This window comes from Accipiter gentilis, chromosome 21 (genome assembly GCF_929443795.1).
Source record: "Accipiter gentilis chromosome 21, bAccGen1.1, whole genome shotgun sequence".
NCBI lineage: Eukaryota > Metazoa > Chordata > Aves > Accipitriformes > Accipitridae > Astur > Astur gentilis.
The window spans coordinates 17274255-17346343 of record NC_064900.1 but is presented as its reverse complement, the minus strand read 5'-3'; the positions used below and the strand labels follow the sequence as shown (position 1 = coordinate 17346343).

The following is a 72089-nucleotide window of genomic DNA, read 5'->3' as shown; positions in this document are numbered from 1 at the left end:
TGTGCGGTTTCTGGACAAACATGGAATCTGCCACAGAGCAAGTACTACAGTGGCTTCCTGGTAGGGTGCAGATGAACTCCTGATCCAAAAAAAATCTCAATGTGGTACCTTTCCTCAATACGTGACCCCTCAGAGGAAGAAGCATTTTGGACATCTAGTTCTTGCTTCTGTTCCCTGCTATCCTCCTGTGTTTGCACGGCAAGGAAGAGAGGAGGATGAGATGGGCTGCAGAGCTTGTTTCTAATTCACAGGGCAGCATGAGGGCCTGTGAGTTTTTACATTGTTAGTGATAACCCTCACTTCAAATGTGACTTTTAAAGTGCATGGGAAAGGGCATGGTTACATTTAAAGGCTTTTCTTGGCCAAAGGCCACTGCCACCGTGTATGCCCTTCCACAGGGGGCTATGTCTGGAGTCAGTTTAAAGCAGGGATAAATTTGCCTTCTTTCCTCATTTTTGAGCCTCATCCTACTTCTCAAATAGAGCTGTGCAAGGTAAAACACAGACGCAGTAATGGAGGCAGACCCAGGGTCAAACCAGAAATGCTGGTACCGGGACATCATGCAGGAGCCAGGGCCACAATTAGTTGGGGTACAGCCCAAGACATGACAGCTCCACTTTTTTGCTGTAATCTGCTATTGCTCAGCAGCAAACTGTGTCCTCGTTGTAGCTTTACCACAGGACGTCACGTGGGTTTTGTAGCTGGGTCTTGCACTCCATTGACAACGCAGTTTTGCAGCACAGCCTTCCCAACAAGCAAGATGCAGGAGATCAGAAAGAGGTATAGCAGTTGTTGCAGGATGGCCTGAAACATCACCTTCCCAGGACCATGGCCATCCTTAAGTTCACCTGTGCTCTAGGCTGGACAGAAGTGCATCTTTTGAATGCTCCTTGCCAAAGCTACAGGAGCCGACTACTGATATGGCAACACCTGCCTGTGCAGGGTACCATTTACCTGAAACGTTGGGCTCTGCATAATCTCAGCTAGACTGTTGCCTTAGTTAAAGTTACGTCACCATGGCACCAGCCAATGAATTTCAGATAATTTCAGATGAAGTTCAGAATTGGCATGTGTTTCAATTCAACCGTTTTGACATTGGCCATTTGTGTGGATTTAGACTGAAAGAAATCTGATTTCTCATAAAAGGAAATTCTGAAAATAATTCCTCTGGCCTCAACCTAAATATCTGGTTGGACAAAACAAGGTCCACTTTTGCCTGAATTGTGACTATTTTTTTAAGTGGAGACAGATTTATAAAAGGTAAAAGCAAAGAAGAAACCATGAAAATGTATTTTGGGGAAACAAATAAAAAATGCTATAAAAAACAACCACGCCTCAAACTCATCTCCACTAAATGCTTTTATTTTGACAAATGACCATTTTCTAGAGGAAGGTCAGCCACCAGCTGTGCGGGCATAAGGCAGAACCATGGTCATGGGACCCACTGCTGAAAAATAATAGCTACATCAGTAGCTAGCACTAAGATGAGCAAAAAGCAGGAAATCAAAGGTGGCAAATAACTAAAGAGGAAACACTAAGTCAAGTAAAATGGCTACAAACACACAGGTTCAAGTAGTCTGTGTCCCGGATTGGGCAAATAGTAGTTTAAACTTCTAACTTGCAGAAGTACAGAGCGATTCACATAAGTAAGCCTTTATGCCTATGCAAGGTGCCATTGATTTCTGACTGAGGCAATATTTTCGTTTGCACTGGCTCTGAAACAGAAAACTAGATTATGGAATGAAAACAGTGTACCAGCAACAGTATCAGATACTTGTTTCCACTGGGACACAACAAGCAAGGATATTTCTAAAGGCACACACAAGCAACACAACACGCTGCATATAGATGAGCTCCACAGATGCCTTTCAAAAATCTACAAAACTGGCAGGGGAAAGGATGGGTTTACTTCTCAAGGAGAGCCAGAAGTTGTGCCTGTCTTCATTATTCAGTCTCACAGAATTGCTGCCATCTCCCTACATTATACATCCAACAGTCAGGCACACTCTTGCCAAGACATAGGTGGGCCTAGACCCACTGACTCTAGAATTTAATGAAAAGCATGCTTTCAGCAGCAAGAGGCACATTTTTGTGATCTTGAAGAAAAGTTGCCTTCCTTCTGTTCTTAAAACAAATGGGATTGTTCCATATTTCCAGAATATCAGATATTTATTTCATAACAGTGGTGTATTACGGTGATGTATGATTACAATAAAAAAAAATGCTAAAGTGATGTATTTCCTAATTACATTCTCAAAGAATTCACATCCAATACCAAAGTCTGAGCCACCTCCCGAAAGCAATAATAGGAGTCCTCTTCACTAGCCTGTGAGGGAAAATAAGCCCACAAGCCATAGAAAATTATATTTAAAATTCTTTCTAGAGGGTAAAGTGCCCTTTTAGGTGGCTCTCGAATAAATGGAAAGCAGCCCACAGGAATCCTGCCATTAATTTTGACAGTCTTTGGATCTGTCCTTATTGTTTCATTAAAAACTGGAAATAAGTCTTGTCTACTCTCATAATTTGAACCATACTGTAGCTATGCAAGTATAATTCACTGCAGTCCAATCCTCCTATGGGGATAGAGGCATAAATTCATATTATGTGAAAGGGACATAATCCATAACTGCATCCACAAGATGGCTCTGACCAGTATAACGTTATTGATCAGAAAACCACCTGCCTTCCCCCTCCCCAACACGGTCATGCTCATGGCACAGCAGCTGTTCGTCAGGGGGCTTCTTTCCCACAGCCCTTCTAATTTGTGCCTATCACCCACGAGCATGCACACAGAGCTCTTTGGCTTCCATTCGCTAGGTTTCTCTGCTAATCCAGAAAGCCAGGACATTAAGCAAGCTATTAAATACAGGAGCAAAAAAATGGCAAGTAGCCAAAATATTTCACATAGACTTGTACTGCTGATGTTGCTTCTGGATATGCACTGCATGCTTTGCAATGGGCATCTCAGATAGATTCCCTAAAAGTAAGGAAGTGTTTGAATGCATAACAGAAGGACACATTTTAAAAAAAAAAAAAAACAAAAACCGCAAACAAAAAAACCCTTGGCCAGCTGACTTCTGATCACAGCTTGATTCCCAGCTGCTTGCCACATCCAGCCCCATTCTGACACTAAGAGCATTTCACTCTTTTTAGTTGCACAGAGACTTAGAGCCAGTATAAATGTAAAGTTACCCACTCTTACAGGTGTTCCCCTTGCTTTGCAACAGTGGACATATTTTAAGAGGGTTTAAGCCCTCCATCTAACTACTTATGCCTGTGAAACTAGAGTATAAATCACTCCCTGCCCCTGCCCCCCTGCTGCTGCACGGAGAGCAGTGAATGCACTGAGCACAAGGAAGAGAGACACTCATTACCTGTGCTCTCTACCCCCCCCCATTCCTCTCGCATCACATGATTTATGTCAAATTTGTTTTCAGACTAAGTTTTGGAAATGGGTAATAAGCACTGGATATACACAACGATTAGGCGAGGTGGATAATCATATCCACGTGCAGAAGTATCAGCATTGCTTCCTGGTAACAGGAGAGGAAGACGGGGCGGGGGAAGAGCAGGGAGCCAGGATTGCCAAGACAGCCTTGCTCATTGAGGAGGTGACTGCTGGCGCTCAGTTCATGCAGCAGCCTAAGGAAACGGGTAAGCAATTCAAGGCGTCGAACACTCACCCTCAGCAGCCTTGGGCTACAAGGGCTTGACTGCCTCCCTCCTACTGTCCACCCAATAGATGCCACTAAATTCAATCAAAATTTGTACTGATGCCTCATGGAACAATTACAAGCCAAAAAGGATGTGACTCAGGAAACACTTTTTTACTGTGAGGGTGGCTGAGCATTGGCACAGGTTACGCAGAGAAGTCGTGGAGTCTCCCACCTTGGAGATATTCAAAAGCCATCTGGATATAGTCCTGGGAAACCAGGTCTAGGTGATGCTGTTTGAGCAGGAGGGTTGGACCAGATGACCTCCAGAGGTCCCTTCCAACCTCAACCATTCTGTGAAAAAGTGAAGTAGCAATGCTCCACACACACACCAAGTCTATATGGGGCTGTTTTGAAATAACTAGCCAATATATACATGTCATGCACAGTCCTACAGAGCTTGCAGCAAAGCAAATTATAGTCTGGAGTGAATGAAGGAAGCTGAATCAAGACATATCTCTGTACAAAATGCTTGTGGCTTAGCAGAAGTGGTCGTCGCCTTTCCTCTCATGGTTGAAATATATTGTGTTGTGAGCCAGTCTCATGCTAAGAAGCACAGAGAAGGAACTGTACTCGTCTTTTAAATAGACAATTGTGGGACCAAAGCTAATCCATAGAAAATTCCAAATACCCTTGAAATGGAAGATTTACGTCGCTGCCTCTCTTCAGAAGTCTGACAATGGCCTCATACTAGATGTTATCGTGAAGATCACAACAGCATTTTGACAGCATTCAGAGACAGGGAGATGAGAAAACAACATATCTCAATTCTGACTGGAGCACATTCCAAGCAAAATTAAAAGTTCAAGTTTTACTCTCAAACCAACTGTTACCCATCAATATACAGGTGCAACTGCAGGTTGCATTGGTACCGAACCTAACCAGATTATTTCAGGTACAAATATTTAAACAGCACAGAGCTCAACACAGGCCAAAACCCACTGGTATTTTCTACCTGGCCCCAGTAATGCTAGCCTGTGTTGGGTCCTCCAGTGCCCTGGCTATGTTGTGATCAGCCTCCAGACAGGGACATTTTAACACCTTAGGTGCATCTTTGTGATCTAAACTCTTACCATCCACACATAAAAGCAGCTATCTTCCAGTAAGAGAAATGCTAGGCAATTCATATTGGTAAATAGCAACTTCTGTTATGAAAATGGCCTGGACACTACTAAGTTTCCAGGTATCTTCCATAAGATAATCTCTACCATCTAAATGCAGCTAAGCGCTCAGCAAATATGAATAACTTTTGCATCATGCACCAAGCTGGAAACAGTTTGTTTCCCCGGAGGGTCAGGTATGCCACAAGCCACTTGCTTTATCACTCTCATATGTACAGGTCCTGTTTTGTAAGCTTCCTCACAAGGAGTCATTGGGCAGCTTAATTAATGTAGTTGCACAAATCATACAGCCTTACACTTCTGTCTTGTTGTCCCACCTTCTTGCATTCATAGTGCTGAATAGCTGGTTATGATTTTCACTCCACTTCACACTAAAAAGTGCCAGAATACCAGTCTAGAAAGAAGCACTAGGGAGAACATACAGTTTGTTTATTTTTAATAGGCAGATATTACACCCTCCAAGTACTGTCCTTCATGGACTTGTACCATACTGTAGTTGCATATGCTCAGAATAAAAAAAAAAAAAAAAATCCTTAAGAAAGTAAATAAAGTCTTGAATATCAAATCTTGTACTTCTCTGGTATTGTCATCCGTCTAGTCCACTTGGAGCAAAAGCCACCCTCTCTCAGCAATCTATATGTTTTGTTTCAGATTTTCAATCCTTAATAGCAAATCTCCATGCACAGTGTAACTCCTGGCACAGTTAAAAGAAGCCAAACAAAAATGACCACTGCTCAACTTTAAGACTGATGTAAAAATAATTCATGTGCTTCAATATTCGATATGGCTTTCTCAAAGTAAACACAGTTGGGGAGAGGAAGCTACATTTCTTTTCTTGTTTGCTTATTTTTTGATTGGTGCAATAGTAGAGCAGATAAATGAGAAAAAGCTTTCTCAGAGCATCTCATGTCTTGTGCTATACTCTACAGTGTGCTCACTTCAGAGTCAGTCAACTGGTTTTAATCATCCCAGTAGGATACCATCTTATTCCTAGCAGGGGAGCTTGGGGGGGGAGGAAGAAGGAAACACTGAGCTGGCAAAGGCACTATTATTCAGATAAAGTTTTACACTGAGGTCTATCTGTTCATCTATTGCTGAACGCTGTCTTGTGGGAGTCAGAGTTTATGCAGAGAGAGAACAAGGGTCACCTCAGCGTCTTTCCCAGCATCTTGAGAGAATGCTTTTGCTTGCTTAGGGCTGTGCATGAGCAGCTGCTAAGCATAAGGTGACAGCTGTGTTTGTCTGTATGGTCTCACTGCAGTACCACCGTTAAAGAGGCTGCTTTGGGCCAAACTGCAGGTTAAATGCATTCGGTTCACAGCTAAAATCCAATAGCATATATAGAGAATAAATATGTATTTTCAGAGAGTTCTTAATCTCACAGGGCTCACATGGCCAGTGTATTGGAAGAGCCTGCACTGCCCTAGCTCTGGCCACAGTCCACATCCCATCTTCTGTCACTTTTCTCTGTGGCACAAGAGTTGGAATTTTCATCCTGAAATGGGACTAAGATGACTGCATCACCCTCTTCTGGGGGGTGAGGGAGGGTCAGGCCAGAGCAAAGGAGTGCTGTCGGGACAGTGGTGACCCCCAACACTAACTCAAGCACTCTTTAAACTCTTCTGACTTATGCCAGAGGCTTGGTTGGCCTTGCAAAAGGAAGAGGATGACTTTAAAGTTCCCTTCAGCCTTCCCTTGAGCAATTAAACTACATCTTCTGTTCTCTAATTCCGTTGGGTTTTTTTAAAGCTGATTTATTTCTTCAACACTGTTCACCGAAGGTGAAATGATTTTCCATCCTGGAAAATATTATTTCCCTAGCATACCTACACGAGCTTCAGTGTAAATTTCTACACCCTGTGCCTGCAGTAATCTTGTCTCTGTTGAAACATCTGAGGCACAAATTTAGGCTTGAACATGTGCAATAGGAGACAAAATCTGGCTCCCCTAGTGTGAAATAGCTCAGTTGCCCGCTGACTCAACATCAAAAAAAGATCAGCCTGTTGGAAAGGATTCATTTTCAAAACTTAAAGCAGTAAGGAATTGAGGAGAAGGAAAAAAGGAAGAAAAAACAACAACAACAACAACAACAAAACGCACTTCATCTTTTATGCAGCCGAGTATCCATTCATATAATGCTTTGTTGAAAACATTGACACACAGGATAAACTTTTTTTTTTCCCCAAAATTAACAAGAATATTTTTCTGCTATCTTTCCTTTCACCTTTGTTACTAATATTTAAAAAGCGCTTGTTGATGCAATCATCCTTAATTAGAATTTACAGGAAGCAATTCCCCTCATACAGTCTGCATTCAGGTACCTCTAAGAACAAGCGGGTGCTACTTTCTGCAATTGGCTAGGGTAGCAGAAGTTTTTATGCTTATTTTCATTCCGTATTTAAAAGACTGGCCATAGCCTCACGATCCTTTAAAAGAAACCAAAACAAGAGCTCATTCACTGCGATTTTAATCTCCAGTTCAAGCAAAACCATGAAGTGTTTTGGCGACGCGGCAGGACACCCGGCTGACAGGGAGCGACTGCACCTGCTGCGCGTCCTCAGCTCGGGCGGCCCCGCGCTGCAGCCCAAGCCGGGGAGGGGGCACCTTTCCTGGGGGCCAGCCAAACCTGCGCCGCAAAGACTCCGCCGACGACTACCCCGGGCATTCGGTTCTGGGTGGAGAGGCTTTTTGTTGGGCTGTGAACGCGTGTACGTGAACGTATGCAGTATTTACAGAGAACAAATCACCAAGACCCCCAATCTTCTTATGCAGCAGAAAACGTCTTGCTGCGAATGATGCGAATAATAGTGCCTGTTGGGTACAAGTCCTAAGCACACCCTTTTGTTACACCACGGTGAGACACCAAGATGCCCCAGTGACGGGCACAGCATAGGACCCTGGTTATATACTGCAGTATCAAGCCCACTATTACCCTTGGCTTCAGCCTTCCCTCAAGCCTCCCGTTGCACGTCCCTCCCACCTACCATAAACACAGAAAGCAAAGCCCAGGGATTTCACTGAACAGAGCTCCGAGTGGAGGGGATAAAGCTATAGGACCTGATTCCCGGTTACATGAAAGCAAAAGATGCCAAAGTCTTAAAGTACTTTGGCAGAAAGCTAGCTCTGAATAACCAAGAATGCAAGCTCTGTGGTTAGTTTAATCCCTGGAATAGCTCTGCAGATTTCTGAGTAATATTTCACAGGGTGAATTTGACTGTAATTTTTTGATATCTTAAAATTACTTACTGCTGTATTTTCCTTTCTTGTCTTTTTGGTCTTTATATAAGCTTTCCTTTTAAAACATACAGGAGAAGTGAGAAAAATAAGTATCTGAAAAGAGACAGCAACTTCCACTGTAGAAAATTTGAATCCTGGGAGAGAAATTAGTTCCAGTAGCCGCCCAAGCAGTGATGTAGCCCCATCTAGAAAGGATACATCTGCTGCCTAAAGGAGTTTTTCAAGGAAAAGAGCATTCCAAAAATCTTTATTACTGTTACTATTCTTTTTATTGCCATTAATTGAGTCTTAGGCTGCTAAAGCTGCACCAACCTGTTTCTGTATTACTGTCACTCTTCTGTGCCCAGAGCAATAATGTCAGTAAAAAGATGGAGTAGAAAGGGGAATTGGAATTGCATGAATGAGACAGATGAGTTGGAGTTATTACAGGGTATTTCAGAAATATTTATTTTCCCTCTTTCTTCAAGCACAGGCTTAGCATCTGAATACAAAAGTCTAGCTTAGCAGAGAGAGAGAGAAATGGCTTATCATTCCCATATGTTTCAGTACCTTTAAAATAAAGGCATGGTAATACTTAAATAGTATTAAGCTTCAAACAGCTGGTACTCTGTTTGTTACTATAATCATCTGTCTAATTATATTGGAATGTGACAAAAAAGTAAAAAAGGGGGTTGCTTTGACAGCTCTGGGTTCAGGGCTCCCAACAGGCCACCAATTAGAACCTGGAAAAAGGAAGGAACTTGTAAAAACTAATGACTGCTCAGCAATGGGATATAGACCTATTTTTGTCATAAAAGGACTTTTTTTTCGACAAGAAATCTAGCCTTCTTTAGCTAAAGCAACTTTCTTTAGGTTACATTCATGATACATAAACAAAAGATCTTGTCAGGCAGCACTTCTTTTCTGTTTTTTTTTCGATTATATGCCTTGGTTTCTATAAACATGCAAAACCTGTCGTGAATCTTAACATAAATTCATGATGATGAATGAAAATATTCTGATTTCTGGAAGTTCATGATCAATCTGAAGGATTTAAGTCAGTGGCTCTATATACATTTGCACAAAAGGATCTAATTCCCACAGCATTCAGAGAACAGGGTTTCAACACACTCATCCAAGCTCTATCCACTGGTGACGGATTTCTTCTTTTTTGGACTCAGTGACACCTCCCACGCTTAAGAAAAAAAAAATTAGACAAAATGCTGAGCACTACCAATGTTATTTAAAGCAGTATGCAGCTGAAAAAGCTTAACAACAACAACAGGGTGAGATGTAGAATATGGTCCACTAAGGAAGTCAGTTATACCAGTTGAAGGCTTAATCCAGCTGCACAGAGGTTAATGGGGATCTTTTCCCTTGCTCCAGTGCTATTGGATTTGGCCTAAACTATTTTCTCTGTAATGAAAAGAAATGAGCTTTTTGCCTCTGCTACATTTCTTTTACCACTGCACCGTAGCATCCATATCTTGTCTTTTCCACCACTCTCTTGTTCACGTTTTAAAACAGAACTACATTTCCACAGTATAAGCATAATAGTATGTGAATTCAGATCTCATTTAGGTGAGGGTAAATAAAGCTTTTCAAATGTTTTTGGATCTCAGTTTTGGTGTTTGTCTGAGTCTGTTCCACAATACATGGCTATTCAATTTTCTGGTTTGAAATTGCACAGAATGTTTTTCCACAGACAAGTCTTGCCTAGGTAGCTCAGTTCAAAGTCAAAGAAAGCCAAGTTTGCACAGGCATTTCATATTTTTAATTCCCTCCATTGAGGTTATTAGTACCCAGAAGCTCTGCTCAATGACAGCTGCACAATCGGAGCCTCAGCTGGAGGAAGGGCTGTGCTTGGTGTTACAAGTCTGTCATTTCAAAGTGAGATGGTTCTAGCAAGAACCATTTATCTCTGTTCACACACAGCATACAAGTCATTTTGGCTCCATATCCAAAGGACTCCTTTTAATTTAGCATTTACAAACATGAGTGTTGGTAGGGGGGGTTCCTTTTTTTGCTTGGGTGGGTGGTTGGTTGGTTGTTCAGTAGCTTAACTCTACCTTATTTAAGAGCAAAGATCCTGATTCAGCCAAGGACTTGTGCCTAAATACAACCACTTATATTAGCCCTACACTTACCCCAAGTTTAGATGACGGGCTGAAAAGATCTGAACGTCAAAAATAAGAATACACATATAGTTTATACTCAAATACTCCTATAAGCCATATTTTTTTGAAAGTAACTGAACTGATCTTTCAATAAGATTTTTCTATTAACATTTTCTGCCCACTGGTTCTTTAGCACTCTCACATTCCACAGAATTTCCTTCTCCATTTTGGCTAGATATGATAACAAATACATGTCTTTGAATGCCTAGTAATGAAAATTGAAAGTAATGTCCTTTTAAAGGTATACAAAGTGGTTGTCAGTACTTTCAATACATGTATTAAAGGAGAGAACATATACAAGAGATGAGAACACCATCTTAAATACCTGTTACAATTTATAATATGCTAGAAAAGTTACATCACTTGTATTATCAGTTAGATTGTCTCATTGGCCCATCAGTTATTAGCATGAAACAGATGTTCAGTTGCTCCATTTCTCTTCATGGCATTCCTTTGCTCACCAAATTTCTTGTATTTATTTCTGCAACTGAGACATTTACTGAGAGGAGTCACAGCAATTTAAAAGAGGTATATTACATTCATTTTCAATGATTCAGAGTATTTTATTAACACCCTAGTAATAGGCATTTGGAGGATGCGCCATTGAAATTGCTGTAATAGGTATTTCCTATTATTTCCAGTTTTGTAACAGGAATTCAGAAGTCTTCAAGAATCCTAAAGCTTATCAAGAAGTGTTCCTATACTATAGCATTCTTTCCAGTTTCTGATGTGAAATCTAAGTCTATCCTGTTTTGCAGGCCTGGTTTGTGAATGTAGTTGATTAGTTATTGTAGTTTTTCCATTAATGATTTCACTGGAACAGACTGAAATTGCTCTCAGAAACTAACATTGTAGTCTTCCATACTCTTCAGCTTCTTTTCTGCTCTTGTGTAGCACTGAGACAGTGATTCACATGATATGGTTTGCAGGGCACAAGCGCAAAACTCTTTTCTTTACCAAAAGATATCTTGGTCTCGCTAAGGCCTTGATTGCAACGGAAGCTGCGCCAGCCTGCCATCTGAAGTTGATATTCAAAATACATATCATTTCAATTTAAAAGTGACAGAGCGTACACAGAAAAAGGTAAACCCACAACAGATATGAGGCAAACTTGTAAAAGGCACTGGGAGCCCCAGGGCAGAGCCCCATGGCCACCCAGATCCTGCGGCTGAACAAGTTGCCGCTTGCCACCGCCTGCCTGGCCATCACCAGAGATATGCTGTGCACCTCAGCCCGGCGTACCCACCGAACCATTCACGTCAGTTTAACTGTGCTTATTTACTAACCAATATTAATCTAGAGCAATACACCTTTCTAGTGACATACAACCTGTTTTTTAAGCTTCAGACCCAACCCTTGCGTAAGAGGTTACTCTCCAACATGAACAAAATACAAGGGACAGAAAGAGACAAATATGCAAAAGGTACTTTTTCCTCATTTCATACGCATATGCAGGACTGCATCTTTCCACTACACCTCCTGGAGATGGGCTGATGCATCAGAGATTTCCATGCAACCAGTTAAATTACGTTTTCTATCTGTTTCATACAGACAGAGCTACAAAAAAAAAAAAAAAAAGAAAAGAAAAAAAAGAAGCGTGTCAGAGAGCAAATCTGGTCTGCTGGCTTTCTCTAACAGTGCTACAGCCATTCAAAAGAGGTTCAGATAGGATCTTCCAGCACAAAAAATGTTTTATACAGAAAAACCCAAGAGTGATGAACAATGATGCTCACGAAATGACAGTTTAGGGAGGGTTTAAATGCATTCAGTGAAACCATGACCAGAAAAGGTTGACACCTCAGTGAACGCTAGTGGGAGGAAGTGGTATCTGTGATCCACAGTCCCAAAATTATGGTATTGATGGCAACATCCAGCTGTTCTTTAGCCTTTGTCCTCAGCCCTGTCTCTGCCGGGAGCCTTCCCCCAACAGCAGAGCTGGGAGGTTTTCAGCAGACAGCTGTGGATAGGCTGCTTGCAGATACAACCCTTCCTGGTGCTACAGGTCTAGCTTAGAGAAGAAGCTCTCCTGTATAGTAAGCTTTTTCCTCACTTCAAAAGCTGTACAACTTCCGTTCTCTCTCTTCTTGCTTTCCCCTTACTGCACATGCACTCAATTTTTAATCAATGTAAAAACTTTCTTTTTTAAGGCCACATCTGAGACCATGCTGTGTGCCTCTATTGGCATATCAAGGTGGTTATAATAGCACAGATTTATTCTACAGTGGTAAAACGATCACGTTACTAAAACAAAAGCAAAAAGCAACCCAAACTGTTCTGTAAAAGCAGGTACAGGTAAAGCACACAGCTTTCTTCAACGACCAATTTCATAATAAGTTACATCATTATGCATTTCACCTCCTGCTCAACAGCTTTTTTCCCCGCCTTGTTTCCCAGCTTGACTTCTTTAGATGAGATCAGCTGTTCATATCCAGTCCATCAACAGCTGGAGAAATTTATCCTGCTGTGAATGAAACTTTGTTTGTATAACTGGGGAAAATTAGCTCAATCTTAACTTCTCTGTTAAGGACAGAAAAGCAGCCTGCTGTAACAGCGCACCATGAAAGCTAAATACAGGTGTCTTCAAAGTAGTTTATAAACATGAGAGCGTGTACATAGTCTTTAAGGGTAGATTTACAGTTTAAATCTCTATCTCTTAAAAAAATGAAGACAATACCTCCACATACAGGTATATTCGGTCCAAAGCCATTTGTTTTCAATGTGGTTCATACAGCTACTTTTCACGCTAACAGTTCGGTGCCACTGAAAATGCTGTAGCCTCCAATACTAATTAGAGAGGTGGTAGTAATGGTTTTCTAATTAAAGCTGATTTAACTTTTGTATGTTAATTAGTCTCAGTTAATATCAATTAAATAAAGGAATAATGGGGTCATTTCACATTTAAATCACAGAAGCTTCAAGCATAAGCTGCCTTAGAGGAAATTAGCTTGCAATTTAACAGTGTTATTAATAATTGCTTGTAAATGGTAACAGCCAAGCTGTTGCACAGACCGTGCCTAATGGTTACAATTATAACCATCCACACAAAAAATGACACAGGTAAATTCTGAATAATCCTTTCTCAGTATTTCAATCTGCTTATTTTGTTTAAATCTCCTGCCTTCCTAATTAATGTTACCCATCATTGTCTGTCAACAAGACATTTATTTCACAGGGTACTATAATATGCTCTTCCACAATACCGTCCCTGTCTGCATTCACCTGCCTCCTGGCAGCAGGAGGATCTCCCTGTTCTCCAAGTTCCTCTCAGCTACACTTACAAGCAGAAGGCAATTTTTCCAACATACAGAAGCTTATTTACATGCAGCAGTTAGCACAGAATGAGCCTCTGGTCATACTAGAGCCCTTAATGTAAAAATACAATGACAGAACTAATATTAATGTTATTGTCCACCGACATATTTAAACCTCCTTTTGCCTGCACAATTTCTATATTAATGGTCTAAATACACAACCAGGCAACCGATACATGCTGTCCTCAGAAAATAGATATTTATCCTCATAACAAGCTTGAAGTCTTAAGTTACATGTGTTTTTTTCCTGAAAGGGTGGACAGAATGACCATGTTTCTCACAATTAGATATGAGCAGTTTGGGAAAATGGATAAAGGGAAAAAAAAAGGGACCTTGTCAAAGACAATATCAAACACCATCTACCTTCAGGTGGGCTACAATTTTATTCAAGGACTCTGACAGTAGGAGGTTTTGTGCTGTCACACCCATTCCCAGAAGCACACCTATTATTGTGCATCCAGCACAATAAAACACTGCACCCTTTAAAGGGTTCAATTCAAATGCAAGCTTCTCTAAAAATTCCCCAGAGAAAAAAAAAAATTAAAAAAGAAAGGGGGGAGGGGCTCAAATCTAGAAGACTGCATGATTCCCTCAGTACAGAAACTAAATACATAACTAATAATCATACCTCAAAACACAGGAAACACACTGATAGTAGTATCATGCTATGCCTTTAAGCTTCCTCCTACTTAAAAATCTCAGCCAGTTTTTATAAGTTTTACTAAGTGAACTGTTGTAGGATAGTTATTGAGAAACCAAGTAACTTCAGGAATAGAATCACAGAAAATACAAGATCCACTGAGATCAGTATCATTTACTTAGCCGATTTCAATGCTCCTGACCAGACCCTACAAAAAAACTGAGAAGGCAGTTTTACTGAAGAAAAATAGATGATTGAGATGATTGCCTACCTGAGTTTTCATCTTTGTCAGCAATGGTCTGATGAACTACAACAGAACCTTTTATCTCCTCCTTCAGCTTAGTCAGCAGTGTGCTCAGCTCAGCTGTGAATTTCTATGCTATTACCCTGACCTTTAATTAGTTAATCAAGCTACTTTGCTCTATATTGGAATATACTGATCACAAAGTATAATGTTCATCACCATCCTCGAAGTGAAGTCACCTTTAATGATGCCCATTCAGTGAACCAACATGTGTAAAAGCAGAGCAGCAGCAGCCACCACACTGTGTTTTCTAAACAGTGTTTCTCTCCTCCAGACATTATATCACTGCTGCTAAGAAGTCAGACCATATTCAGCTGTGTACTGAGAAAGACAATACCTGTTGTAGGACTCTAATGTGCACAAACCAGCCAGAATCAATGATGGTACTGCGTTTGGATAACGTCTTAGTATTAAAACTCTTCCATAATCGGACAGAAAGAATGAAGTGGAGGAGTTGTTTTGCTGAGCTTTTGGGAAATTGTCACAGACTGCCTCCCCTAGAAAGTCAGCTTGTAGGCAGAGGGGAAAAAACATAATCCAAAACCCGTTTTCTTGTTCCCATTTGAACTTTTAGGGACTGTGGCTAGGGCAGCAGTATGGAAGTAAACGTGTATTGGTAAGGAGCAGAGCTGCACCACTGACAGAACTGCACACCTCTACGTCCGGCTGTTTGCAGGGGTTGTGTGAATCTGCGTCTTTTTCCTGAGAGAAGCGTCTCTCATACCACTTACTTTCTTAGTTTATTTCAGGTTCTCTCGTTATTTGAGCCCGCTAGCTGCCTCCTCTCAAGGAGGGACAAGAATTGCTACAGATGCACCTGCTCAGAGATCACAGTGAGGCATTTGCAACTGGATCTGCCATATGGGAATTAATCTCTTAAACCTACAGGCAGCAGAAAAACCACATGAAAATGAACGGCTTTGAGAGACTGGGAAAGCCTCAGCTCCTTGAGAGCATTTTGCATCCTCTCTCTTTTCCATTTACAAAGATAGCAATGGGCAGCAAAGGAATAAATGTACAAGTGAATATTGGCTTCTTTTTCCAGACCTTCAAAGAAACCAATGTAGAAACCAGATCTCCTGTGGCAGCGTGGCTGCCAGGGGAGCAGAGGTGGGTTGGCTGGCTGCAGCTCCTTTGCCTCGCTCTCCCACAACTTGCTGTGGGAGATGGCGGAGATCCCACGCACAGTAATGGCACAGCTTGTCCGGAGGGGTCTGGCTGCACCAGGGACAGCAGGATGCTGTGGATGGCTTTTCCGCTGTCCTGCCAGGTCTGTGCTCCTTGACATCAGCGTTAAGTGGGTGCAAATGAGCGTAACCAGTGCTGAGGGGGAACATTTCACACCCACTTTGTGCAGGTGTAAATAACTATGCAAAGTACATAGTCCGGAACAAGGCCCCTTACATCCTCCTGCTAAGGCTGTAAATAGTACATGTCCAGTACTGTATATCAAGCACAGAAGTAGGAGAAAATATTCCCTTTGTGAAAGTTAGTTTTGATGCACTTAATGCTAAAACTCGTTACTCTTTCCAACAGACTTATACTCCCTGGATTAATGAGAGTGACATGAATAGGATTTGGTCTCTAGTCTATGTGATCTACCTTTTCTGGCCTCCCTGTGATGATATTGCCAATAGGTCTCTGATTTCTTGGTTTTCTTGTTGAAGTTAGGATTCTGGCTCCCTGAACAGGTGAAATAAAAGAACTGAAACATCTTCAGGGCTTTCCCTTCCTCACAGACTAGCCAAATTAGAACAACTGCAGCAGCATGGTCCCATCTTACCTTGATCCAAGATCGGTGTGAAGCTGGGTCTTCTGACATATTTCAGAAGACCAGCTATCTGTTGAACTATTTCCAAAAATTTTTTTTTTTTTTTCCAGTTTAAGCTGTTGTACAACACATTCAGTGATCACAGAATAACAAGAGAGCAAATAAAACCAGTGCACTACAAGGGTTCAGATGACTTGATGATAGATAATAGCTCACAGTTCATGAATGTCTTAATCTCTTAGTTTTAGCTTAGCTCAAGCACATTCTGTCTACAGATGTATATGGACAAATTATTTGGGGGGAAAACCACATGAATAAATACCAACACAACAGTGTCATCCCTGGGAGATGGAAATCATACATGGTTGTCACTTCAGAGCAGAAGAATACACCTCCCGATGACTTCAGAGGATTATCACTCTCAAAACTCATGGCAAAAAGTTATTGTTAAGCAAAAGTCTGCCATTAAATGGGGAAATAAAGGTATCAGAAAGGCCTTGCAGTTATAAACTTCACATTGCCAGTGAAAAATCACACTTCTACAGGCAAAGCCACCTACAAGTGCACGAGAAGATTTGAGTTTTAATCCATTGTGGAAAGTCATTTATGTTTCTTGAAGATGCCTACCTTGGTGCAAGCAGAAGGAACAGTTACTCTTATAAACCCTAACAACAAGGACACCAGCAGCAAGATGCATAAGCTCCCAGTGGTGGATCTGGCTTTCACACAGACTAAGCTCCTGCAGAAAGGCCTGCTTTGAAAAGAAGTAGTGCTGGTATCACCAAGGAGCCACTAGTGTTCGGACAAGAAGCAATGAAGTAATCTTCTAGTCCTTGCTGGGAGGGTTTGAGTCATAGCTCCTGGTGTCCCTCCTCGAAAGCTCTGCTTTAAGCTCTTTTTCATTGGCTGCAGTCATTAAAGATGGGGCCATAAATTAAACTGAATTATTAAAGCAATATGTCATGACAGGTACTGGAAGCGATGGCTGCAGCCCCTGCCTTGTGCTAAGTCAGTCACAAAGCAGTGGTCTATACGTTATTTTGTGACTAGTCACCCCCCTCATGCCGAAACCAACAGGGTCTCACTGAGGCCCAGGAAAAGCACTACATAATTCAGTGACGAATTCTCTCTGAACAACCCTTGAGTATGGCTGATTAATGATCTTGTTTACCTCATTTAGCCCCAAGTTCTCCAAGTAAGAGCTGGCCATGAAGAGTTCTTATGCTCTCTGATATCCAGCCGGGACAATGTGTCCTGTCTTTGTTTTCAGCCATCAGGCTTGTGTCAAACACACCCTGACAGCTGCAAAATTTTTTGGTGAAAACAATAATTCCACTTTTCCTTTCCATCTGCCTGCAGATGGTTTAAATCTGACCCATCAAAAGGAGAAGGGAAAAAAAAAGGGGGGGGGGGGGAATAATATTCCAGCTGAGATGAAATTATAGTGATTACTGATTTCATATAAAGAAAATAACAGGTTTGAGATTTGCAGAAGAGTCCTTGCAATGATGAATTAAACTGTCCATGGAAGAACTGGAGGTTTACCAGTTGATCTGGGTTCTCTATACTTCTTCTCAGACCTCTTCAAATCAGCAAACAGCCACATGAAAAGTGATCAGCAACGTCTGTCGTGGATGACAGCTACTTTTTCTCCCTTACTAAGAAGAACCTTTGTTAAGAATCACTGAAATACAGTCCAATATATTATAAAGGAATAATTTCTGAAGGGACGGAGTTGAAGCTTGGGGATCCTACTTAGTTTCAGTGTTCCTTTAAGCTTCTCTATGCTTCAAATCTGAATTAAAAAATTGATGTAATTCCCTGTTTGTAACCAACCACCTGCATTGCAAATGCTGCTTCGCAAGTGCACGTTGTGAATGTGAGTTTGTTCATGGAGAACATCAGCTATTGCACACAAATTACTAGTCAACTGGTTTCAGTGGTTGCTGTCCCCAGGTTTGATGAGACCAGCACATGCTGCAAAGTATCATAAATACATAGCAACAAAAATGAATTACTTTCTGCTTAGGGATATAGGAGCGCAGAACGAAATGGCATCTCTTGTTGTGCTGGTCTCTTCAGGACAACGTGCAGACATTGCATGAGGGGGCAAGTGAAAAGTTCAGCACCTTTTTCTTGAGTTGTTTCTGCCTCTGAGTCTCCGCTTGGCTCACCCATGCCTGGACCTCTCTCCATAAGTAGGGTGTTCTGGTCTTTTGGTACCTACTTTCATACAAAAAGCAACTATTTCTCCATCACAGAAAACAACAGAAAACTAACCGGGCCACACATGAGCCACAAAACGGTAAATATTTTTCAAGTCATGGGCTTTAACAGTGGCCTCAAATACTTTACTGCATCATCCAGGCTGGAAGCAATTTCCAGTCACTGCAAAGGGAAACTGGTGGTAGAATATATGACATTGCTGGAAGATTCATGTGGGACAAGAGCTGAGGAAACAAGAGTTAAGGAACCTGTCACTTTTTAAACTAGGACAATATAGCATTAAGGCATCGTAAAATGCTATAGGTTGCCAAAGGGTTCCGTCCCCACGGTGCTGGTTTTTTGCATTAGGCCACAGGTAAGGTGGGGATGAGGATCCTAACAGTACTAGATCTCATAAAGATACCCTCAAGCCTATTCACACAGAAATGTCATTGACAGCATGGCAAAAAGGCCAGCTAGGCTAACTGGGAGCAAGGGGAACAAGTAGCAGCAGGTCTCTGTAGGATGCACTTAAGCTACTTCCCTTGCCAGAGTAAATGTGGCTTTTTTCTGAAGAAGCCAGAATGTCTCCTGGGATCCTGCTGAACAGTGCTCCACTTCCCCTTTGCCCTTTACCCAGGGCTGTTGTTTATGCCAAGCACTTCCATTTGCTGTGACTGAAACCACCAAACAAACAAATGGAGCTTGTATTTGTATTGCACCTTCTGACATCCACGAGTCCAAGCACCATGGCTTGTGGACAGATCAAACTCACCGAGCACACAGAGTCGCTGTGTCATGTCCCTGGATATCCGCATTGCCAGACAGCCTGGAGTTTGGAAGACTGCCCTTAAAGCAGTGGAACTAGGAAACAGGAGCAAGGATAAGGGTGGAAAAAAACCATTAAAAACAACAGGTGGCTAAGTCACACAAAATATCCTGTAGAATTCAGAAGTGATGCAGAGACTTATAGTGCATACAGGATGAATTACCCTCTCCGCAAGGATGTCTAAAAAGCAGCACACTGTTTCATTTTAAAAAAAGTAATGTGAGGAGCCTAGTAGTGCTATGGACTGAGATTATTTTGGGTGACTTTCTCTTCTTCTTACTGCAGTTCTCTGAAAGTCTTCAGTAGGATCACACGTGTATGTAGGCTTCAGCTCTCCCTGGCTAAATAAAGGACTTGAGGCTGCAAAACTGTCGCCCTTTCCTAAGCAACAGATTCAATTCAGGGAATGAAGACTCATACACCAGTGACTAATTCTTTTGTCAGGCTAGTTACGAAGCACCCGCGGACAGCCACGAACACCGTGTGCTCCACGTTGTGTCTTACGTTCCCGTTCTTGAAAGGCCAAGTTCAGTCGGACCCAGGCACCATCCCACCTCTAATGAAGAGCGATTGCTGTGTGCTGCCCTCAGGGCATGTGCTCCTGTGCTCTGTGGAAAAGAGGTTTCACCATACAGCAGAAGGTTATTCGCAGAAGTTCAGGCAGACTTTAGGGCATCACATAGGCCCACTCAGCCTCCTCCCTGTTTGTCCAGTGGGAATCACAGAGAAGTGATTATCTTGGAACAGACACAGATGCTTAAAAAAAAGAGGGGATGATGGAACAAAAACATTACACAAAGCCTCCTCACGTGAGCAACAAGTACACCCCACAGCTGTTAGATTTGTTTTACATATTTTACATATTTACATACACAAAATATTTCCAAACATCCCCGTGTTTATTTAAATTCCATCAGTAACACGGCTGGCAGAACACATCCAGTGCAAGTATATTCACTGGATGACGCTTCCCTGCATTGGCTTTAAAATGCATCAGGGGTCCAAGGCTGCTTCTACTGAAGTCAACAAAAAAATCCCACGTTTCCTGGGATTAGGAAGGAGGAAGAGCTAACTCTATAATCCTGAAGTATCCACCTTACAGAAAAGGCCTTCAGCCAAACAGTCTGAAAATGAATGAGGCAACACTTCTGAAACAAGGGCAGCCGGTACATTAGAGAAAGGGATTTTTTGCTCATGTCACAGATACCAGTTGGTTATGGGTGGGTGGTGGGTGTGGGTTGGAATTCCCATTAAATCCTTCGAAGGAAGTGCTGAATAGCTTTCCTTAGATGGTGTAAAGAAGTCAAAGAAACTGCTCAAGATCAGGAAGAGGTGGAGGGGTAGAAGGTGTTGCCTCCTCTTAAAAGCACATTCCGGCTTAAAAACAGGTAGAGTGAGTGACACCTATGTACATGCTCATCTTCAGGTGGCATTAGCTCCAATTCAGAAAAGGTCAAATGATTACCTGAGGAAGCATTTAGCTATGAGCATTTCTGGGTTTTATTGGTAAAATGTCCCTTCTGTTCCAGCTCAACCAGCCAGGCAGGGAACTGGGAGTGCCACTGTCCCTGGTCACCCTTTGTGGACACTGCACAGCTTGAAAGTCTGGCCATGGGAAAGAGCATAGGGCTGGCTTCCCGCAAACGCCCCTGATGAGAAAAGCAAGGAGGAAGGGAGCGTGGGGTGATGCTGCTGCTCCATGCTGCATCGTTGAGCTTACTTGCCAGGTGGAGCAGTCTGTCCCTCAGAGCCAAGGAATTCAATTCTCCACAAAAACAAACCAGAAAGAAAAGGGTAAAGAAAAAGCAGGGGTAGCTGCGCAGCTCATGGAGTTCCCATTCGCCATTGGGTCTGTTGCTCAGAAGACAGTCAAAGCAGGGCAGAAAAAGCACACCAGTGAGTGGGGAAGATTTACCCAGACTGACGCCTCAAAAGTGCTTTACTGATGAGGCTCCGCAGAAATCTCCCCATTGGCTTCTTCACAGATGCCAAAAAATAAGTTCATACCTTTTACACTGGGCATTTGAGAGAGACTAGGGAGTTTCCCACTGAGAAACTGGCTTCCTTAAAGTTGAATTTTCTCTTTATCCATCTCCATCAGAAAAGAATAGTGTTATTCTTAAAAAGGAACAGATTTTTTGGTTTTGGCCAGATATAGGAATCTTTGTTGCTATATTTGGCTTCCAATGTAGGACTCTCTGCTTGCTGGTGGGAGGAGGAAATTAGAGCTGGTGTTATTCATAAGTAAATGGGCATGAAAAACAAACCACCTCCCTTTGAACCTTGGTGCTACTATGGGCATTCACATAACAAATCATTTTCAAAGCCTGTGATACCTCTGTACATGCAATGGCCAACATCTAAACTTTATTACCCGCTCATTTTCCCATAGTGATAAACTGTTGCAGATGTACCTTTGTCAAGGCAAAGACACTGGTGTAGTTCCTGGCGCTGGTTTGTTGTTTTGGGTTCTTTTAAATGCAATTTCTCGCTTGTCTTCAAAGAAAGCAAAAGTGATATTCTGAAGGAGAGACAATTACTGGAAGGCTGTGGCATCCAGCCCCCCTCCTCCTCCCAACAACCCCAAAAAAGAAATCAGCTAAATTAATCGGCATCCCAGCCCGACGCACAGCTCAGCCATGAGGAATTCTCACCAGATGTCTTGGTCCCCACCCGGCCTCCCACGTCATGCAGGCAACATAACCCCTCGGAGTCCGAGGTCCTGCCGGGACGACCAGCCCCACTGCGCCTGGTGTCTCCATGAGGGGCTGGTGGCAGCCCTGTCCCACCGGGACCAGCCAGCCCCAGCCCCAGCAGCTGGCATCCGGCCACACTCACTGCGCGGAGGATGCCAGCCCCGGTCCTCGCTTTTTCCGTGGCATTTCTCCCCGCACCCGGCGGGCTGAGCACTGCTGAGGTCACCCAGCTCAGTCCTGGCTCCAAGGGAAGCACCTCCCCCAGGCACCAGGCTGGGACGCAGTTTCCAGCTGATAACACCCGAAATGAAGTTTATCCGGATGTAACTGATGAGATTCTCCATGGGCGTTAAGATCACTAAAGCCAGCTGAGTGATACTGATTCACATTAATGGAGGACGTGGATTGTCATGAATAAAATCAGTCAGAAAATAATGCTTACTCTTGAGCATCGCTTCCCCTGCTCTCGTTTCTTGAGGTAAAGACAGCATGTAGAAATAACCCCCATGAGCACCTGGAAGCCCAGGTGTGGGGCAACACAGAGGGACCCCTACTCTGGTGAGAGCAGCAGAAGATACGGGGAGAAGAAAAAGCACTTCAGCTAGTTCATCCCCTAGCTTAACGCACTCTTGCTTCCTAAAGCACAGTTGCTTCACTGAGGATAATTGTGATTGTCTTAAAGCAACAGGTCTCCCACATCTTTTCTCACAGACTAAACCGCAATGTACACAGCTCACTTCAAAGACAGACATTTCCTGCTATGTTTATCCTAAGTTTTCCTTGACACTTAGTTTATACCAAATTTCTAAGTCCTCACATTATTCTAGTATTTTTTGATGGCTGCCACATCCCACTCTATGCCTTTCATGTATTAGCCAAGTAATTGTTAGGCATCATTTGCTTATTTTTCAGTGGTCTGTGTCTCATCTTCATCCCCACTGTCCATGGAGACTGCTTCTCTCCTGGAAGCTCCCAACCCCATTCTCTGCTACAGGAAACTTTTGAACCCAGTATCTTCCTGGCCTTCCTTTCCTTGAGTTGCTGGCCGGCAGCTCTCTCCATCTCTTCCTCGCAAGCCTAAGAAAGAAGAACACGGTGATTTTGCACAGAGAAAAAGTGCCCTGCTTTCTGTCTGGTCCTGGAAACAGGGCTTGGAGCAGGATGTGTGGGGAAAATCCTGCTCATCTCCTGATGCTCTGAAACAAAGTACATCCCATATGGTCAGGATCTTCAGAGGATTTTGCAACTAAACTCTTAACAGCTCCCTGTTGATTGCGTGCAAGTGGCACTTTTTCAAAAGCTGAGTGCTCGGCCAAAGTTTCAAGGGTATTTTTTTCCCCTCTGTTGGAACAGTAAATGATGTATCTGTGACCAAAACACCAAACCTTCAGCCCTCGAGCCAGAACATAGATATACAAACATTTCTTAATTAAACAGTTGTAAAATAATTTTTAGCAAGGGCAAAGTTACCTCCTTAGTGGAAATCACTAAACTTTGCCAAAAAAAGTTGATTGGAGATAAATAACTTTCATAAAAAGTCTGTACTTGACGACTGTCAAAACTGCCAGGAAATGATAAAATTAAAAAGGGTCTTAAACTAAGTGCCACATTGTGATTCTACTAGGTCTGATTGTAAAATAGCCTCTAGTGTTAATGCAACTTAAAAAGATATTTAAAAAAAAAAGAAGACTTTGTAGCAGAAGCAATTGACAGTATCTGAAATGGAAAGCTAGTGCCTTCATGAGAGCCCTGCTTGAAATCCCTTTGATGCTAGGCTTTCGCTCCATCCAATTTTAGTAGATAACCAGTTTAGAACACTTGTTTTATAATGTTTTCAACACAAGACAAACCCTTGGCTCATGGAAATTAATCCCATGAAAAAAATAGGAACTCAGAATGCTGTAATTGACGAAGAGATTTATGAGTTCTTTAGTTGCGTAAGAATAAAAAGAAAGCATTAGCTAACTGTTGAGAAATACAGACCAAACTGAAAATGTTACATTAAAAAAAAAAACCAATAAAATTCACATTAAATTATTTATTCAGTAATTAAAACAGTGACACTTTTCTTTATACAAAGCCCCCATATCAGTTTTGATGAGAGGGGCAAAAAAGTTCAATCGAGTTTTGAGGGAAGCAGGGTTGGAAAACAGGTGGGGGGAGGAGAGGGACCCTGATTTGACAGACAGTTTTAAACAACAGCTACAAACAGCTAGCAGGGAAAGTGCAGCATAGTTCTGCAGATACTTTACTAGATTACTGTAAACCTCAACTGCTATAAATATTGGTTGTCTATAGGTACTAGCTACCTGAGACCAAGCTCACTGGAATCAATGCTGATTCCAATTGATGTCCACCAACGTTGGGCCAGACCCCAGGCCACCACGCTGTGCCAGCCAACACTAGACTGCAATTTAGGCATTCAAGGCTGGTCCCAATGATCTCAATGCCATCGAAGATTTCCAAAGACACTGAGGGGAGGAAGCAGTATTCAGGCTCTTGTACACAAATGGCCATCATCAATGATGCACAGCTGATCCACCTTGAAGGCTTGAGCCTTTGAGCAGGTGCGTGGGATAACTGTGATGCTTTAATTACTCCCATCCCTAAACTCCTTGGGGAGCTAAAACCATCCCATATTTCACAGGGAACTCCAGCCCAGTTTCCACAGGTCCCACCATGGTGTCATGGAGACCACAGAGCAAGAACAGGGAGAGAGTCATGGGCGCCGTGCAGACCAAGGGCAGCTAAAACACAGGCTTCCAGGGACATCTCTAATTCCCCTTGGCAACCGGTTCATCCCATAAGATGGGGCAAGTATAAACCTGCCAACAGAGCCTCATTTTAACATGTTGAGCAGTGGCTGCCCAACCATCTACATACAATGCTGGAGAGGATCATCTCTGCTCACAGCTCAACCTTTGCAAGAAAATTGCTCCTGCCTCTCCAGTCACAGGGGCTGGATTTTGACCTTGTTCAGGCAAGCATCCCTTAGTCTTTAAAGGGACAACTTCCTGCCTCACAACTGTCAGATTGTGCCCATAGGGCTAACATGTAAAAGCAGTATTTATTTTTAAATACCTTCCTGCTTTACATGACATTTCAGTTCCAAACAACATGCATCAACTTTTTTTAAAAATCCACACATAAACAATATTTGTCATCCAAATACCTTTTAAAAGCCCAAAGGCTGACGTATTAAAGCCAAGAAGTCAATTTTAAAAATATACATAATTCTAAATTGTTTATAAGAAATATATGTTGCTGGTCCATTGATATGGAGAAAAAGCTTGTACCTGAAATATCATATTCAAAAAGATATGTTTGTCTGCTGAAAGGCAATATATTGCACCTCTCTACATAACTCTCCTGGCTCCATGGTCATCTTTACAGACACAATAAATCAGGGGGTTTGAAAGGGGTGGGGGGAGGTTTTGTTGTTGTTAATTTTGGCTTTTTACAAGTATGGAGAAATTCCATTCACTCCTGAGGTTACAGAGAATGCAATAAAATGCCTACATTTTCTCAGTCTCAGATGAGATTTAGTGATGTCATTCACTTCATTTCCAAAGGGTGTGCATTTGAAGCATGAGGGTGGCATGGAAGGAACCAGGTATAGCTACACATGTATGTGCATATATATGTCTATAAAAATATACATACACATCAAAAATTGTGGGAGGAGAGCAAGACATACAAAATAGCCTGGAAGCAGAAACTCTGGGTACAGGCAAGTTGATCCTAAGTACAAGTCGGGGGAAACATGACACGTCCCTCCCGCAACTTCTGCTCTCTCTGAAAGCTGTGATGAGAGATTCATCCTCAAAAGCATGTTTTGAGGCAGAAGTAGACAAATAAGAGAAAACTGCCATTCACTGAAGAACTTCACACTATGAAAGAAGTATCAGATAAAAAACTGATAACTGAATTTGTGTGTCTGGTGAAGAGAGGAATCAGAACAAAGTGCATTTTAATATTGCCAAGTGTAGCTTGGCCAGCCTTCCAGAAATCAAATCTGCTGGGCAGTCAGTAGCTGCACTATTCCATCATCTCGTTGGGATGGAAATGCCGAGCTGAAAGAAGCTGGTATCTGCTTTTCAAAAACTGGTGGACAGCTTGAACCCTCCCAGTCTTCAAATGAAGACACAAAAATTGACAACAGATTTCTCAACATTAATAGGAATAAAATCAAATCCTGGACAACTTTAAGGAGTTTAGTATGTAGATTTTCTTGAAATAAAACAATAATTTCCCTATGTTCTCCCAGAAAGTGACAGAGTACATCATGTTTTATAAATCCTCACAAAATGAATCATCCACTTTCTTGGGACAGCATCAGAACTCACCACACACAAAAAGAATGAAACAACTCCTTTAGTAATATGTTAAGACACATAACTTGTCGGTGACCTGATTTTAAGGGCCCTTTTTTCCTATCTGTGGAAACATGAGTAGTCTTAACATTTCTGTTTCTTTCTCACTGCCATCAATTCTCCGTAACTGCAACGTTGCAAGCAAGTACTCCCCTCCTCTTTCAAGAACAAAACCATCACAGCATCTGCTTCTCATAAGCACATTTGTGCGTGTGTATAAGTGTGCGTGTGAGAGGTGTGGGGGGGTGTAAATCTGCTGAATTGAACTTAGAAGTTTGTCACAGGGAAGAATTTTTTCTTTCCCACCCTTCAAATTGTAGACTGTAGAAGTAGGGCTACTGCTCTGCACTTGTGCTTTTGCTTTCAACTTGCTTGTTAGTACAGGGGCTGGTTAGTGACTGAGGAAAAAAAAAATAATTTATTTGACTTTCAGAGTCAACTGACTGGAGCATGAATGGCTATAGACAATAGCAGGTTTTTATTGGCACTTGTCTCCCCAAGCCTGCAGAGCAACAGAAGTTCCTTCAGCACACTCACAGGTTCAACAGTGGAAACTGGGCACATAACAGTAGGCCTTGAGGTGGAAGAGGCAATAGCTTCACCACATACTCATCCCCACTACCCATCAACTCAATAAATCAATCCAGAAAGGGATTCTAGTGCAAACTGTGGGCCTGTTTTTTCCTGTCCCATTCTGCTTTGACATCTATAGAGAACAGGAGGAGCTCCTTCATCACCTGACCTTGCAAAGAGGAAGGCAATGAACTGACTGGTCTTGCTAGACTTTAAACTATTTCAGGAAGTCAAACACACTACAAGTCAAAAAGAAACATTGCCTTTTCCTTTGCTCCCCTCAGCACCCAAACCCTCCAGCCCTGAAGTTCAAAGAGGATACATTGCCTCTTTGCCTTCCGCTTTGCCAAGTCCAGGAGAAAAAAAAAAAAAAAAAAAAAAAAAAGCTTAGATTTTTTTTTTCTTCCCAGTATTTCTAATACTGTCAGAATTCCTAAGTCAGAACTTTTATTCTTGAGATATTTCCTGAACTGTACTGTCCTGATATGAAACTGAAACATGGCAGCTATTACTATGTTCCTTACCATACAGTTTTCCCATTGCATTATGAATTCACTGACAAATTGAGGAGCTAGCTCCAACAGAGCAGCAATAATATATAGAACTGTCATGAGAGTAAAATTCATTACGAGAAAGAAATGTTGACGGACTATAAAGATGAGGAAAAAGACCCCACCACATTTAATTCAGCATCTCAACACAGAAACTACAACCCTGCTATTTTAAAGTAATATTTAAGCATAGCCCATTCAGCACTTTACGCTGTCTCAAACTTCAGATCAGCAAGGTACACACTTAAGGGTCTTGCCAAATTGTGACATAATCCAAATGCCTCCAGTGCCAGCATGTCAAGCCCTCTCACGTGGCAAAGGAGAACGCTCAACACCTCATAGGATCAAGTTCAAAAAGCCTGGAGAAAAGCAGCAGCGCAGGGAGGGAGGCCTGAACCTTGGAGTGGCATGCACATCCCAACACTCCCCCTCCCTTTTGACACGCAGATCCATGTGGTCTCCACCTGACAAACCTACATTTACAATGCTCGTTGCCTTAAAATTAAACTGTTTCTTATCTCAGCCATGTGTTTATGTCTTGGTTTCCACTTAGCTGGTTTGTCCTTCAGACAGGGATGTCTGAAAACAGTGGTAACAGAAATATAATAGGTTATAAGAGCCTTAGGAAATATTACAGAGGGACCCTGGGTGCACAGAGCAGAAAGGCAACATCTCCAAGTAATAGCTAGGATCTGGCAGCCCAGGCCCCAATCCTGTGCTCAGTCCCACCTAAGCACATGTTGACACTCGCTGGAGTCACCAAGGGCTGGGCATGGAGGACCCAGGTCCAGCTCATTGCAGGACTGTGGCTGTCAAGGGAAATCTTGCAGCCCTTTTTCAGGATTGGATCGTGCTCACTTTGGCTTCAACTAAACTCATTATTATGCAAGTCAGACCCAAGGCCCAGGCCAGAAATGGGGTTTTCCAAACACCTTGCAGAGCATTGTGGCTAGACATGGCCATCTCGTTTCCACATTCAGATTCTTACCCAGACAGCAGCCAAGCCTGAATTTGTGCACACTGAGCATGTGCAACTTCTTACAAAATTCAAGAGCTTCAGCTGGAGTCTCATGACGCCCCCAGCAAATCTTAGGTTAGACAAACAGATTTGAAGTCAACAGGAGTCAAAAATCTCAGCGCTTTCCTTGAGGTGCTTAGCAGACGGATCAGGCCAGCTGAGAACATTTTGTTTCCACAAGTCACACATTTTTATAAAACTGACATTTCTTTCCTGAACACTGATGTTGTAAGTTGAAATGGCTTAACTGAAAGTCCTGCCTCATGACTTAAAATAAGAGTATACCGGTATTTATGACCACTATGAGTGCCTGAAACATAACCCATAGGGGACTCTGTTCAGCAGCTTCAACGGAGCGTAGATGAGGCCCAGACTCATGTCTGATTTAAATCCGTGAGAGTATTTGGTCCATTTTGAAAGAATTCATGGGTTGGAAATGCCATTCCTGTAACCCCAGGCTTTGTTTCATGCTAAAGGTGTTTGCAAGTTTCTGACAATCGGCACAGCACAAAGCCACCTTTAGAAGCAAGAAAATAAAGACACCCTTACTACAATCTAACACCAGGAAAAAATATTTGGCTGAAACTTCAGGTGCAAATTATACTTGCTTAAGCTAGAACAAAAGGACAAAGACATCAAAATCTAGTAACGTGGAAACAAGGGAGGTTTAGCTTTTTAAAAAGAAAGGAAAGATAGACATTTGAGGTAACAAACAAAAAAACCAAAATGCACAAACACATCACAGACATCTAAAAATAGCATTTTATACATTTTTTTTGCCAGTGCTTCTCTGAGAGCAAGTTCTTTAAACAGAACTTAACAATTTTACAATTTTTTTTAAAAAAATACATCATCCCAAAATAGCCCATCAATCCTTACCCAAACTTTCTGTATTTCTACAAAAATAGATGCACAAAGAGCTACAAAATCCTGTATTCCTGAAAGGAGGCGCACTGTAGTCAAGGGAGAGTCTTCCTCCTGACAATTGAGACTGTTCATAAAAATATCAAGCTGAACAAAACAAAACACTGTTAAAAGGAGCAGAAAGGAGTTAGGTTGCCCAGCTGCAGCAGGCTCAGATGAGGAAAGCAAGGAAAGTTAGGGTTTTGGTTTTTTTTCCAACACTGTGGGACCCATAAACAGCCTTACAAACAAAAGGCTCAATAGCAAAACCAGAACGGTTGACTCTTCATCTTCATGTGTGTCCTTTGCCCCATGCAGAAGGAGTCAACGACTTATATCGCCCGCCCAGCTGTGCTGATTCCAGCTCTAGCTGGTCTTAATTTATCTGAACTTCAGAACCAAGAAGTTTCCTTGCTCTTGTCCTGATGCTGTAGACCTACATTTCAGAAAAGAAAAAAAAAATAAATTTAAATTTGATACAGCTTTTTCCTCCCCCTCCCCAAGCAACTAAAGTAAGGATAAACAGGTTTTGATTTAAAAAAAAAAAAAAAAAAGAAGAAAAAACCCCACAACTTACCACCCCAGTGGGCTTTTTAGTAACATTGCTATTGCTCCCAATTTTTTAGTTTATGAGAGATAAGCTTAAACCACACTTAAGTTTTAGACTGGCTCAAGCAGTTCAGGAATGCTGATAAAATCCTGTGTGTGCTTCCTTGTTTTGACCTCATTTGGAGCATGGCATGGCATGATAAAATCCTCCAGCAAGGTCTGTGTAGATAATCCAGTACACAACAGAGTAGTCTTTCCTGATAGGGGCCAGCCACAGACCCTACCTCTTTTAGAAAAGGTCTGTGACACTTTAGGCTCTCACAGTTTCTGTAGCATTTCACCTTGCAGAAGAGAGAGGGAAAATGTTCCCGCAGCATGTAAAAAACCCAAATAATTTCACCTACAGAGTGTCAGATTTTTAGCCAAGAATGGCTAGTGCTTCCACATGGGAGAAATTAATGCTTTTCAGCTTGCATTTGTTATGAGTTCCTCTAACATTTTCCTTTATAAAAAGTGAGGACTATCTAATAAATGTGGAGCTATGTTGTGACTTTAGCATTATAGACTTGGAACCTGTGTTATAATCTGGGATTTCTCTGCTCCAGAGGGATTCAATCTTTGCTAGGTTTACACCCAGCAGGGCGTATACCTAAAATACAGACTACAGAGGGGGAGGTGCAGATGAAACTTCCCAAAGAAGACACATTTTTTGCTCATTTATAGGGAAAGTAAAAAGGAGAGAGGTGCAGGCACGTATTTTCAAAGGTAGTAAGGCACTTAGGATTCATCAGTTTAAAACCTGCCCCTTGATGTTTTGAGCCAAGTAAATCACATTTTGTGAGAGGAAGGTTCACTTCCCACTGTAAACCATCATTGCTATATAGGCAGCAATGCTCCACTCTGGGTCATACTGTATATTACCCTGCTATATAGTGTACCAAGACCAATGCAACAACTACCTGATCTGCTAAGAATTTAGGGCCAATTTCGCCACTAATGTAAGCAGGCGCAACTCCAGACTTCAATGATGCAATCATTGAAGGTCCATGTTTATTTGATCTTTAACCTGTGAAAATTGACAGATGCATGTACTAAGCGTGGACTTCTCATTTCCATATCTGATCAAATAGTGAAACACAACAGAAGACCCATATGTTTTCAGAAAGCCTAACAGGCATGATGGGTTCAGTTCTGACCACTATGTCCTTGTTTTAAGAGTACAAACAGTTAAATATTGAATGATGATCAACATAATTTCAGAATTGCGCTACAAAGCAATTAACAGTCACATAAAAGATGAAAGCATGTGGCTCTATCCATGTGAGGATCCCTAAGAAGTGTCTAAACACTTGTGTGTCCAGCAGCGAACAGACAGGCAAAGCAGAGCAGACAGGTATAGCATACCAAAGCCTGTTCAGTGGCTTTCTGCTCCATTTCACGTGCACTTGCACCTATTTCTTTAGAGTGGAAAAACTGGGATATCCCTCCATTAAAGCATGCCTATAAAAACATGTTTGGAGGCTCTTTACTCAATGAAGGTGTCTCCTTGCAGCTTAAGAGTTACTTGTTTTTCTGGCAGCATCATTCATGAGCAAAGTCATAATAAACTGCTGTTAGTTTCCTTCAAAGCTCCCTCAAAGTTAGTGAAGATAATTTTGTGTTATTTTTCCCCTGCTATTTACAATTCTTTTTTAACAAAGACACATGAAAAGAGAAAAGAAAAAAAAAAAAAAAAAGAAAAAGAGGGAGTCAAAGAACAGAAACCTTTCGGAGTGTAAGGAAGTCATTTAAGTCTACCAGTGGGGCCCTAAAGGCCACCACAGGCTATGAAAGCCTATAAGAAGAGAAACGGATTATATGGCTCCTAGCAGCTTGAAAAAAAAAAAAAAAAAAAATGACACGCAAACCTGTTTAAAAGGATGTCCATCTGATAGCAGCAACTGGTAGAAGGGGAACAACCAGCTGAACGTACAACTTCCCAGTTAGGTGTCTTTGCAACAAACAGAAATAACTGTAACACGGAGGTTTAAGGTATAGCTATTAAGTCTAAACAGTCAGAGAAAACAATCCAAAAAAACAAAGTTGCCTTAGTTACAGAACTGAATGTGGAACACTTTCCGTGCCTTTTCCTCATTATATTCCCATCTCCTTCATGGCAAGGCTATCTGCAGCCCTAATCCAAGTGCAACCCTGCTACTAACTGAGAGCTTTCACTTGCAGCCTGCTGCAAGAACATTTTCCTCTTAGCAAGGATGTCCTCACTTGTGTTGCCTGAGTCAGTATTGCCGCACCAGCACAACTCCCCGTCTCCGGGATACCAACGGTATAGCCAGCTGCTACACAAGCAGAATGCAGGTTCTGGGGGAACACCTAAACAAACTTAATGAGTTGTGACAAACTTGCGGGAGGGGGAGCGGGGGGGGTGAACAGAGACAATTCTACAGAAGGCAGCACGCTGACTGACCACTCAAATTCCGTATTCAACGTGACACACTGACATACAGGCATTTCCAAAAGTGGACTTTCCATAGTTAGGCAGGACTAGAGGATGTCATTAATTCACCTAAATTTAAAGCTGTGCACCTCAACGCGCATAATTTTGCATGGTAAAGGATATGCACCTCAATTTTAAGATAGACTTACAGCCCCCAAATATGCCAAAACCCTGATCTGCTTTTACGGTGTGCCGGGCCCACAGGAAGCCTCCTCCAGCACATCTGTCCAACAGCAGGACCGGATATCCTCCTAGGCTCCGCACTAGCAGGGCAAGTTGCTCTGCTCTCCTCCCCGTGGGGCTGCCCACAGACCTGGCAGCTGCCAGCACAGCCAGAGCCGACCGATCACCCGAAGTGCCCGGTGTGCTGGGCAGCCTCCCGCCCTGCTCCCGAGGGAAACACCGAGATGGCTGTAACCATCAGCTCCCCTGCAAGAGAGCAATTCCCCTTGCCACCCCCCTGGTCTTAAATGCTCATCTCTGCTTGTGCACCCTTAATGGGACCACAAGGATTTAGCTCTGACACTGTGGCGTTACAGCTGCAGCAGTGCTCTCTGTGCCTATGCCGTGAACCGCAGTCAATGCGGTTAGAGGCTGACCTTGCTTTGCTTGACGTCGGCAGGGCAGAGAATTGTGGCCTAAAGCACAAACATGCTGTGCTTATACCGATGTGTTTATGTCAATGCTCGATATAAAATATACTTTTATATTGAGCATTACAGCTTGGGCACTTCGGCTTTGAAAAGACACTGCGTACCAGCAGCCATAAACATTACAGGTTTTAACAGATCTTGATGTAGACTAGCATTTTCTTTAACCCCACTTGTACCAATAAAGAAGCTTCTAAAAGGGTTAATTTGCAGCACACAATGAGAGGATTAAGCCACATTTAATGGGAATCAGGTAGCTAAATGCCTCTTCATCCTCTAAAATGGGACCATGTAAGTTCAAACAGATGTGCAAGACAGATCAATACTTTGTTAGCTCTATGAACAGTGATACGCTGATGTCGCACGCAATCTGTTCCAAAACATAAATTCCTGAACTATACCGTGCATGCAAGGGGAGCCCTCTCTTAACCTTTGAAGTGATGCAGCATCACCCATTCATGAGATCGAATCCTTGGCTTAGGATGGCAGAGATGCAACAATGTAGCTGGAAGAGGGTAAGATTACAGCCAGCCTGCCCTGATCCCAACACTATCATTCCATGTAATTCAGCATGAGGAATTTTGCAAAGTTTCTATAATCGCATGTGACAGTAGCACAAGAAATGCAACCCACAGTAAGGAGGGAGGGGGACTAATTTTTGTATCTGAAGGGCTCTGAAAAGCAATGTCTAGGTATATATCAAACGAGCTTTTTTATATAAATCCTCTGAAGCTCATGGAATCCGATATATTGACTGCTCCACAGGTTGATGTCTTTTATTCTCCAGGGACATATGAGGAAAGACTTCCAGAACTGAAGTTTTCTTGCCACTGTGGCCTCACCCTACTCTGGAGAAACCACTTCTACGCCTCAGAAAGCTAGCACACTCTGCCAGGCCCTTCAGTTTTTAGTCTCTCTGTCGAGATTGCTGTCTCACATTAGAGTTCAGTGTAATGAAATTCTGTGTGGAGATTTATGCAGTATAATCCTCCCCTGGAGCGGACGTGGAGCAAGAAAAGTTTCACCTGTGCTGGTGAGTGCTGGACGTGACTCGGTGTGGTGCTTCAGAGCCCACTCCTCTCCCCAGCAGCACATCTTCCCTGGGATGACACCGTTTGACATGTACGCAAAACACTGGGGCAGTGAAGCTCCTCTTTTCACCGTGATCATGCCTCGAACGCCTGTCACCAAAGCATTTGTCTCAAATGTACGAGCTGCAGGCAAGGCTGAAAAGGGAGCTCAGAGCCTTCCTGCCCTTCTCCAGCAAGCCTCTACTTGGAGAGCACAGGAGAGGAGTGTGCAGGGTAAGAGAGCAATTAATTGTAATGTCACAGGCTGCCACGACCTGCTGTGTTTTGTTGCTTGCTCCCTTGTTTCCAAAGCCTTACGTGCCAAACTGGGGCTGACTGATAAGGTTTTGCTCTTGTGTTTCAGTGCCTGGCCATTTTGAATAGTCACAAACAAGTGAGACGTTGGCCTGCTGAGATCCTCTGTTCCTGCAAACCAGTCACACATTTCCCCTCTTTCTTTTCCCCCACAGGAACTCACGGACTAAAACCCACACATCAGGCATGGGCCAGAAATTAACAGTTCAGGCCTTTTCCACTGCCTCCCACACCAAGCAGACAACTACAAGACGTGCAAGCCACTGTCAAGCACTGCCAAATCAGGATCCTGACCAAATTAGCATCCAACTGTACCCCTCCATCAGGATTTTCACAAGGAGCAGGCAGCACCAGACAAAGGGTATATTACTCCTGTAAGGCAGTGCTAGGATCCATAGTCCTTTTTGAGGTACTGTGCTCTTACAGAAAAGAGAAAAGGCACCTGGTTTATTAGATGTACTACTACCAACGAAGTAGCAGTAAGCAAACCAACTTGTCCAGCACTGAAACAACTCACATTCCAGACCGGACTTATACCTAAGCCAGGTAGTGGTTTCTCCTGATTAACAATCCTTCACACAGTTCTCATCTCCCCAAAAGGTAAGTCAAATACCAGAGCTCTGGAGCTGGACTGCTGGGGCTACTGTCAGACCAGGGGCTCATCCTTTCTAAACGGTGGCAGTGACAATTTCCTCATGCTTCAGAGAAGGCAGCTCACTGCCATTATGGAATTTGTCAGAAGGGCAAAACTTGAGAACCCACTCTTGTCAGATTATCATTTTATACCCAAAAGCATAAAACGTAATTCCTCTTGTATCATTGGCATGGCTGGAAACGTTATTAACAGACGTCAAATTGTCCAGTGTTAAGAATCCTATTATGCTTTTCTTAATTTCTTGAGGCAGGAAGTGGCGTGGTATTTAGAAGAGATTATTGGTTCCCAGTTGCTATTAAGGGAAGAGGGAGATTTGTACTAGGTTAGCTCAGTTATAATGGGGTTTTGGGTTCATAGTATTTTGTATTTAAGAAACTGCATTTTTTTTCTCCACCAATTCTTTGTTCCCCTGCACACTAATCAAAGCAAGGAAGTGCTTTGCACACATTGAATCAGTTGGCTAGAGCTATCAGGAAGAGAGATAAACAGATACTTTAAGGAAAAGGGCACAGATATGCAAACCTAGTATATTTCCTTAATATATCATATGTTTAAGAAGTACTAATCTGCAAGGATTGCTGCTGGTGAGATAAATACCAAGCAGAAAAAGGAGACCTCAACAGTGCATATGAGCTCCAGGATGGATGTACTGGAAACTGTTAGTCACCCATCACCTGATCACAAGCAACTATGAACAGTGAGGACTGCCAGACTGCTCCTAATACCGAGATGAGAGCCTGCCAGTCAAAGCTCGCAGGTGTGGATGTAGTTCATGGAGGCTGTCTTACGGCTACAGACCCTACAGGAAAATGAATCTAATTCACAGACCTCTGCCTAGATCCTACAGAAAGAAGTTTAGTTTGATGGAGAGCACAGCTCAGCCAGCATCTTTACTCTCTATGTGACGCCTGGATACTACACAGGAAGGAAATGCTGATCTGTTCCAATTTAGATGAGCAAGATGCAATCTTCATGTACTAACAAGTTATGAATTCAGTCCTCATTGGAGCTATATTTTGGTGAATGCACATATGAACTAGCTGAACAAGCTGGAAGCTTCCACATGGAAGTTTAATTAACCATGTCCCACAAGATTTAAACAAAAAAAAAAAGCGTATCATGTCACAAGTCATTTGGCTTGAATGGGACCAAAGCAGACAAAGGTCTCTCAGCAAAAGGCAGCAAAAGCTGGATGTGTCACAGCTCATCTGCCCTGACAGCAATTGCAGGAGAGATTCCCGCCTGGAAATATATCTGGAAAAGGCTCTGAGAACAAACCCTGCGTCAGCTGCAAGGAGTCCTCTTCTTTGCTCAAATTCCTCCTGCTAAAACAAGTCACAGACACAATCGAACCATCTTACCTGTGTCAAACCCAAAACTTGGCACAATGTCCACCGTTCCATGAAAGGCTCCAGCCCATGCTGAGGTAGCGCTGGTGACAGCGGCGGGATCTGTCTTTGTCACGTCGCACTGGGGAGCGGGAATCCTGGCTGTGCGGACTGAAGGCATCAGCAGGGACCCATACCTGGGGTCACGGTGCGAGCTGGGATGGTGATGGTGCACGTGTGGATGAGGGTGATGGCGATGCATGTACACATCATGCATGTGTGCATACGAAGGGCTCACCTGAGATGCTGCTAAAGGATAATGCCAGGATTCAGATGCAGCAGGGGGAGGAGGTGGGGCAGTCTGATGAAGGCCATGTCCTGGCCAGCTGCTGGGATCTGGTGTTGGGAAGGTGCCTGGTGCAGTAACGGGGAAATCAGGGTGTACTCCACTTAAGCACGGTGGAGGGGGAGGCTGATAAGAGCTGGTCCAAAATGAAGTTGGGAAACTGCTCCTTTGGCTTGAAATTGTTGAGCTTTCTGGTAGAGAGGAGAGAAATGAAGTATGACTGAAGCTGAACAAATTTAATGACGAAACAATTATTTTCTGCTCTCTGAAATTTCTAACACTGAACTCAAGCTTCCTCGGCAGTTACACAATCACAGGACAATTGAGGTAGGAGAGGACCTCTTGAGATCATCTAGCATGACCGCCTGCTCAAGTGAGGTCACCTGGAACAGGTTGTCCAGGACCGGGTCCAGTCAGATTTTGATTGAGATCCAAACTCTACAGCATCTCTGGGCAACCTGTTCCAGTGTTTAGGCACCCTCAACAGTTTAAAAAAAAAAAAAGAAAGAAAAAAAGAAAAAAAAAGTGTTTTCTTGTGTTCAGATGGAATTTCCTGTTTTCTAATTCATGCCTATTGCCTCTTATCAGCAAGTATTGCTGAAGAGAGCCTGGCTCCCCCATCTTCATTCCCTCTCATCAGGTATTTATACATATTGACAAGATCCTCCCTGAGAAGACTTTTCTTCTTCAGACTGAAGGGTCTCAGCTCTCTCAGGATCAGGAGAGACTAACTCTGACCAGACCAGAACACATCATTTAGGAAGGCAGCTGTTGTGGCTGTAAAGGCTTCTGAGGACAGAGAACCAGGTCACACTGCAGAATAGGAGACATTTGGCTAAAGGAAGAACACAAGATCTTCTCAAACTAACTGCATGCTTTGATGGGATAAAGATCATATCTAAAGCATTTTGTTAGTCCCTCGCAGAATATATCATGTTGCCCTTGTACCCAGTAGGATCAGACAAGCAGAAACATCTATGTAACTGAAAAAAGTTTGTGTCAGAAATAAAAGACTCACTGCTTCTTACAGCTAGGGCTCAACTTATATTTAAATAGATTCCAATACCCCTACATTATGAAATCACATTCTAAAAATTCCTGTTTTGAATGAGCGGTTAGTGGTTTTGATGTGTAGGAAAGTATTGGCATCTCCATTCTCACTATCCTCTTGCCAGCTCATGTTTGAAAGTACTGCTTCATGCAATATGTCTCAGCTCAAATAGGGGGGTTTTTTGGTCAAAGATGGAAACATAAAAATAGAGGCCTTCACCTCTGATGAAAGAACAGTCATAAAAATAGCCTAAGGAGAAATAAAGCCAGGGAAGTTTAATATTTGATGAGGCGAGGAATCCTCTGTTCCTCATATAACATTTAAAAAAAATAAATTGTAAATGACCTTTTGTTTTTCTTTGTTTAATAAGCAACTGGAATGAGACTTGGGTGAAGACACCATTGAGAATGAACAGATTCTTCAAACTCTCCTGCCTCTGAACTTTGCTTACACAAAAATACTATGGAAACAAAAACTGTAAAAGTGTTTTCTGACTGTATCACTAGGACAGTCATGTATCTGTTTTAAAATCCACTGAAATCACAGACATTTTTCCATACATCAGTTTGCTCTGATTTGGGCAGTTTATTGAGCCTGATTAACTTCCAATATTGGAAATAAACTTTGCAAATGCACTATGGACAAACGTAGAGAACTTCTTTTTGTGCCAAACTGCTTCAGAGGCTGCAAGCTTATCTAGCAAACTGTAGTCAAACATGGCTTTCTTCGAAAGGTTGCTTTTCAGCAGTGTATTTATGTTGTAATTCATGCTAGAAGACTGGAGAGAGCTTCAAGCATATTACAGAAGACTCGGCACCCCTCCAAAATTGGTGTTGTTTCTTGTTTGTAAATTGTTCCTTGTTACAAAGGATTAGGCTGAGAAGGAGAGTGTACATGGCTTACAGTGTTGGCAGCAGGGCTGAAAAAAAAAAAAAAAAAGCAAAACCAAGCATCTTCATGTCCAGTCTGTTGTTTTCCTCACTGCTGAGCAGAGGAGCACAGCTTCACAATGCACTGCCAGTATTCTGGAAAATTAACCGCTGTAATCGAGAGTTTTTGGAAACTATCTGGCTGTTATCTGCATGGAAAAGCCCTAAATCCAAACCATCTCACTTCAAAAAAGCACAGAAAACCACAAAGTATCTGCAGAACAACCTTAATACCAGGAGAGAGCACTTTAAACCACTGGATTTGCCAATATGAATTCATCCCAGATTGCGTACCAGCTTGGCTTTACCAATCGTGCAGAAGGTCTAGGCCACAGAAAACACATTTGGCCATCTCCATTTTTCAAACCTCTGCACCATTCACAAAGCCATTACCCCTGTCAGAAACTGTCGTGGACCAGCCCCCACCAAGATACCACTGAGTGTAACTGCAGAGGCCAACCTCACTGGTCAAGGTCAAGTCATGACACTGGAGATACAGGGTTCATCCAGGTTATAGGAACATGCAAGAAAACTTCATCCATGCTGAGTGCTCACAGAGGATGCTACTAAGTATTAAGTGTGCAGCAACCTCATCAACAAGAAGCAGCTCTGTGTTGAACTACAACCCCCAACCACCACACATTTCCATGGTGTTTGAAGGGTCTCCCTTCCTTCCCACCTTTAATACAGCGAGCACAAGAAATTATCTTTATAGATACAATCATGTCAGATACCTGGCCTCTATGGGACATGGCAATGGAGAAACAGCCATTTCAGCACTGTCCTTGAGAAAGAAAAAAATAAATAAATAAAAAAATCTGAGTAGCTTCCACAGGCTTTCAGGAGCGGAGAAGGAGACATTTAACAAAAATTGCCTGCCAAGAAAGATACTACAGTTACCACAATTTCCTATTTGAAGCACAGGGAGGCAGGGTGATGGCAACATCTCGGATACCACGAAGTGGTGACTAATGCAAATGTTCATGGTGGTTGGCCAACACGCACTGAAAACATGCCAAAGCGCACATGCTGTAAAGACGACAATGTATGGAATTTTCTGTAGTACAACACTACTTCTCAGTTAAGGCGGGGGGGGGGAACAAAAAAACCCCACCACCAAGAAAGAAGAAAAACCACTTTCAGCTATGAAAAACATGTTGATAAAAACCACCATTAAGGTAACATCAGTTTCAAGGTATCATTAGTTTCATTAGCCCCTGCGAAAGATTTCAAGTTGCTACACCTACAATTGAATATTCAAAGTCCATGTTACTGAAGCCAGTTGTAGGGAACTATCTTTTTTTAAAAGTCCATTTTGAAGTTAATTTTAGCCTAAATTGATCAGTATTTTCAACATACAAAAGATGAAAACTTGCTCTTTTCAGGACAACAGATTCTATTTTCTATATATAAGCAAAATCACTCCTTGAAACAAAAAACCCCCACAATATCACCTTAATGATGAAATTACAGTTTCCTCTTCTATCAGAACACTAAAAAAGCCCCACAAGATTAAAAAAAAAAAAAAAAAGGCAAAAACCACTACTAATCCCTCCTTCCAGGTAAAGGGGAAATAATGCAGTGAGCTGAGCAGGCAGTTCATGCCCACACTTCCCATTTAAATCTGTACCTTCCAAAATGCAAAAGTGTTTTTTTTTAATTTATCTTTGAGTAATTTAGTGACAAAAATTCCAACTACCCATGAAGGTTATTTATAAAAGATCTTCAAGCTAATGATATTTTAACTTCTTTAGGTAATGGGATACAAGTTCACATCCATTTGCTGTAACAGCATTTTTGACAACTGTACGTGAACCAGAAGACCAAGGTGTTAGTATCGTTCCTTCCCCACTTTTTTTCAAGCAGGCATCTTTCGGAAACTTGTTTGGGCCGCATAAAACTCTTGTCGGCTTCTCTTCTACGGAGAAGCAAATACCCTCAGCTTTCTCAGTGTCCACAGCACAGAACCAAGCAGCCCTGCCCAGCAGCCTCCCTAGGGATTTTCATACAGCTTCAGCAGGTGCAGCGACGGCAGAGGGCATATCCCCTTACTTTATTCCCGGAAGACTTTCAGGACACGCAGACCTCCGTTCCCTGCCGACAGCACAGGGCACGCAGGGTCAGGAGGCAGCATGGCTGAAGAACCCTTATGCCAGGCCACCCTGTCCCCTGCAGGGCTCTCTGGGGGAGGGCTGTGCAACCGTGGGGGGAGGCAGAGAAAAACTGCAGGGCATGTCTGAGGCCAAAGAGAAGACACACAACCCCACCCGTGGTACGTCTCCAAGCTCAGGGAAGAAGGCTCACTGTAGGCATGGGGTCTCTGGGGACTGCCTTGATCCCATCTCTAAAACATTTATAGCCTGTCTGGGCCATTTATAAATGCTCCGGTCTCCTTTTTAGTAAGCACAGATTCAATCCTGCTCTCGGTCGACTCAACGGAAAATTTCCCATTAACATTAACGGTCCCGGCTCAAGCCATAAATTCCTCTAGCTCCCTAGCCACTTGTGCTGACCTTTGCTTAAACTTCCTCAGATTTGTCATCATCCTTCTGGAAAGCAAGTCCTTCTGTGCTATATTTCTCTTCACAGTGGTTTCCAAAAATCCCGTCTCTCTTTATTATCTGTGACTTTCATCAATACACTCTCACCTCGACATCGCCGATTATGAACACCACCACTCCTACAAGGATCCTCACGGTATCTCTCACTCAATTTGATGCGAGGCCATTGCTCACAACACTTAGTTTGCGTCCCTTTGCCAGCCCACATAAGGATGCGATCAGAAATAACGCGGCTGTGGATCTGAAAAACTACCCGGACCGCCACATTCAACAAAATGGAGATAGCATCTCACTGGCATGCTTTCTCTAGTCACCAATTTTGAAATCTTATCTCTAAGGTCTACCTAGTATATCTGGCAAGATCTGCTCTTTGTTACATTGACCGTGCTTATATGCATAACAAGACATACATGTTATGGCAGTACGCGAATGCCTCGCAGTACCCACCCACCATGTTTCTACTCCCTGCTTGGAAGTGGAGTAATAAACCCGTCTTACATATGGGAAGCCAGTGATGACGCCCGTATCTCTCCCGTGAGCTCTGCCCACGGGCAGGCTGCAATGCACCACGCCACACAGCTGCAGCCACGTGGGCCGGGGCTTGCATCCGAGCCTGTTCCACCCTGTGCTGGCTCCTCCCTACCTGGAAAGCAGCCACAGACAAATCTTAATTGCCTGGCAAGGTCACCAAAGAAGGCTGCATGGGTCTCCTCATGTCCAGTTAATTGCCTAGCAAAGTTACCCGAGCAGGCTGCGCGGGTCTCCTCGTGTCCAAGGCTAGCATCCCAAACAGCTTTGCTCTTGCCTCACAGGCCAAGTTTCACACTTGGGGCTTAAAAATAAGCCCACAACCTCGCAGCAGACATCTGTGAAGCCACGTGAGCTCTGCCCCGCTCCTTCCAGGCCTCGGCAGAGCTGCAGGCTATGGCAGGAGAGGGACACGACTGCTTCTTCTGTGTCCTTGGCACCTCTTTCCCCCTTTTACACTTCAGATCACTTAACCCCAAGAAGCTCCTCAGTTCTTTCAGATTTGAGGGGAATTTTTTCACCTCCACAGAGCAAAATTTCAGCTGCAATGCAATATGCGTTACTGCAACACAGACCGAGTAAGCCATTCCACAGAGAGCACGTTACTGCTCCTCTTACCTCTCCACAGAGGACTTAGCCCCGCTTTGCTCTTGGTAAGGGCAGTTTCTGGGTTGAAGCTACTGGCTTGGCTCAAAGCTCTTGAAAAGTGTTCATCCACTACTGAACCAATGTCTCCCTGGAAGTAAGTGAAAAGGACGCAGCGAGAGTTAAGGTACTCCATCTCGGCAGGCTGGTCTTTCTCATCCTCCTCTTGCTTGCTGGGAAGGGTCACTTCCAGAGACTCCTGCATCTTGTTGTATACAGCTAACTTCTTCTGGGATTAAAAACAAAACAAATGAGATGTATCACTGATGGCATTCAGTGCAAGCTCAACATCTGGTTTCCTTAAAGAAAAATAACTGAATACTTTGAATATTCATTTCATAATTACAGTTGGAATATTGGGATATTTCACACCGACATTTCACAAAGAGATTACCAGCGCCACTTAGAGTTTTTATGCCTCACACACAGATGGACCTGCTTCTCAGGCACGTTTCACAGCCACAATTTATTGACAATGGCTTTCACTCAATACCTTCAAAAGAAAACAGACAGGCTCTGACAATTTACTCCTGACTTCCACCTGGAAAGGATATTCCCATCAGTAAAGGCTACAGAGGTCAAGTCCAGCCCTGTGGAAGGGTGGCCAGATACACAACATCTGCATTTCACCCATGGAGCTGAACACGCACCAGGTTTTGCCAGCCACACTCCCCCACTTGAGAGTACATGGCCCTCTGGACTCCCCACAGCTACTCATGGCTGAAGGTGTAAAGATGGGAGAATGAGGTGCTTCCTGAAAAATTTTCCACTGTATTATCAAAGTAAAAAAAAAAAAATACACTAATTCTCACTCACTGCCACAAAAACTTTCGTCATAGGAAGCTATACTTTCGGGTGGTGATTGGAGGGTGGGGAGGTTGAGGGGGTTTTTTTGTTTGGCTGGTTTGGAGTGTTTTGTTGTTGTTTTGGGGTTGGGGTGGGGTTGTTTTTTCCCTTTTTTTTTTTTTCTTCTTATTTTTTAAACAACAGCTTCTGGAAAAAAGGACAAAAAATCAAGTCATAAAAAATTAAACGTGTGATCTGGGGGAAGAGGGGGATTGACAAGTCTGCAAACACATGCAACAAAATCCACCCCAAACCAAAAACAGAGAGAAGCATATAAAAAAATAAAACCAGCACAAGCCATCTGTGAATGGCTATTTCAGAATCTTCTCTCTCTCAAATCAAACCTAAATGTCAAAATAAATGTGTGTGAAGATCCATTTTGCATGGAACATATTTTTCAGATGTTCCACTTTACCACTGTTTTCACAGAAAAAAATCTCCCCACAACAGTCAAGCTGCAGGAATCATAGCTTTTAGCTAGCTAGCTATTTCCACAGCTGACTTTACACACAAGCAGTTTCAGGAACCCCAAAACAACTACAGCACACATGTAGAAGTATTTCATAACTTTTCTATAGAATTACAGTTTGACTTATCTTTTACGGTTTGCTTGGCAACACTTTAGCACCATCAGAATCTCTTTAAGTTCACGGCTTTTTTCCCTTTTTCCAAAGTTGTTCTATAGAAAAAGTTAAACAACTACATAGCCTATAAAGTTCCATTTACACAGTAAATACACTTGTCCAATTTAGAAATAATTGAAAGTAATTTTCCATTCTTGTGTACCATCAACATATTTACATTTGGTGCTTTCTAAAATTGTCTAACCCGATACAAAGTCTCTCATTGTAATACAAAATAGATACTCTGGGGCTAAATCTTAATTATGAATGGTTATTTTAAAAAAAATAACTATAAGAGTGAGCTATTGACAAGTGGAATTAAAACCTATAATACTAAAAGCTCATAGCAACTTAGTGATGTATCTGACATTACTGTAGGTTAACTGATAAACATAAAACAGCTCAGCAATACCTTTAATTCTGATGCTGTTGTACAAACTGCAATGAGGGATGTAAATAATTTTATTTTACAGTTTGGGATATCCAGACAATGGTCTGTAATTCAAGTAAATCTGTGCTTCACAAAGCAAGTCATACTGCGGCTCTGCTTAGCACGGTATTACTTATTTAGACTTACAGTTTTATCCCAAGATCCTACCATATAGAAAGAAAAACTGGGATGCATTTAAAGAAGAAAAAAAAAAAAAAAGAACCAAAGATGGGAACAGCAAATTAAAACGGGTTTACTAGAAACTAAAATTGCTAAAATGAAACACAATCTAAGGCTCTGAAAAATATTTTTGCAAATATACTTGCAGAGTTTGGGGTGACCTATACTTTTTTTTGTAAATGCTTTGTGCCTTCTGTAGACAAATAAACAAACAAAAAGTCTCCTAATATTTGTTCCTGAAATGCTTACTAATATATCACTCATAGTGAGCTTCATGGCTTTGCCTAAGTAATCACAGAACGATAAGACCTTAGTAAGACAGAAATGGTTATAACAATATTGCATATACGGGAGACATATGCTTTAGAAATCTGTAACACATCTACCTCAGCGAGTTGATCATTCTTTAAGGTGCACCATAACCCAGATCGTCTTAAAACTGCAAAACAAGTTTTTTTCATTTTTATTTTTGGTTGGGTTTTGTTTTCTAAGTAGAGGCAAATTATGAAACAGATCCTTTATAGAAGTCTAAATAGATATTGATCTATTACATCATCTCAGGTGCAGTGTATATGCCAGACCTTGAATACATGCAACACACTTTAAAAGTTGACTGCTATCATTATAGGTACACTATTTGTATTTATATTGCAAGTATGCAAATACATATACAAGCATGCAATTATATACAGAAACACATCGTTTAATATAGCCCCTGGCTTGACTTGGTTATCAGGAAGGAAGTCTTTCAATGTTCCTATATAGAGACGGGAGCTCAGGAAATTAAAACTTATCTCCAGAGTCGCTTCTCTGTGCAGGAATGTTCCCCCTTCCACAGCCTAAGAATCTAATTCATTTTCCATTTCAACTCTCTTCCCTCCCCTCCAGTCCACGGGCAGTCATTACAAGATATTCTGAGCAATTGCTGCTTTTGAAAACACCGAATCTGACCTTTTTTTTTTTTTTTATAAATGTAAAAAAAGATGGTAGTACTGATGGACAAGTACAAGGCCTCGTGTACAGACTGAAGTTATTTACGGTGAAAAGCTGTGTTTTGTCGTGATTTTTTTGCAAAGGATGAGAGTTCTAAATGAAAAGATTTTTCAAACCAGCATCAAGCCTGTGATCAGATCCAGATCTAATTAATATGTATTTCAGGAAGAAAATATCAGCCTGTAATTACAGAACTCTTTAAATAAAAGACTACAGTGAGACAAAGTGACTTGACAAGTTTTCATTGTTTGCAACACATATACATTCTTTCCATTGTATGCATCCTTTAATAACGTTTTTTCTCCCCTTAAAACACCCTGTCTGCACACAAATTCCATATTACTTGTTCTGACCTTAACAGTAATCTTCTCACAGCATTTCTGACTGCACTTGTGTGAGTGGAAAAGCACAAGATCATCAACTGCTAAATGAACTTGTCCCACCATCGGGGCTGGGGGGGGGGGGGGAAGGGGGGGAGAACAAAACCCAAAAAAACAGGTTAGGTTTCCGATAATTAATCTGGGGTAACCCAGATTCGCTTCTACTTTTTTCATACAAACAGTTCTGGCTTACATTTAAGCAGCCAACAGTATCTGTAAGATCTTTATGAAGAGTATTTTCTGACCAACACAATGTTATTTCTTGCCTATGTTCAGATCAGCAATACTTGAACATATTCTTAAAACCCACCTCTCTCTTCCTTACAAACTAGAGACTGACATTAAGCACCCTCTGAAAAACAAAACAAAACAAACACACAAAATCTCATCTTGGCCAAGACCCAGAATACAGAATTAAAAGTCAGCTTAGCTTACTGGAAAATAGGGAAATCCAGTGTCTATAGCACCTGGTGCCAGCTTGGATAATAGACTTCAGTTTGGGGCTGAAGGATGAGTGGTACAACCTCTGGGTAAATAGTGCTGTACAGCATGGGCTGAATTCAGCTTAAACCAACATTATTTTTGTTATCTTGTATATTCACAAACAGGCTCTTCCAAAGAGAATCTAAACTCTTTAACTGCAAGTTGTCTAACAAAAGGAAACTAAAGGTCAATAGCAAATCACCACTAACGTGGGAATATTAAAGAGAAGGTTCATGCTGGATAAGCATCGTCCTGTCTTCTGGAAGAAAAGTGACCACTTTTAGACCAAGAAAGCATGTGGTGCAAAATCTCACACAAAAACCTCCATCTTGAAGATTCCTGTTATTTTCTGACATACCCTATCCAGAATCAAGCAAAACGGTTCTCATGCAGTGAAATTCTGGCCACATTAAAGCCAATGGCAAAAGTCCAACTGACTTCAAGGGTCCCGGATCTCACCCAGGGTGGCTGGTAAAAATGTCAGAACATTCCTCTTCACAAATTGAAAAAAATTCACTTCCAGCTGAAACCAGCTAGTAGGCAGGAAAACAGAAAAACAACCAAGCACAGCCGAGAACACAGAAAGTTTTAGTTTAACCACGTTTGAATTGAAACTTCAGGCCAGCTCTTATTTTTCATAGAAGCTGGTTGCCTATTCCTACAACTTATTATCTCCATACATGCCATCGTACAGCATATGGTCCTTTATGCTCCCAAGCATGAAAGTCTGGTGTGCCTGTGGCCACCTGTTACAGATTTTCCATTATGAGAGAAAGAACAGGAACCAAAAATAAAGAATAACTACACTGAGGAAACACTATATGACCCTATCCTGAGAAAAAAGCTGTCATTTGACATAAGCTTCTGAGAAGGAATTTCAGCAACAAACTCAAGGCAAATCACGGACAGTCCTCCATTTGTGGAGCTGTCTGCCAAGCAGGCTCCTAGTGATAACACAGAAAGTATTCAAGGAAGACGACAATTCCAAGCAATCAGGGCACCCAATGCTGGGAATGCTGGGCATGCCGGGCCTGAAAGCGGTATTTACAGTGTGCCCTGAAAGCATGAGATGCTAACTTCTATGCTTGCAAATGAGCAAGCCAAGAGCAAAGCCACATGCTTGCTTTCAGGTGAGCCACTGGATTTGTAGCGGTAGAGCCTGGGGTTCCTGCTATGCTCTGCTGATGGAGGGAAGCAGTGGATAAAGAATGAATTTATACATCTTTTGCTGTACATCTAAACAGAGGTGTACCATTAAAGTCTAAAGCTCTGTTTTTACGTAGGTAGAGGAAGATCAAATAGAATTTGGTCCCGTTCAGAATGACAAAGTAAAGCAAGCCAAACTTTTTAAATCAGCAGCGTCTCGTGGGATTAAACAAAATAAACCAACAAAAGCCCCCCCACAGGCCAAGACTTAATCCAGGTTTTACCTCCTGTAATTCTGAAAGCAGCCTTTAAAGGTGAGTTATATAGGTCTGATTCAGCTTCCAATGAAGTCAGTAGTAGGGCAAACACCAGGCTTCAGACCAAGCTTTGAGAAAGCATCTGAACTACAAAAACTGAAATGTGAAGCTATCTTCTGCTGTTACCTGCTGTGTTAGATACTGAGGACTGCCACGCAGTATAATAAGCTTGTCCTCAAAGTTGTAAGCACATGATACAAAGAACTTTACCGAAAAACTAAGTTACAGTACGTGAATTAGGGTTTAGCTACAGCCAGCTGACACAATGGTAAACGCAACTTGTCCTTGTCTGCAATGTTTTTAGTTTGGAAGGAAGAGTTGAGTTAGTGACCTAATTTGCTAATGAAGACAAGCCCTTATCTGGAAAAAGTCTGTCTACAGCACTGCCAGCAGAAAGTCTGACTCGAGCATATCACAACTCTTTATGCAAGACTTGATTTAGCAAGGATGGTACTGGCTTAGCTGTCTACATCTACATACCGTGGAGAAATTCCAAAACTACCATTTACTGTAACTTCCCGTTTCAAAGGTCTTAAGCTCAGCTATTAGTGAGCCAGGGTGAATCTTACCTTAGCCTCAGCTCTGCAGCTTGCTATACGTAGATTGAGAGGGTATGGCAAGCCGTCAGGGTGTTTCGTGTCCCCCAAGAACACAACAGGATTCTTCACTGATTATGTGTTTCCAGAGTCTCTTTGAATGAGCAGCTCTGTTACACCCATTCCTTACCCAACCCACGGGAAAGCCAAAACTTACTACTACGGCTGCACAGCCCCTCAGGAAAGCATACGATGAAGAGCGTTTTAATTTTGCCATTCTGCCAGGCTTTACCCTCATGCAGGCATGGCTCCTTACCACACACAGGAGCACGTTTGTTTCGTAACACCAGCACACACTCGCTCTCTCTTTTGGCAAAGTAATATGGAAACCCCGATTTATCTGTAAAATTAGGGCCACACCCCATTTTCATCAGTTCCTTCTGGCATCATATGAGCATGTATATATCCATACTCCACTTAATTCCCTCCAGCAAACACCCTGGACTTCAGCAATCTCAAAGATCTAAGGTGCTAAGCCTCCACTCCCATTAACATTCAATAGGAATTCAGGCTTCAGTCCATTAAATGCTTTTAAAAAAAATCCCATCTAAATTAATTTGCCAGCAAGTCTTTTCTTGGCTAAGGATTGGTGAAAGCTAAGCTTCCAGAAATTCTGCATTTCTGAGCAAGGCAAAAATCAGTTCTGTGCCGATTTTGAGGGAGTGAAAACTACAGATACAGAAATGTAGGAGTAACTTTAGGGTGGGGTAACTTTAAAAAGGCATGATGGACCATCCCCTGGAAAAAAAAAAAAAAAAGTCACTTCTGTGCAACCCAGGTGCATGCCAGTCCATCATTTAAAAGCAATCCAAAATTTGTTCTTTAAAGGAAAAGAAAAAAAAAAAGTCTATTCAAACCTCTTTCACTGCAGAGCAGCGACACAATGCCAGCCACTTACTAGAGATGTTTCTCCTGACCCATGTATGCAGCACGCGACCTATAGAAACGTGATGAAGTTACTCCTCCAGGGAGACACCGCAGCCCAGAACCGGAGCCTATACATCTGCAACAGCAGTTCCACAGCTAAGGAGCTTGCTTTTCTCTTTGAAGGATACAAAACTGGTATCGAAAGCTAGCATAACCAATTACAAATCTGTGACATTTATTACAAAATACAAGCTTTATTTAGAATCACACACCTACATCTCCTTGCACTGAGAAGGAAAGAAAAGCCAACAGAAGCACAGAACAGAGAAGCTTTCTCTCTCAGAAAACAAACCATTTTACTGGGTACCAAGAGACACCGTAGTAGTACAACACCACTGAAAAATGCTTCAGTGGAGTCCTTGGATATTTTAAGGGTGAACTCCACTTTATCAGCTCCAATGAAGAGCTTTATTTTTAAGATATCCCACTAATTCATCTTCCCTCACTGTTGTTTATAAACCACAGTATCAATTCTAGCAAAGAAGAACATTCTTTAAAATGGTCATCATCCTCACGACGAGTGCAGGAGTGTTTTACATGTTGAACACATGTGTAAGAAGAAATAAAAACCTGGCAGCAGATTCTTCACCCTTCTTTCTTATGCTTTTTACCAGTTGATTAAATGTCCCTGACAGGACAACTCTGAAGAAACAGAGACTTGCAAAATGTCATACGTTGCCCAAACAATAAATCTTTCCACTATGACTACAGATGCATGAGGAGTTCCTTCGATGTTTACTTTTTTTTTTTTTATTTAAAAAACATTGGATTCAGATAAAATACATAAACTGCTCTAAAGTTCACAGCTGTTAGAATTAGAGGGTGCAACATTCTTAATTCAGCAACAACAGCTTGGTTTTTCAGTCTGACATTTGACTAGTTTGTGAAGTCCCTCCAGCTCCAAATATTTCAGGAGAACTGGCACAAGGCAAGATTAACTAAAACAAATTGTCAATAACATGTAGGATAGCAAGGTTTGGAGAGTTTTTTGGTGGAAATGGGATACATAGTGCCGGCCACAACTCAAGAGCTGTATGGCTCAACAGAGCTATCCATGTTCCTTGCCTCGCGTATCTACCTCTGCTTTTCTTAAGCGGCGTAACCCACAAGAACTCAGTTTATTTTAAATGAAATTTCAAGACACTTTAGCGTTCATTGGGGTGCCTCTGGGACATTTCATATATAGTATTGCTTTCAGCTGATGGAGAAACTTCATTATTCTGTTTAAAAATAAAAAGCAACTGCACTTGAGCGTGACACAGCTGCTAACGATCATTTAATAAATTTTCTCGTACTATGTGTTCTATGCTCCAGATCTGGAAGAGAAATAGAGCCGATCACCTACAGAGTTAAATGCCAAAAAGTTCACTAAAGTTTCAATTGCCGTTTTCTACTTCTAGGTCTCTTAGTCAAAGGGTCAAGTTATTAGAGATTATTTATTTATTTGTTTGTTTATTTATGTTCCCTCCAAGTCACGCAGGCTAAAAACTGGAGCTCCAGATATTCAAATACTAAGCTCGTAACTAAAATTACTGAATAGATGGAGAGTTCTGCAAGCCGTGACCTAGATTGGAGAAGAAGTAATAACGCAGGCACGCTGCAACAGACAAGACTCACAAGTTTTCCAGAGCTTGCGTTTACAGTGAACAGCGTGAGCAACCTGGAAAAGTTCGCTGGAGTATCATTTCTGCAAGCGGTCCCTCTCTCCCAACGATAAAGAAAAAAACCCAAGAAACACACGATAGGAATTTTAATGTTTCAGCCCATATTCATGTCTCCCAGGCAAGTTGATATTAGGGGTCACTTCCCATGTACGGAGAAAACAATCTTCATGGATAATAATGATAAAACCTTATGGAATGCAGCAACAACCAAAAAATGTATTCTCAGATGACTACATTAGGGCCAAGTCAATATTAGTCCCACTTCACCCACGCACTGCATAGTCTAAAAATGCTGTCAGCCTGATAAGAATTTCCTGATTCACTTTTTTTAAAAAAAAAAAAAGAAAGAAAGAATAATACATCTGATCACCAAATTCAGTTGGAAACCTGCCGGAGCCGATCTTCCAGAAGAGCCGCGCTGAGCGGCGCGGCGCGGCGCGCCCCGTCCGCGGGGAGAGGCGCAGGTCCGCTCCCGCCGGCGGGAGGAGGTGCCGCCCGTGTGCGCGCCCGCGGACCGCACCGCACCGGCGGACGGCAAAGGCGCGGCTCCGCGCCGGCAAAGCGGCCGGGCGGGGAGACTCGTCAAGTAAAGGAGCGACGGCGGACGGGAGGAGGGGGAAGGCGGCGAGAAATAACTTTCTCCCCCTTGCCCACGCCAGCCGAGCGGGCCAATACCCACCCCCCAAATCTAAGGATTTGGGGAAAAACATGTTTTTCTTTTTCAAAAAGGTCTTACCGGGCTGCGCTGCTCTGGGGCACCCTCGCCGGCTTCCCGCATCTCCAAATCAGGCCGGGGGCTGCATAGCGCATCGCCGGCTATCGGAGGTCTCCGCCCCGGCCAGCCAGCGATGCGCTATGCAGCCCGCTGGGAGGGGGGGGGGGGGGGGGGGGGGGGGGAGCGCCTCCCCAAAAAGCCCCCCCAGCTCCCGGTCCGCCCCACCGCCACGACGCGCGCGGTACCCCGCGCGAGCCTTCCGCCCCCCCTCCGCCCCCCTCCTCCCTCCGCGGGCTCACCTGCGGGCAGCCCGCCGCAGGCGCGGCCGCCGCGCCCGTCAGATAGCGGGGTGCCCCGCACGCCGCCGGGGCGGGCTGCTGCATGGCCACGTCCGAGCAGCTCATGGCCGCGGCCGCCCCGCGCCGCCTCCGCCGCCACCACCACCACCACCGCCGCCGCCGCCTCCTCCCTCTTCTTCTTCCTCCTTCTCCTCCGCGCAGGGCGGCTGCGGCGGAGCGCCGCGCAGCCCCGGCTGCCAGCGCATCTTCGGCGGCCGGCGCGCCCCGCGCCCGCACTTATAGCGCGGCGGCGGCAGCGCGGGGCGCCCCGGCGGCGGCGGCGGCGGCGGGGCCGCGGGGGCGGGGACCCGCTCCGCCCGCCCCCCTCGCAGCGGCTCCGCGGGCGCGCAGCACCTGCCCCTGCCCCCCCCCCCCCCCCAAGAACCGTCCCGCGGAGGGGCCGCGCCGCGGGCGAGGGGCGTCCCGCCGCTGACCCTCCGCCTCGGGGCAGGCTTGGCCCCCGCGGGTGCCCGGCGAGTCGCGTTTGGTTGCGAGGCCCCGTCGGCCGGGGCTGGGAGGGGAGCGCCTCGGTGCCGGGCTTCGCTCCGGGGGAGGCTGGGCCGAGCTGGAGCGACCAGCGCTCTCCCGACTTCAGGTGTCACCTGCAGCGGCCGGTGGGATCGGCCCGGGACAGTCATCTGCGTGGAGGGAGGAACCCGCTTGCCCCACAGGAGGTGGCAGGTCGGATACGTTTTCCACTAGCCTAGGAAGTCTCTCCTCCCTCCCCGCGTTTGGCCCACAACGTTGAAAAGCAAAAAAAAAAAAATAAAAAAAAAAAAAATTAAGCGTACTGCTCTACTTGAAAAATATGTGGAAAACCAGGAGTGGTTGTAATGGCTCTAGTCCCACTCAAATATATTCCTCTGCACGCACATTTTTGCCAGCAAGCTGCCCGACTGCAGTCCCGCACTCGAAGGCTTTCGATGCCATTCCTCACATGGAAAAAGACTACGCATATGGCTCGTTAGCATTATCCCAGTTTATCAGCCTGGGAATGACTACACTTGTTTGCTCTTGTTTTCTTCTCATCTGGCCTACAGTGAATTATTGCAAGTCTCTTTTTCACAAAATTTGAAGTTTACCTACATTTAATAGCGGCCAAAAATTGAAGCCTGCAATCAAAAATTCTAAATTTATACACTCACTCGCTCTCCGTGTGTATACACACACACACACATCTCCTTGGCCAGAACAGTTAGATGAATACATAAGGTGAAAATAGCTCTGCCTGACCCCAGTAGGATTCCCTGTTTATAGAAAGCATTTCTCCAAAACATTCAACTGCAATACTTTGAAAAAAGATCCAATTTCCTGCAGGCACATCTAATTTTTTTTTTTTTTTTTTTTTTTTTTTTAACGTTTTGGGCATGCAGATTTTAAGGTAGCTATATACTTTTTCAATAGCACTCTGGCAATTTGTTCCCGTTGCATTTCGTGTATCTGCCTAAACGGATTCAATCGTAAGCGTTAACCTTTGCCGCCATTCAGAAGTTTCCGCGAGGGTACAATACACATACGGCATACGCTTTGCTATGTCAAACGTATGGGCTTCTGAGCCATTTCTTCAGGGAAACAGAAAATCCAAGTGCTGATTGCTATCTAAAACTCTCTGGTCGGTCTGGGCCCTATTAATTTCAGAACTGTCTTTCCCCTCGTTTCCTCCTGCCACACCGAGCCTAAGGCAGGACACTATCCCGACAGCAAGGACCGTTCCTTTGCAGGAGCTGGAGGCCATCGATGGGCAATAACAAGTACCATCCTCTGAGCTTGGCTCTTCCTGGACACACGCCTGATCCCGACCTGGAGGTTTTTACTGCGAGCGTACGGCCAGGCTGCCTTCAGGCATTCCTTTGGCCGCCCCGTCTCCTGGCACCCGGCCTCCTCGCTTTTGGACGACTGGCTGCTATCCACCCTCGCAGATCCTCTCAGGGAAGCTGTGCTGCTTGCCGCAGAGGATTGTGAAACATGTTTCCTGTTTTAGGTTAGATGTTGTTTAGCACCATTCTGTCTGAGGTAAAACGCTTTCAGATGCGATGGCAATAAGGCCTGATGCTAGTTTATAAAAAAAAAAAAACCCACAAACAAACACAACAAAAAAACCCCACCCCAAAACCGACAAAAAACACCGCCGTCTTCCCCCCCCCCCCAACAACCAACCCCCAAACAGCACCCTCCTACGCTTAATAACAGTAACAAAACAAGTCTGTAAAATCACAAATAGGAGCAAGTTCTTTCAATACCAGTTGATTGTTTTTAGGAGAAAATCCACTATCAGTCCTTAAAGCAGAGCCGGACCAAAATAGAAAATTATTTATCATCTACTATGCTAATGCAACACATCGAGGTGGGAGTACCTTAGCGATCATTTTACACCCAAGCACGTGAGGCACTTACAAGAGATTTATAGATGTGCTACCATAGATATCACTGGTTTCCACAGGATGCCAAAATGCTCCAATACTCAGTTAGCATACATTCCTTATTATCAGATCCTGCCACAATTCCTATCAGATGCCTTCGGGCACGATACAGTGGCATGATACATCATGTCAAAAAGAACGGGCCCATTTTCAGGCAGATGTTTGACATGATGCATCATGTCAGTCAGCCAGTGGCACGCAGCCATTGCCGAAAAGGATTTTGACATGATACAGTGTGCCAGTGCTGTAGCACAAAACTAGCACGTTCCAAAAATAGGGACAAATTCACCTCTGGCATAAGTAGAAGTAACTGCAGTGACTTCATCAGATTTGCATCTGCTTATGTCAACAGTGAGTTTGGCCCGTAATCTGGAATTTATATAAAAAGTGGTAAGTGACTGCATTTTCAGAGATTTGTTATATTGCTTTCTACTCCCAGCATTCAAGCATTATGAGGCAGTTGGGGTAAAACCACCACCTTTCTCAAGTTTTTCCCCTCCACCCAACAGGAAGCAGCATCAAATTTCCACTTTTAGCAGCGTAACTATGCCTCAGAGTACACAGAGGGTCACTCTTTTCGGAAGCATGGGAAGTGGTGAATTTGGGGATTTCGCAAGGAATAGGAATTTACAAAAAAGAAAGAGGATCTCCCCTTTCTGCCTCCATACTATTTCACAACATTGGCTTCAAGTGCTAGGTGCCCAAGAAGAGCAGCACGGTTTTCTGTGCGACTGTACGGTTTCAGTGGCAATTAGAGTAACAGTAGAAGAATGGCAGGAAAGAGCACCCAGGATGAAATGCGAGATCTGATAAGATTTGGAGATTTCTTAAAGGGCACTGTAATTTATTGTTGTCTCCTTTCACCACTCCGGAATGAAAAGCACAGCTTGCTAATGCAGACGCATCACACTGACAAAAGGAGAGGAGTGGAACAGGCTAAGGTATGACTGGTGCAAGATCTTCTTTACAGATGAGAAACACTCCAGCTTTCTGCCACAGTCTGCTTCTTTAATGAGGAAAAGAACCGTCTGGCTGTATTTTAAGTAAAGTTCATTTATCTGTGCTGTGTATTCCAGCTTCTTAAGTCCATCAGGCCACACTGATTCTTGGACCAGCTGAACTTCAGCAACGCTAAGGGCAACCATCAGAAATAAAGACCAGAAAATCCTCACAGACCTCTAGGTAAGCACCGCAGCCCAACAGGACTTGGTACAGCAGCTATGTGGGTTGTAAAATCAAGGGAACGTGACTTGCCTGGTACGCTCTAGTTCTGGAGGACTGAGGAAGAGCGTAGCAATGTGGTGGAAGCAGTCTGTACAGGCTCTTCAAGAACGCATTTTTTCCTCTGTTTTGAGATGAGCTTTTCCTGTTGGAGCTGGGGATGCTCGCCACTTCCACAGATCAGAAAATTTATGTAGAGGTCTGAATAAATGCAGGAAAAGTTGCAAGCCTTTCAAACCTTTTGAACAATAACAAGAAGTAAGGGTCCTCCCCCTCCCTTCTCACCACTATGCAATTATCACCAAGTATTCCTTTGAGGAGACAACTCTGTACAGTTAGCCGTTCCACAGAGATTAAAACAAACAAGTCCTCTCTCCCCTTTACATCACCATCATATTCCCCCGCCCCCTCCCCACTCCTGTTTCACCCTCTGCTGGCATTGTATAAGTATTTAAATCACTGGAAACCACACCCTAGCTAGTTGTGGCTAGTATTTACAGGCAAAGCCCCTTGGCTTTGCTGTTGTGGTCCACTCAACAGCCAAAACCAGAACAGATTAGTCTTTCCTAAAGGAGGAGTCCAAATCTGAAGATACACATGGTGTCCCAAGGAAATATGGTGTTTGTTCAAACTGGCTGGGAATTCTCTGATGGACCAAAAAAAAAAAATGTTTAAAAAAAGTCAGTTTTGATGAAACAGCATTTTTGTGGAGATGACTCAATTTTGACAAACACCCTTTAAAGCAACGTAGGCTTCTGGTGGAATTTGCCACACAAATTTCTAAAGGTTTCACGCCAACTTACGTGGTGCTGCGTAGCCCAGCTAGGGAGTTTAGCTTGACCTAGGGACTCAAGGGCTGCTAGGCACGTTCCTGAAAAGCTGCAGTGCCATCGCTATCGTGATCTACACTTCCAGCTGATACGGTGCAAGTCCCAGAAGTGCAGGAGGCAACAGAGAGCTCAAAAACTCCTGGGTTGAGCTCAGGTTCTCCCCGTTCACCAGGGAAGTTGCACAAGATGGAGGCAGGCAGGCACTCCCTTTCATTCCTGAAGAAAAGGAATGGAAACCTACTTAGACTGCCCCAAATATTTGAGGAGGGAGAGAAGGATGAGAGTTATTTCCTTTCCAGAGGACAAAGTTTCTCTCTATACATACTTATATTGCTCCAATTTGAAACAATACGGAAATTGAAGGATTGGGCATTTGGGGAAAAAAAAGAAGTGTTCCGTTCATACAAGGCCATTTTCATTCATACAGCACCTCGGGAGTACAGGAAACAGGCTTAACATTTCCCTTATACATATAGCAATTATACACCAGCAAGGTTTTGACCCCTCTGGAATGGGAGGCAGCAGCTCATGTGTGGCAAGTACGTTACCCTGAGATTTTAGAATCTCTCGATTCAAAAGGCAATGAAATACAGCAAACCACTGGCCAAAGTTATGATCATGAGATGCATAGGAACCTCTCCATATGATGCAAGGATCTGGACAGCTCTCTAGTCCTCACCTTCGCATTTTGTAAAATAAGCAAAGCTGCAGTGCCGATTATGGCAAGTATCTTTCTTCAAGCCACTAACAGCTTTCACGTCTCACGCCTGTAATCTTCAGCAAACAGATCAAGGACTGTTATTCATTTTAATGCCTAAATGCATTATATCTATTCTTGTTATAATATTTTCTGTTACCACAGAAAATGTTTGGCTCCCAAAGAAAAAGAGGGAATTGTGTCAAAAGTCCAAATTCTTCCTTGAAACGCAAACATTTTTAATGGCTTTAATGGAAGATATGCATTGGAATCCCAGGGCACAATCTGGCACTGAAATCCTCCATCTACATTGGAATTTTTCACCATGTCTTTTTCGTAATATATTATTAAACGTGTTTCCATCTCAGCAGTTGAATTTTGGGGCCCTGTTGCATCTAAGAGGGAAGTGCAAAGCAGCTGGGGAGTAACTATAAAGGAAAAAGCAGAAAACAGATTGAAACCTTCAGATGCCGGGTGATGCCCTTCTCTTCCATCCTCCTCCTTATAGGAAAAAAGCACATTGGGATGCTCCTTTTGAACTTCCAGCTGGTACAGTAGCAGCAGCTGGCCCAACATAGGGTAGCTTCAATGCCATTCCCAGTTACCAGGAAGGTTTTTTTGGCCCCTAGCTGGCCACAGGCTGAGCGTTAACTCTCACTCCCTGCTCCCCCTGTGAAAATCTGGGACTGCAGCAAAAGTGGTGAATATGGAGCTATTGAGGATGAAGCCCAGCAGCTCCCGGCAACCAAAAAGCCTGCGAGAACATGGTTTTATTGCTCTGCAGACTGGGGACCAGTGACCAGTTCACGAGCACCAACTGACACTTTGCTCTGTAATCAGTCCTGTTGTCATCAGCATAGCTGCTCACAGAATATTACAGCGCTCCTCCATTCTTTGATATGCCACCTGTAACTGCTGAACGGCATGCATACGAATACTTTTTTGATGAATTAGCCAGAATAGGATATGGAGCGTCTGCCAGTTTTATGCAGCTGGGGGCAAACTGACAATGCCTTGCCCGGCATGAAGCCCATAGCAAAACATTAGTCCAGCAGCACATTTAGAACAAATCTGAACCAGCAAAGTGAGTTTGTAGCAGAGCATGTTTGCATCAACTAACTGCAAAGGGTTTGATCCAGTCCAACAAGCCCTAAGGTTGGGCTAAGGCTTTTGATGACACTTAAGCCATAGATTGCTATATTTAAAAAAAAAAAAAAAAAAAAAAAAATCCTATCTCCTTGCTTACCTTTGCTTCCCCTCATGTCAACGCCGACGTGCGTCTATAAGATTAATAGGAGAGAGAGACACCAGTCCAAGCTAGGTCTAGCTCAGTAAAACAATGATCCGTTTTTATCTTGGATTAATTCTTAGTTTGAAAAAACCCCCCAATCTTACAAACTGACTTCACCACACACAAATGATGCCTAGATTTTCTACAACCATCCCTGCTGGCATAGCTAACATTTTCCCTCCCAGTCCTGCATTCGGATATTGCAATCTGCAGGAAAACAGAAATGATTTTATGCTCCTGCTTCACCCTCAGACCTCTGTCGCAATTGTACAGTTTTGTCACCAAACATGGCAAATCCGTCTTTCTCAGGTAGGATCCTTCAGATAACTTCTCATGAAGCAAAGTAATTGCAGTACTGCATCCAGTTGACCTGCACTCATTTTACTTCCTCCTCCCTTCCCGCTGCTTGACTACAAGAATTCAGTTAGTAACACTCATGTTTTATTGGGTATGATTAGTGACTGCAGGAGCATTTGATGAACACTTGTTTGCAGAAATGGGGCGATGCAAATCCTTTCTTTGGCTTAAATGACAGAAAGCATTTACTACAAGAAATGCTGCCACATTTTTAATACCACACACTAGTTCCGAACTCTAAATATATACGTTAAATGCAAGTGAAAAGTTCTTTTGCTGCTGCAACACACAGTTTCATAAAGGTGTTTAACAATTTAACAATTGCTTGGGTGGGGGTTTGGGTTTGTTTGGGTTTTTTACTCCTTTTGCCAAGAGTGTATATTAGTAATAATGTAATTTGCTCCTATACTAGATTATTATAATAATCAAGACTGTCAGCATTTCCCAGTTTCTTTTCATACTGCTCTTGTGATTTCATTATCACAGGCTTTTCATTAGCTTTTCTTTGCTCATCAGAAGAACATGTGTGTATGGTGAAGGAAATGGACAGAAAAATACTTCTAGAGTACTACCAGTCCCTTGGTAAATAAAATGCAGCTATCAATAACACTTAGCCAGGTCTTCTCAGTTGTCTATGGCATCATTCCTTTCCCATCCCAAAACCAGAATACTCAGTACGAGTGGGAAAGCAAGTAGTTAATTCTTAGTGAGTTAATACGTTGTATAGTAAAACATGTAAAATATTTATATACAAATGCACTGATCTCCACAATGACTACGCGACCTATCACCACTATTTCTTTTAGAGTTGGAGATGCAGAAGCTGTGGGCTTAATCAGCTCAGGATCATGGCCAGAATTTTTGCCATTCATGCACAGGCTTAAGTCATGCAACTTGTTTAGTCTTCTGTGGGGAGCAAGATTCATTGACGTGGTTCCCTACTCCATGGGCATCTCTGTGCTATAGGATGTGATTGCCTTAATGAAAAAGGAGGTCTTTAAGTGAGTAAAACCAGCACCCTGAAACTATCTGGGAAAAGCAACATAAAGAGGAAGTATATTGCTCACAGTGATGTTTCTTCACTCCCCAGAAAGCCAGAGGATGGGGAAAATACAGTAGAATGGCTTTTGCTTGCACCAAAGCTAAAGCAAACTACTGAATAGAGATAATAGTCACAAAGTCAGGAATAAGAGAGCTGACGATTGATTTTTTCACCTGTTAAACAGTCCTTACCCCATACACATACACACACATTATCCTTAGCATCTAGAAGAAATATTGTGCTTTTGTCTTAAATGTACATACAATATATAATGCATTTCAGGTTTTTTGGAGGATATGGGTCCAACAAAACATTGCTTGGTGTTTTATTTCATTAATGTTAGCTTTTCTAAAAATTTAATCTTTTTCTTCTAAACTCATTTTTCATATTTCAAAGTGAAACAGAGATTATCACCTCTGGCAAGGTATACTTGAGGCAAACAAACCAGACAAGCTAAGAGCACTGGCATAGCTACTATAGCTCAGTATGAATAAAAACCTCAATTCTCCAAGTGTATCAGTACCACAGTTCCCTTGAGCACCACCAGTTTTGGTGAGGGTTTGAGGTGGGTTTTTTTTTAAGCTTGCAGCAGTACATTAGAGAGACAGGAAGTAATTAACAACACTAAAGACTAAACCAGGCCACTTTAATAGCACACTACAGTTTATTTCGGACATATCTTTTCAATTTCAGCAGAACATACTGGGGAGTCTCTCTGCAGAAACACAATCTCGAAGTATTTAATTTTGTGAAGAAGTCCTAATTGCCTTCCAAATAAGAGAAGGTTGCACCACCAGAGAATGAGCCACGGTCTTTCACTGTAAGCAGCTTATTCCTTGCAGGCCTCTCTCAGAGGTATTAAACACCAACATTTTTGATTGCTGTTGCCCTCACATCCCAGCCCAAACAAGCAAGCAGCAAAGAGAAGTTGCTCACCTGTTCTTGAAATTCTTGCAGAGAAAACCCAAGAAGCAACATGAACAGGATACACAGGCAGTGATGGAGAAACATTTCCTCTCCCAGGCCAGGGAGCACAGCAACACCCCTCGCTGACAGCATTTTGCTTGGAAGGAGAATAGAAGCCTGTTTGTCTCCTCTGTCCTTACACCTAAGCCCTGGGGTCCAAGCCTGCTGCCATAACTCCGAGTTAGAGGTGGCGAAGTCCTTTCACTCTGACAAAAGGCAACTATTTCTTCCACCAACAGCATCTGCATATTCCCAATCAGGGAATGCTTTAATAAGTGGCAGCATCTGAGAAAGGTGGGCTGCAGAGTCCTAATTAAATGGCAACTGACATATCGCTTTTCAAACTAAACATCCAACTGGGATGCTCTATCTATACACATGGTTTGTAAACAACTGAACAGAGCACTCCATAGAGCAGCCCTACACACTTCCACCATGAAATACTGCAGGGGCTCCCTTCACCCTTGTAACAAATGATCTAACGATTCTCAGGAGGAGGAAACGAGGCTGATTTGTAGCTCTCTTCAAGAGGCTAACCCAGTTAAGCAAGACTTCTTAATTGCCTGCTCTATATTATTTAATGCATAAGAAAGTTAAAAAAAAAAACCCCAACTTAAGGCCAGATCCCAAAGAAGTATTTAGGTATCTAAGCAGGCAGCTAGGCAGAATTTAGCTGCAATTACAAACAGTGATACTAAAAAGCCTCTGCTCAGCTGCTGCCCAACTCTGAAGGCTCTTAAACCTAAGTAGGTACCTATTTCAATTTTAAGGTTCTCCAGGTGCCTAGCATTCAGCTTCTGCACATGCCAAGAAACACTTCATTCCTGACAGCGCCGAGGAAGCTCATGCTCGCCCAGGGCTGAGCCTCTTGAGAGCCAGGAGAAGCCTGAGAGGTTTCAACCATGATGAACATTTTGTCTGGTAGACAGAAGCATGTGAAAGCCTACTTGTATTGTAGCTCTTGAATGGGTTATAAATAAAGTCAGCCTAATTATAATGTGGCAAGCAAACAGGCCCGCTCAAAGACATGTTGCAGATCCAGCAGTTACAGGATGGGAAGCAATACAGCAGAGAGGCAGTCCTAATGCTCTCAGAAACACTTAAAGCTGCAAATTGTGAAGGACAAATGAGCCAGGTACCTTACCCATGGCAAGGCAAGAAACATGCTTTTTAAAACCCTGCATCTGTCACGACCCAGACTGGACAGACAAGGGAGTGTGGTTAATTTGAAATTCCCTCGGGCTAAATTAAGGTGAAACGACACCAAACGATCAGTTAAAGATTTCATTCATGACAGAAGCAAACTGAACTGGGGAGGCATAGTAGTAGGTGGCGGGGTTTCTTACAACAGGAGTTGGCATAACTGCTTCTGTAAACCGTGTAACCCAAGGTAACCATATACATCGATTCAGGGAATAAGGAGATCCCTCCCGTTGAGTCAGGAGGTTCAGAGCAGACCCCCTTGCTTTCTAGACTCCTCCTCGGAGAAGGGCCCAGGGGCGGCTGGATCCACTCCTAGTCTCAAGCGTGGTCAACGGTTTATGTCTTGAAATGGATGAGGTGTAGGGATTGTGGAAAAAGAAAAGGAAAGAGAGAGGAAGACAGAGAGAGAGAAAGGAAGAGAGAAAGATTTCACCAGTCCTGGGTCCAGCATCAGTCCAGTCAGCCAACGGGTCCAGTCCCGGTGGGCTTGTGCACCCGGGGCTTCAATTTGTGTCCTTTTATCATTCTTGCCCCTCCTTTCGGTGGGCACCCGAACTTGCCAGGTTAATGAGCAGTTCATGAGCCTTTGGGCTTGGGGGTTGTTTGGGGAGTAACTTGTCCTTCCCTGCAGACGTGGCCATCCTTTGATCTTTGTATCAGAACAGGGAGCTGCGCACCCTCCAGCACGCCCCCCCTCCTGTTGCTGATGTCTGAGCTGATGGGCTTTTCATCTTGGCTCCTCGCTGCGCAGGGTTTGTCTTTAAGCAGAACTTGCCCCACCGCAATGTTTGAGACATTAACTCTTTCAGTCTCTCACAGCATCTTCTCCCTTCAGACCAAAGTGTGAAAATTAATCCTTTACATGAGTTGGACCCCGGTCAGACTAACGTTTGAAGCTCATCAGCTGCAGCATCTGAAAGCAGGGAGGCAGCCCCTGTAGCCTTTCCCCACTTAGATTCCTGCCAGGAACAAGGAGGGAGACACAGGAATGAGGGCGGGAGCGCTTCGTCCACTCTACTTGCACATCCCATCAGTGTTTTTATACAGAGATCATCTGAAAAATCTCGCTTTCCCAAAGAATGGCATTTGCACCATGCAATTTAGATATCGCCATTTTGAAAAAGTTTGTTGTTCTCTTTTGCCACATATAATCTTACTCTCATTGATATCTGCTTGAGAGGGATGGGGCTCTCTCAGGAGAGCATTTGGGACTGAGCTATGTTCCACATACAACATCTAATAAGATTTATTGCCATATTTCATTAGTTTGCTGTGAATTCAGGTAGTGCACTAGGGGAACAATGAGATAGACCCTTGACTTGGTAAATACGGAGTCAGAAGAAAAAAGGCTTATGTAAGAGCCTATAAAAACAAGATGGTTCAGAAATCGGGCAACTGCTCTATTCTTGATTCCCTCCATTGTGCCTCAGGATGGACAGACAACAGACTGCCAGATCTCCTACATACATTACTGCATTTTGTAAAGTTTGGGCATAATAGAGAAAATGGCAAAGATGAAATGGTAATGTTAACTTTTCTGTTCATCTTCTGACACTTTAAATCACTTCATATGACATCGCACTCCTGGGAGATTTGATTACTTTTAAAATTAATGCTGTGTAAGAAAAAAAAGCCCCTTAGGCATATTGCAATATTTATAAAGGCAATTGCTCTTTTCTTAGAATATTTAACCTTGGCTGAGATATTCCACTTGTTCTGAATAGCATCTATATAGCAAAGCAATATCAAAATACGTCTTAAGGTCCAGGAGTAGTTTTGATATGCGTTTCACTTGCTGTCATGGTCAGTGCCTGGACATCACTCCAGGACACTGGAAAGACTACCTAATGCTCCATACTGAAAACTAGTTGGAAACAAAGCCTGTTTGGCATGAGGTTTCTGCCTCTCCAGAGTGAGAGCTGAGCTCCCAGAGCTCTATAGAGTGAAGGTGACACAAATCTCTAGAGAAGACAGAACTTTCTGCAGATAAAAAGGGGACAGCCTCCCTCAGAGTCCTTGCAAACTTCAATACTACTTCCATCAGATATAAGGAATTGCTTTCTCTAAAACATACACAGCGATATGTATAGCTATTTTAGTAATTGAACCAACTCTGTGCCTTCACACCTGTACCTCTCTGAAGAGAACGTAAACATTACCATGCACAGCTGGAAGGTGCTTAGATATTATAGTAGTTCTTTCTATTGCTATATGCAAGGAATAAAATTGGTGTTCTATGAATAATAGTATTAACAGCAATACTAACATTTTTGATATGCAAAAGAGAATAAAGTTGTTACATTCATTCGTGGCTTTCCCTCTCAAAAAAAGAAAGCTGAATGCACATGGTGAATTTTAAGTGAGTCAAATCAAAAAGTTAAGCCATTGCATATAGTTAAGCACCAACACACACCAACACATCACTTACCAACTGTCTAGTTATTTATTATGTTTTTGAATTGTTCAAATGACAACTTGAGTAGGCTTTTGTTGACTTTCTCTGTGTAGAGAAGCCTTAAAAGGCTGTTAGAATTAAAACTTGTTGAGAACATGTATGTGTTTTTCATACAGAATTGCTCAGCTGGTAACCCTGAAGCTTCTCACTAGAGGTATTCCATTTCAGCGGAGCTTCTTCACTGTAACAAGTGTACGAAACACATCACAAGAAGAAAATGTCTTGTCAAATTGCAAATATCAATTTTTAAGAGAAGTTAATGGTTGGGAATGCTGCCCTACTCATTCAGCAAAGCATTAGGGACAACACAGCTCACCAGGTAATTAATTAGCCTGATACAGGTACTTGAAGGAGAAAAAGAGCATGCACAGCAGGACACTTGGTGCTCCGAGACCACCAAAGCAAGACTTGCAACCACTTTCCAGTTATGCTGTGGTCACAGCTCTTCTGTTAAACAACTGAAGTAAACGGTCTCTATGTAGGCTGGGATTCAGAGACATGGATCTATCAGTTACTCACTTCACTCAGGCAGCACGGGTAAAGAGAAGATCCAGGGAGAGTAGATGACTGCAGCATAAAGGCAGCAACAGTGCTTGCTTTTCCACGTTGACGTGAAGGGAAAATGTGAAATGCAGCAGGATTCTCTTTTCTGGCAGTCCAACACTTTGGTTTGGTGCCACAAAACATTCTACTTTTAAATAATTTTGATTAGATGGTCTCAAAATTGCATGACATTTTCAAAAGGGTTTTGTGATTTGTTTCTTGTTCTCTGACCTATGATTAGTTCAATGGGTTGTGGTAGTCAAGATGATGAGGGACTTGGGATACACACAATTATTCTTCATAAATAAAATTGATATGAAACCTGTTTGTTAATCATGCTAATTCAAGATTTTACCTTTCCGTTTCACAGGGCTCCTATTGTTAAACACAGTTCAGGTATGCTGTGCTATTACATATGCCAGTTGTACATCTCCTAGGCAGCAAGATCTAGTGCACACAAATAAGAGGATTCATTTAAGTCTCTCAGGAGTCTTTCTGTTGTAATGTCTGCTGAAGCAAATGGAGAGGGATTGCAGAACTGCGCCTTTAATTCATTTATATGGTTTAGATCTCTCAGACAGTGATCAGTCATTCTACTCCAAAATTTCTACGTGCTCTCTGACGGTAAATTTATCAGCAGGGAAACAGCCAAAGTCCAGATTTTGAACTTGAAGAAAATGCCAGCAGCAGCATCAGGATGTAGGTAAGCATCTGAAAAAAAAAAAAAGAAAGTGTGAATGTATCTCCATCAAGAAAGATAAGCTTATTGAGAAAAGCAATCCATCAGAGAAACTCTCTCGCAAGCTTCGAGAATTTGCAAATAAACCTATCTCCTTAAAAAAAAAAATAATAATTAAAAAAATCACGTTTATACGTATGGGCAATGCTAGCGTACCTGTTAAGAAGCCGTTGGGTTTTGCTGCTGTAATATCGAGTTGTGTCCACTAGATGGACGCCATTTTCAAGAAGTTGAAAGCTTTGGGTCTGCGCACGGCTCAATTTAAAAACCCCATACAGTGCACTTTCTTTTCTGTTTTAACGCTTAACAGAGGCTTGAGTAGAGATAGCTGAATATAATCATCTCCACTGATGAACTGATATGCCCATTCCTACATTGCCATTGTCTTAGCAAACAACAAGCATTGACTGTGAGTGTTTCTGGAAGGTTGCCCACGAGGTAAGAACGGTTGGTTATTTTCTCCATTTTAATAACCCGATTATAATAAGGCACTATTTTTGGTCTATTGCAAACAAAACTCACGAGTGGGTGCACCCCTAAAATCACAACTTAAAATAAACTTTTAAAAAATTGACTTGAAGAATGAGCCCATCTGGATTTCTTGTTAGACTTGGGGCTTCTGAGCTTTTGGGTTCATTCTGGTTTTACCCTGCCTTGGGTTTTATTTGGTTTGGATTGTTTGGAAAACACCATTCTGGTGTTTTCTCAGTAACTGTGAGAACAGAGTTTGGTTAGCATTGTAAATGGAAGGTAAGGAACGTAAAAACTAATAATTGCATGACTCAAAGAATAGATGAGTAAACCAAGCAAATATTGTGTGGTGTGCAACAAGAGTAACAAGTTTTGGCAAAACTGGAAGAAACAAATTTCCTTTTCTTACTGTTTAAGGCTCATATTTGGCATTATACATTCAGGCACTTTGGTAAACACGTGGCTTTGCTTGAAACCATACATATTTTTGAACTAAGACTTGAGCTATAAAACTCCTTTTGAATAACCTGAAAAATAAGCCTAGCTTCTTCTGGATCCGAGTGCCACCTGGCTTCAAAACCAGAACTAAATTCATCAATGGATTTCTCCAAGAAATCCTGGAACATACTGAACCTCTGAAAGAGGCATTTTGCAAGAGCAGCATGGAAATGCAAGGCAGTCTCAAAGAATGAATTAGTATGGTAACCTGTAGAAAACTGCAGGATCAGACACATGATGAATTCAGTTTATGAGCTCACCCAGCAGTTTCTTACCCAGCTACTACTTCCACTTTAAGGATTAGGTTCTGGTTTAAATCAACAGTGTTTGGTTTAGCCAGAGTACACAAGATTTTGTCAAAGATTTGGCTCAGTATGAGCTGCCACTGTGTATGAATTAGATGGATACCCTGTTAGTTAACACTACAAAGCACTACTTACTTGAGAAGTTATTGTTTCTAGCAAGGCAGTCTGGTGAAGGCCAGCCGGTCAGCCTGCAGGTATTTCTGCCTCTGGTTCAGCCAGCAAGCCAAAGAAGGAAGGTAAGGCCCGTAGCGAGACCTGTTGGGTTTGAGGGACAAGAGAGGGAAGGAAGGAAGAGCACTGTGGAGCGAGCAGTCTGAGGGTGTTACTTGGGAGGGCATGGGAAAGATCCTGGTGGGAAAGGTAAAGGACACAAGGCACAGACCTGTATACACAAACTTAATTATCCTAAGGATCATGGAATAATTCATTAATGGACCAATCTGCATTTAGCATAGTTTTCCAAAAAAGCAACCAAGTGAAAGAAGCTTTAATAAAAAGCCATTTGTGCAGCTTGCAGAGGAAATATACAGTGCATGTAAATTAATATTTCTAGACCACTGCCATACAAACGAGTGCTTAAATCTGTAAGCTTCTGAAAGACAAACATACATTAAAAAATGAATTAAGCTCCAGGCTGCAAAATTTTAATAAAAATAGATCTTAAATAGATGAAGGGCAATGCTTCCCAAACCCATGAAATTAATTTGCTTTTATACATCCTCGTTCCTCCTAGAGCCTTACCTCTGAATAATATTTTCATTTTAATTGCATCAGCAGTTTTGTATTGTTCTTCAAAGTAAATCTTTCATAACTCAGGCTATCCGTGAATAATTTTGTTTCTCAAATGAAAAAACAAAACCTGGACTATTTTAACTGGATAATATGACCACTGCTCCTCAAGGGAAATAAAATACCTCTCCTGACCATAGTCCAGGGTCATACTGAATGATGCCTTTCCATGCTTGCTGAGAGGAAGTTGCTCATCATGGGAGAAGAAGTTCAGATGGTGACCCTAACCATGGAGTTCAGTAGGGCTGTGGAGTAACTCATACCAACGCCTCAGGCACCACGCCAGCAGTCTCCTAAGTCAAACCTGCATTTTTCTGGGAGCACAGGAACTATAAGGCTCACAGAAAGGGAAGTGTCCTGGTTTCAGCTGGGATAGAGTTAATTGTCTTCCTAGTAAGCTCGTACAGTGCTATGGTTTTGAGTTAGGTTTTGAGAAGAATGTTGATAACACACTGATATTTTCAGTTGTTGCTCAGTAGTGTTTAGGCTAAAGTCAAGGATTTTTCAGCTCCTCAAGCCCAGCCAGCAAGAAAGCTGGAGGGGCACAAGCAGTTGGCACAGGACACAGCCAGGGCAGGTGAGCCGAAGTGGCCAAAGGGGTATTCCATACCATGGGACGTCACATCCAGTATAGGAACTGGGGGGAGTGGGGGCGGGGGGTGTCACTGCTCAGGGACTAGCTGGGCATCGATCGGCAGGTGGTGAGCAATTGCCCTGCGCATCATTTGTATATTCCAATCCTTTTATTATTACTATTGTAATTTTATTAGTGTTATCATTATCATTATTAGTTTCTTCTTTTCTATTCTATTAAACCATTCTTATCTCAACCCATGAGTTTTACTTCTTTTCCCGATTTTCTCCCCCATCCCACTGGGTGGGGGGGAAGTGAGTGAGCGGCTGTGTGGTGCTTAGTTGCTGATTGGGGTTAAACCATGACAGGAAGCTAATAAACTATCCCTCTCTGAACAACTACAGGAAACACCCAAAAATTGTCTGATTTCAGTCTTGTTGGGACAGCCCAAATTGCAGGAGGAGCCAGACTTCAAGAATGACTCTGTGACTTCTTGGATGTAGGTAAATAAATCCACTCCTGTTAGGTTTAACTTCCTGATAAAGCCCATCAAATGTGATCATAAAACAGTCCCTTAAAGTATCAAAACTGTGAGAAAGTTTTATTTTACATTGCATGAAAATGACTTTTTTTTTTTTTTTTTTTTTTTTTAACAGATATACCTTTATTACCACACTGGGTTTAAATCAGTTCTTAGTAACATTCATGGAAGTTTAAAGAAAGCCTACTGAGGATGACAGCAGGTGTTGAAGAAAATCTTATCTGATTAAAAGTGAGTGATATGGATGTGCCAATTTGCTGGGGAGTACTTGCCATAGGCTAGTCAGTGACATGATATCAATCAGGGGTACAACAGAGAAATCTACAGTGATGACTTCCTGATGGAAAGCCAGGGGAAAATACCAAGTCTCTGCCAGGCATCTAAAACATGGATTTATAAGTACGAAATGAAATGCAAACTGCCCAAGTTAGCTGAATTTTATTCAGTCACACCTTCTGTCTATTTATCTAATTTTCTTTTAAGCATATTAATCTATCATTTTCATACTCATTCTGTAACTTCAAGCGAGGTTTCCTTTCAATGATGATTTCATTAGGATTTGTTCTGCCAGATAGCAATGCCTCCAGAGTTATGTACTACATTAATTCTGGCACATCTTTTACCTTACTTCCATTTTTATTTCACACAAACTATAGAAAAACCCCTACATGCTGATAAGTAGAGGATGCTACTTTCATGTATTTCTCATAATTTAGATGAAAGTTGAACCTTCAAAGTAAAACACAGTTCACAAAATAGAACTGCTTACCATGCTAACTGAACGAGACTGTAACTTACTAGGAAATTATTACAAAAGACAAGAATTACATTATTTGGAGTCAAAGTCAAGTAAGCCCTCAGTACCTTTAGGAGCTCTTGGAAAAGTCAACACTTTCAAAACATCCTTTGGTTCAAGCTCTGCATGCTCCTTACCACAACTGAGTCATTCCTGCAGTTATATTAAGCTGCTCTCTCCAAAAGGCAAACACTATGAGAGAAAGTTCATGATAAATCATTTAGTCACTTGAAAGCTAAGTAATAGTAACCAATTCAGTTTATCTGCCCTGGTATAGGGTCCTCCCATTTGAAAGAGAGGTGGAAGGGAATACACTCGGTATAAGGACAATGTGCTCAAACCAGGTGGGAACATTTGCATTGCCCCAGCACGAAGAGACACTCACTGTCCAAAAATGAAAGTGAATTAGACTCTACAAGCATCCCTACTCTAGCAAAGAAATTCTGCCAGTTCAGTTAGAGCAAGAATATCTTGTCAGTTTTCAGGTAGGGAGGGACCCTTTGGACCTTGCCAAGAGAAGCTGTTGAAAAAAATGTGATTAATTAGCCTTTTCCTTCCTACACTACAGCCTTTCCCCCACAAAAAGAGTTTTGGGAAAAAGGCATAATATGGGGGAGAGGAGAATGGGCAATTCATCATGTTCTCAATCCTTTTAGGCTTTTAGCAGCATCATCAGCTGTCATAAGTCTCCTCCAGAGAAGAGGGTCCTGGCCACCTGGCTAAAGCAGCAGCCGTCAGTAAACTACAGTGCTGATCAAAACCCATCTGTTAAAAAAAAAACCCCAACGTTTCACACTCCTGCATCAAGGACACTAAAGAGAACTCTATACAGAAAAAAGATTGGTCTTATTATGAAGAAAAATGAGCTTGCTTTTAAATTAGTACCTATGCTATATTAGTTCCAATTTGAAGTAGGAAAGAGAGATGATAGAATAACTAAAACTCTGTTGACAACAGCTGAAGAGTTTGTGGTTTGCCTAGTAGTAGCCAGCATAGCTTAGTTACCCCTCACCCAAGCTCAGGTTTTGGGTTGTGCTAAATACTGTGTAATACCTTTTCATTTCCACTAGTACAAAGAGTTGATTCTGTTCTAAGCACACAACATATTGAGACAATAGACCCATGGAAATGCATCACACGCTCTGCAACTAACTGTTCCCAACATCTGTATCATCCCCAGACGACTGTCAGATTCAATTCAAGCCCAAATTCAGTCTGCAAATGAGTGACATACTCAGTTCAATGGCTAGGACTGATGATGCAGTAGAAGAAGATTTTGACCTGGTAATACATGGAAGCCCTTCTATATATTAAAAACGGGGAGCTTTAATGGGCTACAGAGGCTCATTCTGACTTTGTGCTATGAAGTCTGCAGAGGAGGTTTCACCCTGGTATGTTGCTTCTCCTGGTGTATGGGCATGGAGTAGACCCAGTAATCTGTGAAGAACCACATACAATAGCCTCACACCAACACACGCTAACAAAGCAGTTCAAGACCCTGCATGCAGAAAGCCTCTGAAGGAATTACTGCGAGCACCTTACTTGCTTGAACACTGCAGAAACAGGCCCCAGCTAGTTGTTTTTCTCATGTTCTGTCACATCAAGGTTTGTTGCTAGCTAGGGACAGCTGTTTGATTCTTCTGCTCTTACTTCCTTGAATCCAGGGCATTTAAGAGAAAGCAGGGCATTGTACAGCTGATCAAATACAGAAGGTGTAAAAGTCACCTAAGAAATTGTCATTTAATGAAATGTTTCCACACAGCTGTGGAAACAGAACTTGTATTCCTGTTATATTTTTCATGTTCTCTGGCAAAATAAGGTATGACTACTGATTGCTGATTTATAATAAATTCAAATCAGCATCTGATGTGTCCTCTCATTTTTCAGAACATTACACTGTTCAGTGAGTATAACATGAAAAACAAACAGTCCATGGAACAATCAAACACCTCATTACTAAAAATATTGTGTCAGGCCTTACTGAACAAGCCTTGATAGGAAAAAACCCCTATTAAAATCCTCTTATAGTGCTTCAGTGGTAACCAGTCAGCAATTACAGACAGTTCTCAGCAGAAGTTCTTTGCTGGTGGATAGGTACTTTAGAGATTGGCATTAGTATTTATTTTAGTGAGGCAGAGGTAAGGTAAGGGAAATACTGCAGTGTGAGAAGGAGAAGTGCAACACCCTGACT

General features: G+C 42.7%; 1 protein-coding gene across 2 annotated transcripts; it reads right to left on the bottom strand.

Annotated features, from left to right (window-relative positions):
- Window positions 1–24006: 24006 nt before the first annotated feature.
- Window positions 24007–52251, bottom strand: VGLL3 (vestigial like family member 3). Of its 2 annotated transcripts, none has more exons than XM_049825028.1 (4): window positions 52122–52251; window positions 42496–42751; window positions 36496–36999; window positions 24007–29837 (listed from the first exon to the last, which is right to left on the bottom strand). In XM_049825028.1, exons 1-4 carry the CDS (start codon window positions 52224–52226, stop codon window positions 29794–29796), a joined length of 909 nt encoding a protein of 302 aa, XP_049680985.1. In that variant the 5' UTR covers window positions 52227–52251; the 3' UTR covers window positions 24007–29793. The 2 variants fall into 2 exon arrangements, with proteins under 2 accessions (XP_049680985.1, XP_049680986.1); XM_049825029.1 differs by lacking the exon at window positions 24007–29837 and adding an exon at window positions 31858–31940.
- Between the last annotated feature and the right edge of the window lie 19838 nt (window positions 52252–72089).

What these genes read in the sequence shown, in the direction of transcription:
- VGLL3 (XM_049825028.1), bottom strand. Translation starts at nt 52,226, where the DNA reads ATGAGCTGCTCGGACGTGGCCATGCAGCAGCCCGCCCCGGCGGCGTGC. An exon ending in CTGCGGCGGGCTGCCCGCAG is followed by an intron (nt 42,752 to 52,121) that starts GTGAGCCCGCGG and finishes TTTTAATCCCAG; the next exon opens with AAGAAGTTAGCTGTATACAA. An exon ending in GCTAAGTCCTCTGTGGAGAG is followed by an intron (nt 37,000 to 42,495) that starts GTAAGAGGAGCA and finishes CCTCTCTACCAG; the next exon opens with AAAGCTCAACAATTTCAAGC.